The sequence below is a fragment of the Arachis hypogaea genome, chromosome 12 (genome assembly GCF_003086295.3).
Source record: "Arachis hypogaea cultivar Tifrunner chromosome 12, arahy.Tifrunner.gnm2.J5K5, whole genome shotgun sequence".
In the NCBI taxonomy this organism is placed as follows: Eukaryota; Viridiplantae; Streptophyta; class Magnoliopsida; order Fabales; family Fabaceae; genus Arachis; species Arachis hypogaea.
This window is the reverse complement of record NC_092047.1, coordinates 59,974,820-60,032,971: the sequence shown is the minus strand read 5'-3', so window position 1 is coordinate 60,032,971 and position 58,152 is coordinate 59,974,820. Positions and strand designations below refer to the sequence as shown.

Here is a 58,152-nt window from a genome sequence, read left to right as displayed (position 1 = left end):
TAAAAATCAAAAATATTTTTGTGTTTCTTGTTTGAGTCTTGAGTCATATCATAAGTTTGGTGTCACTTGCATATGCATCTTGCATTTTTTCGAAAATATCATGCATCATAGTGTTCTTCATGATCTTCAAGTTGTTCTTGGTAAGTCTTCTTGTTTGATCTGATGATTTTTGTTTTGTTTCTTTTCATGTTTATCATATGCATTCTTGAATTCTTAGTGTCTAAGCATTAAAGAATTCTAAGTTTGGTGTCTTGCATGTTTTCTTTGCATTAAAAAAATTTTCAAAATATGTTCTTGATGTTCATCATGACATTCATAGTGTTCTTGGGTGTTCATCTTGACATTCATAGCATTCTTGCATGCATTCATTGTTTTGATCTAAAAATTTCATGCATTGCATCATTTTTCTTGTTTTTCTCTCTCATCATAAAAATCAAAAATTAAAAAAAATATATATATATCTTTCCCTTTTTCTCTCATCAAATTCGAAAATTGAGTTGACTTTTTCAAAAATTTTAAAAATCAAAGTTGTTCCTTATGATCAAATCAAATTTCAATTTGAAAATCTTATCTTTTTCAAAATCTTTTCAAAAATCAAATCTTTTTCAAAATTCTTAGTTATTTTCGAAAATTAAAAAAATATTTTTCAAAAATCTTTTTCTTATTTTTATATCAAATTTCGAAAATAATATAATCAATTAATGTTTGATTCAAAAATTTGAAGTTTGTTACTTGCTTGTTAAGAAAGATTCAAACTTTAAGTTCTAGAATCATATCTTGTGATTTCTTATGAATCAAGTCATTAATTTGATTTTAAAAATCAAATCTTTTTCAAAAACTAATTTCTATCATATCTTTTCAAAAAATATCTTCTTATCTTATCTTTTTCAAAAATTTGATTTCAAAATATCTTCTCTAACTTCCCAACTTCTTATCTTTTCAAATTTGTTTCAACTAACTAACTAACTTCTGTTTGTTTCTTAACTTTTTCAAAACTACCTAACTAACTCTCTCTCTCTCTAATTTCGAAAATATCTTCCCTCTTTTCAAAAATTCTTTTTTATTAACTAATTATTTTTATTTTTTATTAAAAAAAAATTTCGAAAAAAATACTAAACTTTTTCAAAAACTATTTTCAAAAATCACTAACTCTTTTCAAAAATTGTTTTTGAAAATTCACTTCCCCTCTCATCTTCTTCTATTTGTTTATTGATATACTAACATCTTTCCTTCAACTCTCCAAAAATCCGAACCCCCTCTCTCTCTGAGTTCAGATTTTCTTCCCTTCTTTTCTTCTACTAACACAAGGATCCCTATACTGTGGTATAAAGGATCCATATTATTATTACTATTTTTTCTGTGCCTTCTTCTTTGTCATATGAGCAGGAGGCAAGGATAAGAACATTCTTGTGGAAGCAGATCCAGAACCTGAAAGGACTCTGAAGAGAAAATTAAGAGAAGCTAAAATACAACAATCCAGAGATAACTTTCAGAAATTTTCGAACAGGCAGAGGAGATGGCAGCCGAAATAATAATAATGTAAGGAAGATGCTTGTGACTTTACTGCACCTAATTCCAATAATGAAGAACATCCATTCTGATTGGAGCAACAATTTGAGCTGAACCTCAATTTTTCTCTGATGCACAAACTGCAAGTTTATGATTCCTCTGAAGATCCTTTTCATTCTTACTGAATTCTTGCAGATATGTGTACTGTTAAGACTATGGAGTAGATCCTGAAGTCTACAAGCTCATGCTTTTCCCTTTTGCTGTAAGAGACATAGCTAGATTATGGTTGGATTCTCAACCCAAAGACAGCCTGAACTCTTGGGATAAGCTGGTCACGGCTTTCTTAGCCAAGTACTTTCCTCCTCAAAAGCTGAGCAAGCTTAGAGCTGATGTTCAAACTTTCAGACAGAAAGAAGGTGAATCCCTCTATGAAGCTTGGGAAAGATACAAACAGTTGACCAAAAAGTGTCCTTCTGACATGCTTTCAGAATGGACATCCTGGATATATTCTATGATGGTTTATCTGAGTATCAAAGATGTCATTGGATACCTCTGCAGGTGGATCCATTCACCTAAAGAAAACGCCTGCAGAAGCTCAAGAACTCATTGACATGGTTGCTAATAACCAGTTCATGTACACTTCTGAAAGGAATCCTGTGAGTAATGGGATGCCTATGAAGAAGGGAGTTCTTGAAGTTGATACTCTGAATGCCATATTGGCTCAGAATAAAATATTGACTCAGCAAGTCAATATGATCTCTCAGAGTCTGCATGGAATGCAAGCTGCATCCAACAGTACTCAAGAGGCATCTTCTGAAGAAGAAGCCTATGATCCTGAGAACCCTGTAATAGCAGAGGTAAATTACTTAGGTGAACCTTATGGAAACACCTATAACTCATCATGGAGAAATCATCCAAATTTCTCATGGAAGGATCAGAAGCCTCAACAAGGCTTTAATAATGGTGGAAGAAACAGGTTTAACAATAATAAACCTTTTCCATCATCCACTCAGCAACAGACAGAGAACTCTGAACAAAATACTTCGAATTTGGCAAACTTAGTCTCTGATATGTCCAAGGCCACTGTAAGTTTCATGAATGAAACAAGATCTTTCATTAGAAATTTGGAAGCACAAGTGGGCCAGCTGAGTAAAAGGATCACTGAAATCCTCCTAGTACTCTCCCAAGCAATACAGAAGAGAACCCAAAAGGAGAGTGCAAGGCCATTGACATAAGCACCATGGCCGAACCTGTAAGGGAAGGAGAGGACGTGAATCCTAAGGAGGAAGACCTCCTGGGACGTTCAGTGATCAATAAGGAGCTTCCCTCTGAGGAACCAAAGGACTCTGAGGCTCATCTAGAGACCATAGAGATTCCATTGAACCTCCTTATGCCCTTCATGAGCTCTGATGAGTATTCCTCTTCTGAAGAGAATGAGGATGTTACTGAAGAGCAAACTGCCAAGTTTCTTGGTGCAATCATGAAGCTGAATGCCAAATTATTTGGCATTGATACTTGGGAAGTTGAACCTCCCTTGTTCATCAATGAACTAAGTGATCTGGATCAACTGACATTGCCTCAGAAGAGACAGGATCCTGGAAAGTTCATAATACCCTGCACCATAGGCACCATGATCTTTAAGGCTCTGTGTGACCTTGGTTCAGGAATAAACCTCATGCCCCTCTCTGTAATAGAGAAACTGGGAATCTATGGGGTGCAAGCTGCTAAAATCTCACTAGAGATGGCAGACAGCTCAAGAAAACAGGCTTATGGACAAGTAGAAGATGTATTAGTAAAGGTTGAGGGCCTTTACATACCTGCTGATTTTATAGTCCTGGATACTGGAAAGGAAGAGGATGAATCCATCATCCTAGGAAGACCTTTCCTGGCCACAGCAAGAGCTGTGATTGATGTTGACAGGGGTGAACTAGTCCTTCAATGGAATGAGGACTCCCTTGTGTTTAAAACTCAAGGATCTCCCTCTGCAACCATGGAGAGGAAGCATGAAAAGCTTCTCTCAAAGCAGAGTCAACCAAAGCCCCCACAGTCAAACTCTAAGTTTGGTGTTGGGAGGCCACAACCAAACTCTAAGTTTGGTGTTGAACTCCCATATCCAAACTCTAAGTTTGGTGTTGGAGAGTCTCAACAAAGCTCTGCACATCTGTGAGGCTCCATGAGAGCCCACTGTCAAGCTATTGACATTAAAGAAGCGCTTGTTGGGAGCCAATCCAATGTTTATCTAATTCTTATTTTATTGTTTTCATGTTTTCTTAGGTTCATGATCATATGGAGTCACAAAATAAACAAAAAAATCAAAAACGGAATCAAAAACAGCAGAAGAAAAAATCACACCCTGGAGGAGCATCTGTCTGGCGTTCAAACGCCAGAACAGAGCATAGTTCTGGCGTTCAAACGCCAGAACAGAGCATAGTTCTGGCGTTGAACGCCCAGAATGGGAGCATCCTGGCGCTGAATGCCCAGAACAAGCATGGTTCTGGCGTTCAACGCCAGAAATGGCAGCAAAGGGGCGTTGAACGCCCAAAATGGGCACCAACCTGGTGCTGAACGCCCAGAGTTGTGTGCAAGGGCATTTTGCATGCCTAAATTGGTGCAGGGATGTAAATGCCTTGACACCCCAAGATCTGTGGACCCCACAGGATCCCCACCTACCTTTACTCACTCTCTTCTCTCTTCTCAATCATCCTCTATTCCCAATAAACACTCATCCCTTCTGTCTTCCATTTACCACTCACACCCATACACCCACTTACCTTCAAAAATTCAACATCTCTTCCCCACCCAATCCCACCCATATGGCCGAATACACACAGCCATCCATCTCCTCCATATCCTCTTCTTCTTCTATTCTTTCTTCTTTTGCTCGAGGGCGAGCAACATTCTAAGTTTGGTGTGGTAAAAGCATAGCTTTTTTGTTTTTTCTATAACCATTGATGGCACCTAAGGCCAGAGAAACCTCTAGAAAGAGGAAAGGGAAGACAAAAGCTTCCATCAAGGGTCTATAGCTCAGTGGTAGAACATTTGACTGTAAATCAAGAGATCCCTGAGATACCTCAGGGGATACATTTTCTTCCACACAATTATTGGAAGCAACTAAGGGTGGAACATCAAGAGCACTCCATCATCCTTCATGAAATCAGAGAAGATCTAAAAGCAATGAAGGAGGAGCGACAAAGACAAGGAAGAGACATAGAAGAGCTCAAGGACATCATTAGTTCCTCAAGAAGGAAACGCCACCATTACTAAGGTGGATTCATTCCTTGTTCTTATTTCTTCTGTTTTTCGTTTTCTATGTTATATGCTTATCTGTGTTTGTGTCTTCATTACATGATCATTAGTAGTTAGCAACTATGTCTTAAAGTTATAAATGTCCTATGAATCCATCACCTCTCTTAAATGAAAAATGTTTTAATTCAAAAGAACAAGAAGTACATGAGTTTCGAATTTATCCTTGAACTTAGTTTAATTATATTGATGTGGTGGCAATGCTTCTTGTTTTCTGAATGTATGCTTGAACAGTGCATATGTCTTTTGAAGTTGTTGTTTAAGAATGTTAAATATGTTGGCTCTTGAAAGAATGATGACTAGGAGACATGTTATTTGATAATCTAAAAAATCATAAAAATGATTCTTGAAGCAAGAAAAAGCAGCAAAGAACAAAGCTTACAAAAAAAAAAAATAGGCGAAAAAAAAAATATATAGAAAGAAAAAGAAAAAGCAAGTAGAAAAAGCCAAAGCTCTTAAAACCAAGAGGCAAGAGCAAAAAGCCAATAACCCTTAAAACCAAAAGGCAAGGGAAATAAAAAGGATCCCAAGGCTTTGAGCATCAGTGGATAGGAGGGCCTAAAGGAATAAAATCCTGGTCTAAGAGGCTAAACCAAGCTGTCCCTAACCATGTGCTTGTGGCGTGTAGGTGTCAAGTGAAAACTTGAGACTGAGCGGTTAAAGTCAAGGTCCAAAGCAAAAAAAAAAGAGTGTGCTTAAGAACCCTGGACACCTCTAATTGGGGACTTTAGCAAAGATGAGTCACAATCTGAAAGGGTTCACCCAATTATGTGTCTGTGGCATTTATGTATCCGGTGGTAATACTGGAAAACAAAGTGCTTAGGGCCACGGCCAAGACTCATAAAGAAGCTGTGTTCAAGAATCATCATACTGAACTAAGAGAGTCAATAACACTATTCGAAATCTGAAGTTCCTATAGATGCCAATCATTCTGAACCTCAATAGATAAAGTGAGATGCCAAAACTATTCAAGAGGCAAAAAGCTATAAGTCCCGCTCATATGATTGAAGCTCTGTTTCATTGATAGTTTGGAATTTATAGTATATTCTATTCTTTTTATCCTATTTTGATTTTCAGTTGCTTGGGGACAAGCAACAATTTAAGTTTGGTGTTGTGATGAGCGGATAATTTATACGCTTTTTGACATTGTTTTTAGTATGTTTTTAGTAGGATCTAGTTACTTTTAGGGATTTTTTTAATAGATTTTGTGTTAAATTCACATTTCTGGACTTTACTATGAGTTTGTGTGTTTTTCTGTGATTTCAGGTATTTTCTGGCTGAAATTGAGGGACTTGAGCAGAAATCAGATTCAGAGGTTGAAAAAGGACTGCTGATGCTGTTGGATTCTGACCTCCCTGCACTCAAAGTGGATTTTCTGGAGCTACCAAACTCGAAATGGCGCGCTTCCAATTGCGTTGGAAAGTAGACGTCCAGGGCTTTCCAGAAATATATAATAGTCCATACTTTGGCCAAGAATAGACGACGTAAACTGGCGTTCAACGCCAGCTTTCTACCCAAATTTGGCGTCCAGCGCCAGAAAAGGATCCAAAACCAGAGTTGAACGCCCAAACTGGCACAAAAACTGGCGTTCAACTCCACAAATGGCCTCTGCACGTGCAACACTTAAGCTCAGCCCAAACACACACCAAGTGGGCCCCGGAAGTGGATTTATACATCAAATACTTACTCATGTAAACCCTAGTAGCTAGTTTATTATAAATAGGACCTCTTACTATTGTATTAGGCATCTTGGATTACCTTATGATCCTTTGATCACGTTTTGGGGGCTGGCCATCTCGGCCATGCCTGGACCTTTCACTTATGTATTTTCAACGGTAGAGTTTCTACACTCCATAGATTAAGGTGTGGAGCTCTGCTGTTCCTCAAAGATTAATGCAAAGTACTACTGTTTTCCATTCAATTCATCTTATTTCGCTTCTAAGATATCCATTCGCACCCAAGAACGTGATGAAGGTGATGATTATGTGTGACGCTCATCATCCTTCTCCCTTATGAACGCGTGCCTGACAAACACTTCTGTTCTACATGAAATAAGCTAAAATGAATATCTCTTAGATCTCCTAACCGGAATCTTCGTGGCGTAAGCTAGAATGATGGCGGCATTCAAGAGAATCCGGAAGGTCTAAACCTTGTCTGTGGTATTCCGAGTAGGATTCAATGATTGAATGACTGTGACGAGCTCCTAACTCGCGATTGCAGGGCGTTAGTGACAGACGCAAAAGGATAGTAAATCCTATTCCAGCATGATCGAGAACCGACAGATGAATAGCCGTGCCGTGACAGGGTGCGTGAGCATATTATTCACTGAGAGGATAAGATGAAGCCATTGACAAGGGTGATGCCTCCAGACGATTAGCCGTGCCGTGACAGGGCATTGGATCATTTTCCCGAGAGATGACCGAAAGTAGCCATTGACAGTGGTGATGTATCACATAAAGCCAGCCATGGAAAGGAGTAAGACTGATTGGATGAAGATAGCAGGAAAGCAGAGGTTCAGAGGAACGAAAAGCATCTCCATTCGCTTATCTGAAATTCCTACCAATGATTCACATAAGTACCTCTATCCCTATCCTATTTTACTATATAATATTCGAAAACACCATTATCACTTTATATCTGCCTGACTGAGATTTACAAGGTGACCATAGCTTGCTTCATACCAACAATCTCCGTGGGATTCGACCCTTACTCACGTAAGGTATTACTTGGACGACCCAGTGCACTTGCTGGTTAGTTGTATCGAAGTTGTGACAAATTATGAATGTGTAATCACGATTACGCATACCAAGTTGCTCACATGCCAGGAATAGTTCGAGCCTGGAGATCACAATTTCGTGCACCAAGTTTTTGGCGCCGTTGCCGGGGATTGTTCGAGTTTGGACAACTGACGGTTCATCTTGTTGCTCAGATTAGGTAATTTTCTTTTTGTCTTGTTTTCAAAAAATTTTTCAAAAACCTTTCAAAAATTCTTCCTTTGTTTTCGAAAAAAAAAATTCTTAAAATAAAATTTTTTCAAAAATATATTTTCCTTTCAGAATTTTTAAGAATGAATTCTAGTGTTTCATGGAGCATGTTGAAGCCTGGCTGGCTGTAAAGCCATGTCTCAACTCTTATACTCAAGAAAAGAGCTTCTTTATCTTTCTTAGCCAATTGGCTGTTGAATGTAAGGAATGTCAGGCGTGTCATGTCTTAGTTACATACTAAAGCTTGGCTGGCTATTAAGCCATGCCTGACCCTTTGATTGGAGCTTTAGAGCATAAGATTCCTGGAATTCATATTAAAAATTTTGGAATCCTTATTTTCTTTTTCAAAATTATTTTTCGAAAAACATAAAATAAAAATCCAAAAAAAAATTAGAAAATCATAAAAATCAAAAATATTTTTGTGTTTCTTGTTTGAGTCTTGAGTCATATCATAAGTTTGGTGTCACTTGCATATGCATCTTGCATTTTTTCGAAAATATCATGCATTCATAGTGTTCTTCATGATCTTCAAGTTGTTCTTGGTAAGTCTTCTTGTTTGATCTTGATGATTTTTTGTTTTGTTTCTTTTCATGTTTATCATATGCATTCTTGAATTCTTAGTGTCTAAGCATTAAAGAATTCTAAGTTTGGTGTCTTGCATGTTTTCTTTGCATTAAAAAAATTTTCAAAAATATGTTCTTGATGTTCATCATGACATTCATAGTGTTCTTGGTGTTCATCTTGACATTCATAGCATTCTTGCATGCATTCATTGTTTTGATATAAAAATTTCATGCATTGCATCATTTTTCTTGTTTTTCTCTCTCATCATAAAAATTCAAAAATTAAAAAAATATATATATATCTTTCCCTTTTTCTCTCATCAAATTCGAAAATTGAGTTGACTTTTTCAAAAATTTTTAAAAATCAAAGTTGTTCCTTATGAGTCAAATCAAATTTTCAATTTGAAAATCTTATCTTTTTCAAAATCTTTTTCAAAAATCAAATCTTTTTCAAAATTCTTAGTTATTTTCGAAAATTAAAAAAATATTTTTCAAAAATCTTTTTCTTATTTTTATATCAAATTTTCGAAAATAATATAATCAATTAATGTTTTGATTCAAAAATTTGAAGTTTGTTACTTGCTTGTTAAGAAAGATTCAAACTTTAAGTTCTAGAATCATATCTTGTGATTTCTTATGAATCAAGTCATTAATTGTGATTTTAAAAATCAAATCTTTTTCAAAAACTAATTTCTATCATATCTTTTCAAAAAAATATCTTCTTATCTTATCTTTTTCAAAAATTTGATTTCAAAATATCTTCTCTAACTTCCCAACTTCTTATCTTTTCAAATTTGTTTCAACTAACTAACTAACTTCTTGTTTGTTTCTTAACTTTTTCAAAACTACCTAACTAACTCTCTCTCTCTCTAATTTTCGAAAATATCTTCCCTCTTTTTCAAAAATTTCTTTTTTATTAACTAATTATTTTTATTTTTTATTAAAAAAAAATTTTCGAAAAAAATACTAAACTTTTTCAAAAACTATTTTCAAAAATCACTAACTCTTTTTCAAAAATTGTTTTTGAAAATTCACTTCCCCCTCTCATCTTCTTCTATTTGTTTATTGATATACTAATATCTTTCCTTCAACTCTCCAAAAATCCGAACCCCCTCTCTCTCTGAGTTCAGATTTTCTTCCCTTCTTTTCTTCTACTAACACAAGGATCCCTATACTGTGGTATAAAGGATCCATATTATTATTACTATTTTTTCTGTGCCTTCTTCTTTGTCATATGAGCAGGAGCAAGGATAAGAACATTCTTGTGGAAGCAGATCCAGAACCTGAAAGGACTCTGAAGAGAAAATTAAGAGAAGCTAAAATACAACAATCCAGAGATAACCTTTCAGAAATTTTCGAACAGGCAGAGGAGATGGCAGCCGAAAATAATAATAATGTAAGGAAGATGCTTGGTGACTTTACTGCACCTAATTCCAATTTACATGGAAGAAGCATCTCCACCTGCCATTGGAGCAAACAACTTTGAGCTGAAACCTCAATTAGTTTCTCTGATGCAGCAGAACTGCAAGTTTCATGGACTTCCATCTGAAGATCCTTTTCAGTTCTTAACTGAATTCTTGCAGATATGTGATACTGTTAAGACTAATGGAGTAGATCCTGAAGTCTACAGGCTCATGCTTTTCCCTTTTGCTGTAAGAGACATAGCTAGATTATGGTTGGATTCTCAACCCAAAGACAGCCTGAACTCTTGGGATAAGCTGGTCACGGCTTTCTTAGCCAAGTACTTTCCTCCTCAAAAGCTGAGCAAGCTTAGAGCTGATGTTCAAACTTTCAGACAGAAAGAAGGTGAATCCCTCTATGAAGCTTGGGAAAGATACAAACAGTTGACCAAAAAGTGTCCTTCTGACATGCTTTCAGAATGGACCATCCTGGATATATTCTATGATGGTTTATCTGAGTTATCAAAGATGTCATTGGATACCTCTGCAGGTGGATCCATTCACCTAAAGAAAACGCCTGCAGAAGCTCAAGAACTCATTGACATGGTTGCTAATAACCAGTTCATGTACACTTCTGAAAGGAATCCTGTGAGTAATGGGATGCCTATGAAGAAGGGAGTTCTTGAAGTTGATACTCTGAATGCCATATTGGCTCAGAATAAAATATTGACTCAGCAAGTCAATATGATCTCTCAAAGTCTGCATGGAATGCAAGCTGCATCCAACAGTACTCAAGAGGCATCTTCTGAAGAAGAAGCCTATGATCCTGAGAACCCTGCAATAGCAGAGGTAAATTACTTAGGTGAACCTTATGGAAACACCTATAACTCATCATGGAGAAATCATCCAAATTTCTCATGGAAGGATCAGAAGCCTCAACAAGGCTTTAATAATGGTGGAAGAAACAGGTTTAACAATAATAAACCTTTTCCATCATCCACTCAGCAACAGACAGAGAACTCTGAACAAAATACTTCGAATTTGGCAAACTTAGTCTCTGATCTGTCCAAGGCCACTGTAAGTTTCATGAATGAAACAAGATCTTTCATTAGAAATTTGGAAGCACAAGTGGGCCAGCTGAGTAAAAGGATCACTGAAATCCCTCCTAGTACTCTCCCAAGCAATACAGAAGAGAACCCAAAAGGAGAGTGCAAGGCCATTGACATAAGCACCATGGCCGAACCTGTAAGGGAAGGAGAGGACGTGAATCCTAAGGAGGAAGACCTCCTGGGACGTTCAGTGATCAATAAGGAGCTTCCCTCTGAGGAACCAAAGGACTCTGAGGCTCATCTAGAGACCATAGAGATTCCATTGAACCTCCTTATGCCCTTCATGAGCTCTGATGAGTATTCCTCTTCTGAAGAGAATGAGGATGTTACTGAAGAGCAAACTGCCAAGTTTCTTGGTGCAATCATGAAGCTGAATGCCAAATTATTTGGCATTGATACTTGGGAAGTTGAACCTCCCTTGTTCATCAATGAACTAAGTGATCTGGATCAACTGACATTGCCTCAGAAGAGACAGGATCTTGGAAAGTTCATAATACCCTGCACCATAGGCACCATGATCTTTAAGGCTCTGTGTGACCTTGGTTCAGGAATAAACCTCATGCCCCTCTCTGTAATAGAGAAACTGGGAATCTATGGGGTGCAAGCTGCTAAAATCTCACTAGAGATGGCAGACAGCTCAAGAAAACAGGCTTATGGACAAGTAGAAGATGTATTAGTAAAGGTTGAGGGCCTTTACATACCTGCTGATTTTATAGTCCTGGATACTGGAAAGGAAGAGGATGAATCCATCATCCTAGGAAGACCTTTCCTGGCCACAGCAAGAGCTGTGATTGATGTTGACAGGGGTGAACTAGTCCTTCAATGGAATGAGGACTCCCTTGTGTTTAAAACTCAAGGATCTCCCTCTGCAACCATGGAGAGGAAGCATGAAAAGCTTCTCTCAAAGCAGAGTCAACCAAAGCCCCCACAGTCAAACTCTAAGTTTGGTGTTGGGAGGCCACAACCAAACTCTAAGTTTGGTGTTGAACTCCCATATCCAAACTCTAAGTTTGGTGTTGGAGAGTCTCAACAAAGCTCTGCACATCTGTGAGGCTCCATGAGAGCCCACTGTCAAGCTATTGACATTAAAGAAGCGCTTGTTGGGAGGCAATCCAATGTTTATCTAATTCTTATTTTTATTGTTTTTCATGTTTTCTTAGGTTCATGATCATATGGAGTCACAAAATAAACAAAAAAATCAAAAACGGAATCAAAAACAGCAGAAGAAAAATCACACCCTGGAGGAGCATCTGTCTGGCGTTCAAACGCCAGAACAGAGCATAGTTCTGGCGTTGAACGCCCAGAATGGGAGCATCCTGGCGCTGAACGCCCAGAACAAGCATGGTTCTGCCGTTCAACGCCAGAAATGGCAGCAAAGGGGCGTTGAACGCCCAAAATGGGCACCAACCTGGTGCTGAACGCCCAGAGTTGTGTGCAAGGGCATTTTGCATGCCTAAATTGGTGCAGGGATGTAAATGCCTTGACACCCCAAGATCTGTGGACCCCACAGGATCCCCACCTACCTTTACTCACTCTCTTCTCTCTTCTCAATCATCCTCTATTCCCAATAAACACTCATCCCTTCTGTCTTCCATTTACCACCCACACCCATACACCCACTTACCTTCAAAAATTCAACATCTCTTCCCCACCCAATCCCACCCATATGGCCGAATACACACAGCCATCCATCTCCTCCATATCCTCTTCTTCTTCTATTCTTTCTTCTTTTGCTCGAGGGCGAGCAACATTCTAAGTTTGGTGTGGTAAAAGCATAGCTTTTTTGTTTTTTCTATAACCATTGATGGCACCTAAGGCCAGAGAAACCTCTAGAAAGAGGAAAGGGAAGACAAAAGCTTCCATCAAGGGTCTATAGCTCAGTGGTAGAACATTTGACTGTAAATCAAGAGATCCCTGAGATACCTCAGGGGATACATTTTCTTCCACACAATTATTGGAAGCAACTAAGGGTGGAACATCAAGAGCACTCCATCATCCTTCATGAAATCAGAGAAGATCTAAAAGCAATGAAGGAGGAGCGACAAAGACAAGGAAGAGACATAGAAGAGCTCAAGGACATCATTAGTTCCTCAAGAAGGAAACGCCACCATTACTAAGGTGGATTCATTCCTTGTTCTTATTTCTTCTGTTTTTCGTTTTCTATGTTATATGCTTATCTGTGTTTGTGTCTTCATTACATGATCATTAGTAGTTAGCAACTATGTCTTAAAGTTATAAATGTCCTATGAATCCATCACCTCTCTTAAATGAAAAATGTTTTAATTCAAAAGAACAAGAAGTACATGAGTTTCGAATTTATCCTTGAACTTAGTTTAATTATATTGATGTGGTGGCAATGCTTCTTGTTTTCTGAATGTATGCTTGAACAGTGCATATGTCTTTTGAAGTTGTTGTTTAAGAATGTTAAATATGTTGGCTCTTGAAAGAATGATGACTAGGAGACATGTTATTTGATAATCTGAAAAATCATAAAAATGATTCTTGAAGCAAGAAAAAGCAGCAAAGAACAAAGCTTACAAAAAAAAAAAAAATAGGCGAAAAAAAAATATATAGAAAGAAAAAGAAAAAGCAAGTAGAAAAAGCCAAAGCTCTTAAAACCAAGAGGCAAGAGCAAAAAGCCAATAACCCTTAAAACCAAAAGGCAAGGGAAATAAAAAGGATCCCAAGGCTTTGAGCATCAGTGGATAGGAGGGCCTAAAGGAATAAAATCCTGGTCTAAGAGGCTAAACCAAGCTGTCCCTAACCATGTGCTTGTGGCGTGTAGGTGTCAAGTGAAAACTTGAGACTGAGCGGTTAAAGTCAAGGTCCAAAGCAAAAAAAAAAGAGTGTGCTTAAGAACCCTGGACACCTCTAATTGGGGACTTTAGCAAAGATGAGTCACAATCTGAAAGGGTTCACCCAATTATGTGTCTGTGGCATTTATGTATCCGGTGGTAATACTGGAAAACAAAGTGCTTAGGGCCACGGCCAAGACTCATAAAGAAGCTGTGTTCAAGAATCATCATACTGAACTAAGAGAGTCAATAACACTATTCGAAATCTGAAGTTCCTATAGATGCCAATCATTCTGAACCTCAATAGATAAAGTGAGATGCCAAAACTATTCAAGAGGCAAAAAGCTATAAGTCCCGCTCATATGATTGAAGCTCTGTTTCATTGATAGTTTGGAATTTATAGTATATTCTATTCTTTTTATCCTATTTTGATTTTCAGTTGCTTGGGGACAAGCAACAATTTAAGTTTGGTGTTGTGATGAGCGGATAATTTATACGCTTTTTGACATTGTTTTTAGTAGGATCTAGTTACTTTTAGGGATTTTTTTTAATAGATTTTGTGTTAAATTCACATTTCTGGACTTTACTATGAGTTTGTGTGTTTTTCTGTGATTTCAGGTATTTTCTGGCTGAAATTGAGGGACTTGAGCAGAAATCAGATTCAGAGGTTGAAAAAGGACTGCTGATGCTGTTGGATTCTGACCTCCCTGCACTCAAAGTGGATTTTCTGGAGCTACCAAACTCGAAATGGTGCGCTTCCAATTGCGTTGGAAAGTAGACGTCCAGGGCTTTCCAGAAATATATAATAGTCCATACTTTGGCCAAGAATAGACGACGTAAACTGGCGTTCAACATCAGCTTTCTACCCAAATTTGGCGTCCAGCGCCAGAAAAGGATCCAAAACCAGAGTTGAATGCCCAAACTGGCACAAAAACTGGCGTTCAACTCCACAAATGGCCTCTGCACGTGCAACACTTAAGCTCAGCCCAAACACACACCAAGTGGGCCCCGGAAGTGGATTTATACATCAAATACTTACTCATGTAAACCCTAGTAGCTAGTTTATTATAAATAGGACCTCTTACTATTGTATTAGGCATCTTGGGATTACCTTATGATTCTTTGATCACGTTTTGGGGGCTGGCCATCTCGGCCATGCCTGGACCTTTCACTTATGTATTTTCAACGGTAGAGTTTCTACACTCCATAGATTAAGGTGTGGAGCTCTGCTGTTCCTCAAAGATTAATGCAAAGTACTACTGTTTTCCATTCAATTCATCTTATTTCGCTTCTAAGATATCCATTCGCACCCAAGAACGTGATGAAGGTGATGATTATGTGTGACGCTCATCATCCTTCTCCCTTATGAACGCGTGCCTGACAAACACTTCTGTTCTACATGAAATAAGCTAGAATGAATATCTCTTAGATCTCCTAACCGGAATCTTCGTGGCGTAAGCTAGAATGATGGCAGCATTCAAGAGAATCCGGAAGGTCTAAACCTTGTCTGTGGTATTCCGAGTAGGATTCAATGATTGAATGACTGTGACAAGCTCCTAACTCGCGATTGCAGGGCGTTAGTGACAGACGCAAAAGGATAGTAAATCCTATTCCAGCATGATCGAGAACCGACAGATGAATAGCCGTGCCGTGACAGGGTGCGTGAGCATATTATTCACTGAGAGGATAAGATGAAGCCATTGACAAGGGTGATGCCTCCAGACGATTAGCCGTGCCGTGACAGGGCATTGGATCATTTTCCCGAGAGATGACCGAAAGTAGCCATTGACAGTGGTGATGTATCACATAAAGCCAGCCATGGAAAGGAGTAAGACTGGTTGGATGAAGATAGCAGGAAAGCAGAGGTTCAGAGGAACGAAAAGTATCTCCATTCGCTTATCTGAAATTCCTACCAATGATTCACATAAGTACCTCTATCCCTATCCTATTTTACTATATAATATTCGAAAACACCATTATCACTTTATATCTGCCTGACTGAGATTTACAAGGTGACCATAGCTTGCTTCATACCAACAATCTCCGTGGGATTCGACCCTTACTCACGTAAGGTATTACTTGGACGACCCAGTGCACTTGCTGGTTAGTTGTATCGAAGTTGTGACAAATTATGAATGTGTAATCACGATTATGCGTACCAAGTTGCTCACATGCCAGGAATAGTTCGAGCCTGGAGATCACAATTTCGTGCACCAGTCCCCTTCCACTTGAAGGATGATGAGTACCCGGAGATCCTATACCAGATTCTGAGACAAAGTTGGGAAGTTCTGGCCAATCCTGTGATCGAGGTTAGAGTGTTAATGGTGCAAAAGTTTTATGCCAACGCCTGGGTGACGAGCAAGCATGATAGAAGTGTGAACCCGGAGCTGAAGAATTGGCGCACCATGGTCAAAGGACACATCTTGGATTTCAGCTCGGAGAGTGTGAGGATGGCGCTACAGTTGTCAGAGCCACGAGAGGACCCTCACTCATACACTCGCAGGGTTAATATTGACCAGCGGTTGGATCAAGTCCTTGCTGACATCTGCGTACCCAGAGCTTAGTGGAAGAGGGACGCTCAAGTTTGGCCTTACCAGCTAGGTAGGCTTGACCTTAGGCCAGTAACTTGAGGATGGTTAGAGTTCATCCAGTGTTCTATCAGACCTACGAGTAACCGCTCTAAGGTTACACTCGAGCGAGTAGTGATGACTCACTGTATTATGCTCGGCAACGAGGTGCATGAGGTGATCTCTCAGGAGTTTTACAGAGTAGCTGACAAGCCCTCCACCTCTGTAAGGCTGGCATTCCCTCACCTCATCTTATGTGCAGCATCTAGAGCTCACATAGAGGGAGATACCCTTATCAAAGAGGAGAGACCGATCACAAATAAGGGTATGGAGCACGCTAGGGAACCCGTGAAAGGACCACAGCAGGAACCAATTCCACCACCTCCACCGGATCTCCCGAAAATGCCTCAGGGGATGTACTTCCCTCCGCGTGACTACTGGAATCAGTTGACCACATCTTTAGAGGGGCTAACATCATTAGTTGATCAGTTGAGGCTGGAGCATCAGGACCAGTCTGCTCTACTCCATCAGATAGTGGAAGATCAAAGGAGAATGACGGAGGAGCAGAGGAGGCAGGGGGCGTGACATTGAGGAGCTTTAACGTTCCGGAGGATTCTTCGGAGGGAGTAGCAGCCACCATCACTATGGTGGTCTAGTTTCACTCTCCCTATCTTTATTTTATCTTTGTTTTTCTAGTGTTTCATTGTATTACCTACTTTATATTCTAGTTTGCATGATCACTCTTAGGATTTCTTTGCTCTCTAGTTTAAGTAGTTTATTTTTGAAAAATTTTCAAGATGTCTTATGTATTCCGCATCAAGCTTAAAAAGAAAAATTTATTGAAAAAGAAGTAGTAGAATGCATGAGATATTGAGTTATATTATGAGTTATTCTAGTTGCCTTGATGTGGTGGCCTCATCCCTATTTCTAAATGTATGAATTAACAGTGCATATTTGATATTGGAGTTAAGTATATTGGTTCTTGAGGAACAAGAATTTAGAGAAATATTATTGACTCTTTGAAACAAGAAAAAGGTTGATTCTTGAAGCAAAAGAAATAGTAAAGAACTGAAAAGAAAAGAAAAATCAAAAGAAAAAGGTCTAAGGCTTTGAGCATCAATGGTTAGGAGGGTCAAAAGTGATCTAAAGCTCAATAGAGAGGTTTTTCCTAACCATATGCTTGTAGTGTGAAAGTGTCAAGCAACCCTTGAGACTAAACACTTAAAGTCGTGGCCCACTGTTGTTACAGAGTATTCCTAAGACTCTGAGCACCACTGTCTGGGAGAAGAAAAAAGAAAAATGAGAACTCAAAGAGTTCCCCCAGTTAAGTGCGTGTGGTGTTTATGTATCAAGTTATGCTTGAAAATAAAACACTTAGGGTCATGGCTAGGCTCAAAGGTGCAAAGCACCAAGGAAAAGAAAAGCTATGTTCAAGAATCAATTAGAGCCTAAAGAAGAGAATCGATAATACCTTCCGAGTTCTAGTTTTGAAGGATGCCAATATTTCTGAGCTTCAAAGGATAGTGAGATGCCAAATCTATTCAGAATTAGAGTGTCATAATCCCCACTCAGCAACTAAACTCGAGCTTCATTGACAACTCAAAGTCCTATATTGTTTCTGGCTGCATGAGGACAAGCAACGGTTTAAGTTTGGTGTTGTGATGCGGAGCATCTTATACCCTTTTTCTAGTTAATTTTATATTGTTTTTAGTAAGATTTTATTTACTTTTACTTAGTTTTAGTGGAAAAATCACCTTTGAATGCTACTTTGAGTTTTTCTTGTGTTTTTATGTTTTCGGTGAAATTCGGAGCAATTTGGAGAAGCCTGGAGCAATAAAGGAAAATGCTGGCAGCACCCTCCCTGGGCGCTGAACGCTCACCTGGCGTTCAATGCCAGCAGGGAGCACAAGACCAGAAGCGCACTTCCCTCCTTGGGCGTTCAACGCCCATTCCTGAAGTTGAACACTAGCAAACAGCCCGTTTTACACCTCTTTCGGCCTCCAAGTGAATTTAGCACTTATTAGTTTTATTTTATTTTCTTTTTGTAATATTTATTTATAAATAATATCTTTTAGGTATAGAATTTATTATTAGGTTAGTATTTAAAGAAAAAGATAAATTAGGTTTAGGGTCTTCTTTCTTCCGCACTTTTCAGAACCCTGTTTTCTCTATAAGTCATGAGCAACTAAACCTCCTGGTTAAGGTTAGGAGCTCTGTTTATTTCTATGGATTAGAACTATTATTCTTCTATTTTAATTAATGTTGGATTCAATTCTAAGGTGTTATTTTCGTTCTTAATCTTATGAACTCGGTGGAACGAAAGTATGACCCTTTTCTACATGACCTCTTGTGATTCTCGAGAGAGTTATCTCACTTGAGCTACAGCTTAAAAACACTCCTCCTAAATTGCTAATTACATGAACTAATTTGGATATGTGACATATAATCCTGTTAGCTTTGGGTAATTAGGGTTTTTGTGGTGTTAAACTAGTTTTCTGAACTTCACCTTCTGATTTGAATTGAGCGACCACGAGAGTGGCATTTGATGAGGATAAGAGGAGATTAAATCACTAAGAGATTAGGATTTAATCACTTATGGTTTTCCATAGAATGAATTATAGTTGGTAAGATGTGTTAATCTGGAAAAGTAAACATCTCCGAGACCTTAACTGTTTTCTCATTATTGTTTTTACACCTAATTCTTATTGCTTTTTTTTATCATCTTTGTTTATGTGTTTTACACCAACAAACAACCTTTACTGTTTGCCTGACTAAGTCCAATAGGATAACTATTGCTTGCTCAGTCCGACAATCCTCGTGGCATCGATCCTCACTCACTTGAGGTATTACATGGATGACCCGATGCACTTGCCGGTTAAGTTGTACGAGTTCTAATTTCGTGCACCATGTACCTTGTGACTTTCTTCTAATTTCTTCATTCAAAACACTGCTCTTGGCAAGATCGATAGAGATTACACCATGCGGAGCAGAATTAGACAATGACATTCTGAGAATTTCCCATGAGTCTAGTAAGGAGCCAAGAAGTAACAATCCATGAACTTCTTCATCAAACTAAAACACATGGAAGATAACTGATTCATTATTCCTTGGAAGTTATTCAAGTGATCTGTCATTATTCATTATTCATTATTCATTATTTTCCTCTCCAAAAGTTTTTGGGACCGATTGCATACTTCTATAGGAGAATTGAGCTCCAACAGGGATCAGTTGAGATGGGACATCAAGAGCATTCCACTATCCTCTATGAAATAAGAGAATATCAAAGATCTATGAGGAAAGAACAACAGAGGTAGGAGTGTGACATAGAAGAAATCAAGCACTCTATTGGATCCTCCAGAAGGAGTAGTAGCCGCCATCACTAAGGTGGATTCGTTCCCTTACTCCTTTGTTGCCTATGTTAATTTTTCTGTTTTTCATGTATTTTGTTTTATTGTCTGTTTCTAGTGCATAATCATCTTTATGTCTTAAAGCTATGAAATATTCCATGCATCTATCACCTTGCTTGAAAGAAAATTTTAATTGAAAAAGAGAAGTAAGATGCATGAATTTCGAGTTTTATATTAAGAATAGTTCAATTATTTGATGTGGTGGCATTGCTCTTATTTTCTGAATGCATGAATGAATAGTGCATATTTGATGTTGAAGTTAAGAATGTTGGATCTTGAAAGAATGATGATAAAAGTGAAGTATTATTGGTGATCTGAAAAATCCTAAAATTGATTCTTGAAGCAAGAAAACAGTAAAAAGCAATAAAAGAAAAAAATAAAATATATATGCATCTGCGAAAAAAAAAGAGCAAGCAGAGAAAGAAAAATCCAATAGCTCTTTAAACCAAAAGACAAGAGCAAAAAGCCAGTAACTCTTTAAACCAAAAGGCAAGAGTAAGGATCCAAGGCTATGAGCATCAATGGTTAGGAGGGCCTAAAAGAAATATCTTAGCCTAAACAGTTCAAATCAGCTGCTTTCCTAACTATATGCTTATGGTGTGAAGGTGTCAAGTGAAAAGCTTGAGACTGAGCAGTTAAAGTCGTGATCCAAAGCAAAAAGGGTGTGCTTAAGAACTTTGGACACCACTAGCTGGGGATTCTAGTAAAGCTAAATCACAATCCTAAGGGGTTCACCCAGTTAAGTGTCTGTGGCATTTATGTATCCGGTGGTAATACTAGAAGACAAAGTGCTTAGGGTCACGGCCAAGACTCTAAAGAAGCTGTGTTCAAAAATCAAAAAGAACTAAACTAGGAAAGTCAATAATATCATCTGGATTCTAAGTTCCTAAAGATGCCAATTATTCTAAGCTTTAATAGAAAGTGAGATGCCAAAACTGTTTAGAAGCAAAAAGCTACTAGTCCCGCTCATCTAATTGAAACTGAGCTTCATTGAAATTGAGGAGCTTGAGCAAAAGTTTAACTCATAGACAGAGAAAGGACTGCAGATGTTGTCAGGATCTGATCTTCGTGCCCTCGAAGGAGCTTTTCTGGAGCTACAAAAGTTCAAATGGCGCGATCTTAATGGCTGTGGAAAGCTAACATCCAGGGCTTTCCAAAAATATATAATAGTCCATACTTTGCTCTGGATATGAAGGCCCAAAACTTGCGTTCAACACCAGCCACCTGCCCTATTCCTGATGTTGAATACCCAGAAGGGAGCAGCTGGCGTCCAACGCCCAAAAAGGAGTCCCAAGCCAGTGTTCAAAGCCCCTAAGGGGTACTAGCTCGTGGATTTCACCTTAGCTCAGCGCAAACACTCACCAAGTGGGTCCGAAAAGTGGATTTTCGCACTACTAGACTAGTTTATCTTATTTCTGTAACTCTTAGTTAGCAGATTAGTATATATAGGAGGAGATCACCCTTGTTTAGTATCTTCTTCCTTCCTCCGCCATTATTTTTTAACACTATTATGTACAATATGAGTCACTAACCTCCTAAGGTTAAGGTTAGGAGCTCTTCTGAGTTTCATGGATCAATAGTATTACTGTTTTCATTCAATATGTCTGATTCTATTCTCTTATGCATTCTCATTCGTCATCTCGTGAATTGACAGTGACCCGTGACAATCACCCTTGTTCTACATGGGTTCCATGCGATTCCTGACCCGGATAGCGTTGAACTAAAGCTAGAGATTGCATTGCGGATTCCAATAGAGTATCTGAGCAACTTTGGATATGTGACATGAAATCCCGTTGAATATGGGTGTGTGAGGTCTTTGTGGCGCTAAGGCTAGAGTCAGAGAAGCAACACTTTCTGATCCAGAAGATTTGCCTTGTCTGTGGCACCTTGAGTAAGATCGTGAAGGCGAGTGGACTGCTTAGAACTTCATCTTCTGCTACAGTGAGAAACTTAGAGGTGGCTTGATGAGAGGACATGAGTCATCTCAACGTGGTGGATTGCTGCAGTAAAGGAGGTTAACTTGATGAGAGGACATGAGTTAATCACTTATGGCTGCGATTGAAGGAATCAGAAAGTTATTGAAGAAGACAGTAAGAAAAGTTAATCCAGAAAGGCAAAGAATCTCCGAAGCCTCAACCATTCTATCACCATTGAATTATCATCTATCTAGTAATGTTTTGTTGATTTATCTATTTTATGCGTTTTTTCGTAACAAACTATATTTTCTATCTGCCTAACTAAGATTTGCAAGGTGTTCACTGCTTGCTCAAACCAACAATCTCTATGGGATTGACCCTCACTCACTTGAGGTATTACTTGGATGACCCGGTATACTTGTCGGTCTATCTGTGCAAATTCTGCGGAGCCAATTTCGTGCACCAGCTGACATCTTCACAAAACCTTTATGTGAAGATAGGTTCTGTAAACTAAGAACTGCTCTGAGAATGATTGATATCAAATCTATGGAATAATTGTGTCTAATGTTTTTCCAGATGTTTTTTTGTCTCACAGGTCGCAGGGAGACAAAACTGAGCACATGATGAACTCCTCTATAAGGTTTGAACAAGGCCCAAAAATCTTTTGAGATATGAGCTTGAAATAAAACTCAAATTGGTCACAAGTGATTCTTCATCACCGTTGGGCCTAAGTGAGATAAGCTTTGTTTAATGAAATGGGCCTCATACTTTCCTTGATCATTGCAAATTAAAGTTTTATTTCTTTTCTCTTTCTTCTCTATCTCAAGGCATATCTGTCAGTTATCTTTCAAATTCATCTTATTATGTCATTTCAAAAACTGCATCATTTTTTAATTTCAAAATTTTCTTTGAAAATATTTTCATTGAATAAATTCATGTTTTCAAGAGAAGTATTCGTTGTACATTAAATACGGTTTATTAATCACGAAAACCTCTCTCTTTTCCACTACTCCACTACGCTATTCTCTCTCCCCTATACTCATTCTTCTCTTCTTCATTATGAGAAAGAAGGTTACTATTAGAAGAGGCACTGGCACCTATATACCTTTTCACAACCCCCCACATTCAAAGCAACCTCAATTACACACTCACATACATATTCACTCTCACTCATCTTCATCTCAGTCACCTCAACAAACGGAATCCCTGGCTAGAAAAACCATTCATCCTAGGGCTTCCTTAGCACAGAAGGGGGCCGAGTCATCTTGGGTTAAGGGAGAAAAAAGAAAGGGTCCCATGTATGAAGAAGATCATCCATCATCTCCTCCTCCTCGCTCTACACCTCATCCTTCAGGACGATCTGCCCCTTCTAGCCGTCCTTCAAAAGCCTCCAGAAGGCCAATTCTCAAACCTATTAAGGAACTTCCTAATATTGACTCTCTTGACTACAAAACCAAATTTGTTAAACCTTCTCACTCTCACTATGATCCTCTCCGCTTCTCTTCCTATATAGATTATGAGTTTCATAAACAAGTGCTTTCAAAATGTTCTCTTCGCTTCTCTCTACTCACTATGATAACTTTAATCTTTTGAAATTTGAAAACATTTTTAAGATTTTAAAATCAGTTTATCCGAATTTGGTCAGAGAATTTTATGCTAACTTGCTTTTTCATGAGGGAGAAATCCACTCCTATGTCAAGGGTTGTCAAATTATTTTGAACAAGGAGACCATCGGTGATGCCCTCAGTTATGAAGATATTGGAGTGAGAGTATACATGTCTGGAAAATGGGATGACCATTTAGGTATCTCTCATCAGGATGCCTTGGCTAGCATTTGTGAAAATTTTCACTTATAGATGGTATGATTCCCACTCATAAGTCTCTAGGTCCTGTTAGAGTCCAACTCCACCGAATCATCACTCACATTATTCTTCCCCAAAGTGGATCATACCAGCTAGTTACCATTTGTGATATTTTGGTGTTGTATGCAATTCTGAATCTAGCTCCCGTTTCTTTTGCTTACCTTATGATCTATCATATGCTTGACTGCGTTCGAAGTGACAAAAATATTTCTCTACCATATGGAATGTTTCTGACTTGCATCTTTGAATATTTTACAATTGATCGGAGTAATGAGCCAGTCGAAAATAAAGTTTCATCTCTAAAGGGCGGTGGTGCAATGACACAAGCCAAAGGAAAGGGCACCAAGACAACTAAGGATCCAGTCTTGGATGAAAGTGAAGATGAAATCCCATGACAGAATTATGGTACTTTTGAAGTACCTTGATCCACTTGATGAGGACCAAGTAATGTCCGAGAAAGAGGAAGACATTTTGGAGACTGAAGAAGAGGAATCTGATGCCTAGTTATGTCATCTGCTGCCCTTGGAAGTTTGATATTTTTTTTCTAAATTCTGAACTCTTTTTGGTGGCACTGTGTTTCTTAGTACTTTGGGTACTGCTTTAACTACTGTTTTATGGATGACGGTAATAGAATTAGCTTATTAACTTTGTTAGTAATTTGCTTGTTTTACTTGCTGTTTTTGGATTATTTTATGACATTCTTTTTGTAGGTTTCCTCCTTGATGACAAAAGGGGAAAATGAAATGAGAAAAATGGGCTACTAAAAATAGTTGCCTCTATTTTCAATGCTTTGAACATGAGAAAAGGAACAAGAGAAAATGAGCTAAAAAATAGGCTGCTGAAAATAGCTACCTCTGTTTTGAACTTGTGAAAATTCCATGTTCTGTTTTGATTAACTGCCTCGGTTTTAAAAAGATGAAAACTCATATCTGAATACTTGTGTCTTAATTCTGAGAATGTTAGCTCTAATATGTGATTACTCTCTGTTTGTTTCATAAGGCTAATTGATCTTTTGAAAATCCTTACAAAAACTTAATATGATGGATGTTTTAGAAATGTTTACAAATCTTTTTGTTGTTTGGAAAAAGTTTCCACAGGTTGTTAAAAGCAAACATTCAGGGGGAGCTTAGTGATCAGAAGAAAGGAAGAGCTTTACATTAAAAATATCATCAACGTCAAGTTTCTAACCCTCAATCTATTTCAATTCATTGTTTTAATAATGTTTGTCATCAATGGGGAGATTGTTGAGTTTGAAAAACTAAAACTTGATTAAAGTGATGATAAAAAATTATTGGTTTTTATCAATTGGTGGTATGATGTTTTTGTTTAAGTGTGCAGGAAAATAATTTAATCAAAACAGGCCCAGTAAGCAAGCCCATAAACACAAACATATTATCCAAAACATATTTCAACCATATCACTCTATTCACTTAAATCTTGATCCATGAAGGCTAGGAAAAGCTAAACCATAAGTAAGAAGGAAATCAACCTAGCCCAAATAGATATTCAAGCCCAATGTGGTGGTGACATTCAAACCCATCTCTCTTCAACCTAGCATCTAACTGGGTAATCAACTCAAAATTCAATTGAATTTTGTTTCACTTTCACCGAACACAATCTCTCTCTTCTCTCTCTTCTTTCTCTTCCCTATCACATCAAGTTACTGAACCAAGAAAGAAGAAAGAAGAAAGATCTAAAGCTAGGGCTCGACGAAGAACCAGAATCTTGATTCCAAATTCAAGCAAGAAAGGCTACACCAAAGAAGAAAATCCTATTCGGACAGAGCATCTTCAAAAGTTACTTTCCCCATCATGCTTCAACAACAAACTGTGAAGAAATCAGTTGAGCCTCAAGAACAAATCAAGCAATCATGGAAAATAGAAAGTCAATGGTGCTCTGCCTTGAATCCACGATCTAAAACCAAACTTGGAAACAAAGAAAAGATTCACTGTCAAGATTAAAGGAATTTGAAGAGAAAAGTATGATGCATGTCAACGATTCGGCCTTCTCTCTCTTCATTGATCGTGTCGCTGTAAGTTTTGGTGAAGGTGAAAGAAGACAACCCAAGTGATGAATTTAGTTCAAACCTTGGAAGCTTTACTCTTCTATAATAAGAGTGAACAACCAAGGGTTGAGCAAGAGAGTGGAACAGAGAACATGGTTAAGTTCTTATAGCTTCCTAAGCTGTTCTAAGTTCTTCTCCTTCATGGATTCTATTGTGTTTCTTTTTCTTAGTTTAGTCTGTCTGAGTCTCATTGAAAAGGCAAACATGCTGAGGTTTTGTAAGTATAAGCCATTGAGTGGAAAAAGGCAGTGAACTAGACTTGGAAAAAAGCCTAAGTTATTTCAAAAATCCTTTGAATGTATTTCTGTTTTGTTGTTATGATCCTGAGGGGATTTTCTTGCAAGTTGGATTAGCACTTTACTGTTGAAAGCTAGGTTTGAGCCCTAGTCAAGTTCGGTTTAGGTTATAAACTGGACTAGTCCCAGATAGGATTGGGTAGAATCCTAGGGAGAATTGGTGATTGTAATCTATTGAAAGCTTAGTGAAATTCTGTCACTGTTGTGATGGAGACTGGATGTAGGCTACATTGCACTTGGTAGATAAACCAGGATACATCTGTGTGTCAATATCTACTCTCATTTCTATTTCTGACTCTGCAATATAGGAGACAAAACAAAAGTATCTCCTACCGAGTTAAAAGATGAAACCAAAATATCTCTTGTATTTACATAACAGAAAGCAAGTTTACATGAGAAAGAAAAAGGGGCCAAGATTCAACCCCCTCTTCTCTTAGCCACTGATAACTATCGAAGAACACATCGAGATTTTAATGTCAAAAACTCCCTCAATGTGAGAGGTAAAAATCACGAGTCGTCAAGACCAATGAAATAGCTCCACTATAATCAAATGAGGTACAAGAGAGTCTCAAACAAAGAACAAATCATGCATATAATCAGCCAAAATATCAAAGCACCAAAGCTTACAAATGAGAAGCAACAAGATGAACAATACCCAAAAATAGAGCTGTTATTCAAAGCCTATTTCTCCCTCTGCAAACCTCTAATCAAAATCTCCACCGAAGAATCTGCAGTCCAAATTTCACGTCAATCCAATGATGAATGAATAAGAAACTATTGTTCAAAGATTTTTACTCTCTGTAAAACGAGGAAACATATTTTCTCTTTTGCAAAGCCAATTTCTCCCACTACAGTCTTCCAATCAACATCTCCACCATCCATAATGAAGAACAAGATGAGAGGAACGCAGTTCAAATTTCAAGCCGATCCAACGGTGAACAAATGAGAAACTGCTATTTGAAATTTATTGCTTTACATAAAAATAGGAATTCTGTTTTTTCTCTTCTATCTCACTTTGATGGATACACTCTCTACCTCTCAATGACCTCAAAAATCTGATTAGGGTAGAGATACAAAGGTGCAAATTACACCCCCAATAAGTTGGATTTGGGCCTCACAAAGGAGAAAAAAACCCAACATACAAGACTCTTCATCAACCCCAAAAAATAAATAACAAAAAATTTAATAATTTCAACAATAAATTCAACCATTAATGGCAGCAAGAATCTTTTTAATAATCAATTCAACAATTTTTTAAGAAGAAAAATTTTAAAAAATCTGGAAAAGAGTGGACAAAGAGAAAGAGTAGGAGAGATGCGGCAGTGGAGAGGTGGCAGGGGAAAAGCGGAAGTGGTAGACTCGAAGAGGGAGAAGAAGAACAGCGAATCTGGAGATAACGCGAAAAACGAATCTGGGAGCAACCATGACAAAAGGCAACAGCGGGGGAATGGAATAGAAGCGAAGAACAAAGAAAAAAGAGAAAGAGGAAGGAGGGAAGGAAGAGAGGCGACGGTTGTTTGGTTGGAGAAAGGGAGGAGAAAGGTGAAAATGGTGGTTTGGGGGTGAGGGAGAAAAGGAAGAAGATCTTATGCAGAAAGAGGTAAAGCGTGAAAAATGGAAGAAGAAGAAAGAAGATCTGTAAAGGGCATAATTGAAAAAAATGGAAAAAAATTTGTGTCTATGTCTAAAAATTTGTGTTCCACCCCTTGGTCCAGTACACAAATTATGTATTTGTGTATTTGCGTGTCCATCCGTGTCTGCTAAAAATCTATGTCTCAGCAAACAATCAATGAATGTGTACCCCTGTGTCTATGTTTTAGTATCTATGTCTCTCAAACCAAACGCTGCCTAATGTCACAAGCATGCTCTTCTCTTGGCGTTATTTTGAGTATTTTTTGGAGACACACCTTTTTCTGTACTCATTTTTGAAACATAATTGGTTGAGAATTTCTGAATGTAGGAGGGTGCGGAAGTCTTGACAGAAGATGTTCCAACAAAGCTTGTACCTTTCAAGTGTTCATCAAAGAGGAGCAGAGTAGCAGAAGTTCATAATTTGTCAAAAAAAGGTTTTGCTGAATTCCTACCATGGCTTTTGTGGTACTTGGTTTTGATTTCATTCAAACTTATGGTAGTTTTCTTTGTTGAGCAGAGAAGAAGGAGTAGGATCAATGAAAAAATGAAGGCCTTGCAACATCTAATTCTGAATTCTATCAAGGTAACTCTAGAGTCCTTTTCATGCTTTAGTATTAAAGGGTGCATTTCATTAGTTTCATTATGAAAAAGCAAGGGAGTATAGGCACTATATTTTAGCATAATTTTGCTTAACAATTAATAACATTATAGTAGGAATTCATGGGGGGCTTCTTGTTATGAAGAACTCAAAGCTTATGCTTGCTTAGATTATATATTAGGCTTTAGTAATAATATTCTTCTCAAATTGCATAAATCTTTTCAAGTTCTGTTGACTGTTCTACTTGCTTTTACATGCTCTTTTTGTTATATGGCTGATGTGATCCAACGTAAGTTTGTAATAACAAAGTCTTTATTATATATGCAACACAGACAGATCTTCTTTTGATCGATTGCATCAACAGGTCGGCTAAGATGAAGCTAGCGAACTTTTGTGTCATCAACACATCAAGTCTGTATATGGCATCAATGAGTATCTAATAGTATTATAGATATACAAGCTTAAATTGGAGCAAAAGAGATTAGAGGAGGATGCTTTTGTTTATAATTCATTTCAACAGCAGCTTAAATTCTCACCAGCATACCAGAAGGTATACTGTTAATTCAAGTCCATCATAAGAAGATTGATAAATATCTTTGCTTCAATTTTGTTGCAGAAATATGTTAATACTATTTAAATGATGCTTTAGTTTTCCTAAGATATTTTGTATTATCTAGTTACTTAGCTTGGCTTCTACTTATAAAGTCTCTCTTATATTAATATGCTAGGTATTTAACAAAGATTCTTGAAGTTGGGGCTTGCTGGACAAGAAAAAATCCCGTAAACGAGTAGAGAACAGAGACGATAAATTTACTGACATTTCTTTTGAATAATTATTAGTACAAAAAAAGAAGGATTCATTCTGGTTAGTTTTCCTTTTATTATTTCGCTTATTCCTCTTTTCTTAAGCTTTTTAAGTTCATGAGAACATCCTATTCACCCAACATTGTTTTGTGTATTTGGTCAGGCAAAAGTTGAAAAATAAAGATTGTGCTGAAACTTATAACAATTACTGGCATGACTAACTGTAACCAGAGTTAGTTTAGTATGTAAATCTAAAGTTTACAACAGCGTACTGTCACGGTCACATCAATGTCTTTTTGGTTCTTTGTCTATGCCATTTTTTCTTGTTTGTGGGATATAGATATGAATACAAAAAACATTTGAGTTTTTTGGTAGAGTTTCTATATGATATATTGGTATTGGAGTTGGAGAACTATCGGTATTTTGATAGATCACCGAAATAGATATTGTCACTCATTTTGATAATGTCAGTTTTTTAAATTTATGTAAACATATATAATATAAAAGAAATCATGTGTGAATATATATGGAGTGACATTATCGAACATGAGTGAACATGTTATTTTCCTAGATCACTAAGCATTATATGCAATACTCACTATTTGAGAGAGACATCGATAAAACTTTATTAGTGGTTGGTAGTTGATAGGTTGGTATAATGATGTGTACTATGGCCAGGGCCCAGGGGTCCAATGTTTCTGTGTTTGCCACATTTTATGGGAATTGCTTCTTAATGATTTCATGCTTTAATCATATATATATTGTTAGTATATTTAAAAAAAAAACAAGTTGAGTTTTATCATTTATACCATTTTTCAGTATATCTTTATCTATATTTTTATTTCTTGATTAAAAAGCGAATATAATTAAATACAATTATTATTTGTTAAAAAAACTGCACTAAGTGATGAAAGTATTATTTTTCATGTAGGAAAAAAGTATTATTTCTCTTATAATAAATTAATAAAATTTTGGACCGATTATTTTTTTGTACTCCTAGAAATCTAATTTTCAAATGGAGAGCGGTGAGAGAGTGAGAAAGAGTCTGAGTCTTTGAGGGTGGCAGATAGCGAGGTAGCCGGCCATGTCGGTAGAAGCAATAAGGGGGAGAACGGGGGAGGAAATGCATTAAGTGAAAAGAAGGGGACTAAAGGGGTCAGTAACAAGACTCAAAGTCAAAGGTATCGTTCAGAGATAAAGTTGTTGGTGCTTCAGCAAAGAGAGTTTGGAGGTTGCTAATTCTCTTGATAGGGATAAGATGGCTACAGTAGTTGGTAAGCAAGGTGACTCGAAGATACCAACTGTGACGTTCACGGAAGAAGCAAAAGAGATATTGGCAGAGCCCTACAAAGCTGCCGTTGTGATCAAAGTTTTTGGAAAAATTTTAGCTATACAGCGATCACGCACAGGCTTAAAAGTGTCTGGAGAATCGAAGGAGGATATGCGGTACTAGATGTCGGTTTTAGCAATTTCTTAGTCAAATTTGATCTCTTAGAGGATCGAGAAAAAGTTCTCCTTGGAGGACCGTGGATGATTACTAGTAGTTATGTTGCGGTTTATGGTAACACATTTGGGTCTACCATGGTTTCGACAAGGATCACAGGTTTAAACATTAACTACTATTAAGAGAAAGCCAAGAAAATGATTGCGTCAGCGATTGAAAAACCGATCCACGTTGTTAGCCACCAAGTCTGCAAAGAGGGGGAAGTATGCAAGAGCATGTGTGCAAATCAACTTGGGACTTCCAGTCATAAAGAGAATTCAAGTTCATGGTCATATGTATGACATAGAATATGAGCACTTGAATTTAATTTGTGAAAAATGTAGCTGCTTTGGGCACGTAACAAGAGAATGTGCGAAAGAGAACAACAATGGCATTGAGAAGGAAAGCACGGTGAAGGAAAAAATTTTGCCGTCACTATTTTCGGTGGATAACAACGAGAAAACAGCGGAAGGTAGTCAAATCCCAGTAAAAAATCAAAATTTAACTTTTGAATATAGAATTAATGCCAAATCAATTCCAATTATGGAGAAGCATGGAGCAGTGGATCTTGTACACAATAATTTGCAAGAATCACGCATGGATAAAGATACTCATGCAAAAGAGGGTGAATGGGTTACAGTTAGTAGAAAAGGCAAGGAAAAAGTGGGTAAAGGCCCAAAAGTGGTACCAAAAAAGGCCAACATAGCAATATGCTCTAATTTGATGAGTAAGAAATTTTCTCTTGGGCCTACTAACATGCATGATGGATCCTCATCAAATGCAAAGGTGGGGTCCAAGGAAAAGAAGAATTCTCCATCTACCCTTGGCTCTTTGGAAACAGCACAGGTGGCTTTCAAGGATCAGAGCAATCCCTTTTTCAAAGCAGGGCACAAAAGGCAGTGTCCAATTACACTTCAAAACTCACCTATTGAAGCATTGTCAATGGATTCTCGAGCACAAAAAGAATTTGATAAAGCTGGTGTAATAACAAACCCGGAGAACCAACCTCAACAGAAGAATGACAAGTTCAAGAGAAGAAGCTTGGAGATAGGGGCCCATCAACGTGAGGTAGGATGATTAAACATTCCAATTATTTAATTTATTTTTATGGATTGTGGCCTTTCAAATGTTATTAGTTGGAATGTAAGGGAGCGTCAAATAAGTTGTCTCGGGTGCACTGTAAGGAGTTGGTACGAAAATATCAACCAACTTTTTTTATTTTGGTGGAAACTCATATTGGGTTTGAAACTAAAAGATTTTTGGGGGAGATTAGGCTATTATCCTGTAGTGATTGTAGATGTTGTTGGGCACAAGGGAGAAAAATGGTTCCTCTCTGCTAATTTAAAATTTTCTTGTAAAATTCTTTGGGCTATGAATCAACGTGTAACATTGGAAATTGATGGTGGTGGGAGAAGATGGATTTGCAGTGCGGTTTATGGTAGCCCTCAAGCCGCTAATAGAGTATATTTATAGAGTCATCTGCTTGATATTGACTTGTGTATTTAGGACCCGTGGGTGGTGGTAGGAGATTTTAATGATATTTTGAGTGTTCATGAGGTGAAAGGTGGTAATTTCTATTCGAATCGCAGTAGTATCTTTACAAGCACTTTATATTCTTGTGGTCTTTTTGATCTGACAACCTCTAGGAGATGGTTTACTTGCTTTCATAAAATTAAAGGAAACAAAGAAATTGCAAAGAGATTAGATAGAGTTTACTGTACTATAGAATCTTCTTTTTCCAGAAGCATTTGTTGAAGTTCTCAGCCGTTTTCACTCTGATCATTGTCCCCTGCTTATTCAATGTCAAGGAGTTCCTGTCAAGAAAGGAAACCGACCTTTTAGATTCTAAGCAGCATGGGCGATGCATCCTGATTACAAGGCCATTGTTCAGAAATCTTGGCATCCATAGGAAGTTGCTAGGGGTTCAAGAAGCTTCGTTAGAATTCAACTCTACGGTCTTTGGTAATATTTTTATTAAAAAGAGAGAATTGGAGGCTTATTTGAATTGTATACAATGGAAAATGGAAGCTGACGATGATCTGATTTTGAAGCACAAAGAGGAAGAATTAAGAGTTGAGTATAATCTAGTGTTGGCTCAGAAAGAGTTGCTTTGGTACTAGAAGTCAAGAGATCAATGGGTCCAGTATGGTGATAGAAATACTAGTATTTTCCATATGCAAACCATCATTAGAAGAAAATCTAACAAGGTTTATGGGTTGCTTGTCAGTGATGGGTCTTGGTCTAATGATCCGGAAGTTTTGCAAAGAGAGGTTGTTCATTTCTTCAAAAATATTTTTTGCTCTACTGAGCCTGTTGAGGTTAATTGCATGGGAGAAATTCCTATGCCAACTCTTAGACAAGATGCTTGTGATAATTTGTCTAAACCAGTGACAATGTTGGAGGTTAAAAAAGCTTTGGATAATATGAGCTCGTTCAAAACTCCTGGGTTAGATGGTTTTCAAGTATTGTTCTTCAAGGAATATTGGGATGTGGTGGGTCATGAGGTGTGCCGTACTGTTCAGAAAGCATTCTTAGGGGAGACGTTAAGTCATTCTTTGTTGGAAACTTTGATTGTTCTTATCCCTAAGTGAGACCTTCCAACTAGATTGAAAGATTTTCAGCCAATAAGCCTTTGTAATGTCATTTATAAGCTTGTGACTAAAGTCTTGGTTAATAGATTACGACCTTTCTTGGATGAGATCGTTAGCCCAACTTAGGGAGGGTTTATTCATGGTAGAGGAGCGCCTGATAATATTATTGTCACCCAAGAAGTTTGATAAACCCATATTTCATAATATATTTTGTGCTTAGTTTGAGTGATTTATTCAATTCTTCACCCACTTATTCATGTTAATTGCATGGTTTTACTTTCCCTTCCTTATTATGTGATGTATGTGAAAAACATGTTTTCTATGCTTTTAAATTAATTATTTTAATCACCTTTAATTCCATTCGATGCCGTGATTAGTGTGTTGAGTAGTTTTCAGATCTTCTAAGGTAGGAATGACTTAAAGGATGGAAAGGAAACATACAAAAATGGAAGAAAAGCACAAAACGGAGCCTCTGAAGAAACTGACATCCACGCAATCACATGGGCGATGTGGACGCATGCCAAGCACAAAGAAGCAGCGACGCGGCCGCATGATTGACGCGACCGCGCGCCTTAAGCAGAATGCACATGATGCGGTCGCATGACTGACGCGACCGTGTGGCAAGAAAAGCTCCGAATGACGCGACCGCGTGACCCACGCGGACGCGTGATAGAGGCCACGCACCAGAAATTGCAGAAAACGCTCATAGCGAATTCTGAAGCCCTTTTTTGCCCAAATCCAAGTCCAGAAGGCATAGACCAGAGGTTATGAAGTGAGGGAATGCATCCATTTAGAGAGAGACTCCACTTTAGTTTAGTTTTCATGATTTAGATTTAGTTTTGAGAGAGGTTCTCTCCTCTCTCTCTTAGGATTAGGATTTAGGACTTCTCTTAGTTTTAAGAGTGACTTTCAATCCCAGGTTTAATGTTCCTTTACTTTAAGCTTCCCTTTTTTCTTTTATTCATGCCATTAATTCAGTTGATTATTTATTTTTATAAATTAATTTATGAATTCTTCCATGTTACCAATTACTCTATCAATTTAATGTTATTTGAGGTATTTCAGTTTACAATTGCTCTCTTTAATTTATGTTACTGTTGCCTCCCATCTGAGGATAGTTTTATTCCAAGTAGATTTACTTTTCCCTTTGCGGTTTTGGTTAAGAAATCAGTAACTCAGGAGTTATCCAATTCAACAGCATAATTGACAACTGTTATCTTTGCTAATTAAACTGAACTTCAATAATCCCAATTTTTTCTTAGGAAATAAATAGGATTTGAAGGTCAAACTAATTAGTCCCTTGACTTTCCTTTGCTTTAGCAAAGGTTGACTAAGTGGAATTAAGATTCAACTTTCATTGTTCTTGATAAGGATAACTAATTCTGGACTTCCAATTTCTCATACCTTGCCAAAAGTTTACTTTACAGTATTTATTTATTTTAATTGCCATTTAAATTATTTGTCATATTTATTCCTCACTCTCAACCCCCGATTTACAACCTTTATAGCCAATAATAAGAACATACTTCCCTGCAGTTCCTTGAGAAGACGACCCGAGGTTTGAATACTTCGGTTAACAATTTATTTAGGGGTTTGTTACTTGTGACAACCAAAACGTTTGCACGAAAGGGATTTTTGTTGGTTTAGAGACTATATCTACAACGCGACTGTTTTTATGACATTCTTTACTGGCAAAAAAATCCTTAACATCAAAGTTCTTTACTTTCTTAAGCAGACAAGTCTAGAAAAAGAGCTATGGCTTTTAAGATTGATTTAGAAAAGGCTTATGATAGAGTTGATTGGAATTTTCTTGAGCACACTCTTGAATCTTTTGGCTTTCCTTCTCTAATTATTCGGCTTGTAATGAATTGTGTTTAGGCCTTAAATCTTTCCATCCTCTAGAATGGGAATAGATTGGATAGCTTCCAACCTCGCAGAGGACTCAGACAAGGAGATCCAATTTCTCTTTATTTATTTATTTTGTGCATGGAGAGATTGGCGTGCTTCATTTCCAAACAAGTTGACAAGGGTATTTGAGATGGTGTGGCTGTTTCTAAAGGGGGACTTAGAGTTTCTCACTTGATGTTTGCAGATGACCTCCTCCTTTTTTGTAAAGCAGAGAAAAATCAAGTTCAGAATATCATGCACACCTTGGAGTTGTTCTGCAAAGTTTCAGGTATGAAGGTTAACATTGAAAAATCCAAATCTATTTGTTCTAGAAAAATCTCTAATAGAAGGAAAAAATATTGTCTGGTGTTTCTCATATTCCTTTTACTAGTGACCTAGGCAAATATTTGGGGTGAACCTTAATCATCCTCGAGCTGCTAGGTCTATTTTTTTGGACTCTTTAAAGAAGATCAAGAATATGCTGACTAGTTGGAAAGGTCGACTCCTTAATAGAGCAGGCAGGCTTTGCTTAATTAAATCTATTACTTCTTCTCTTCCTATTTACCAGATGCAAGTGACTCTTTTTCCTACTTCGATTTGTCAAAAGATTGATTCTGTGCTTAGACAATTCTTGTGGAAGGAAAAGGTGGGGGAACGTTGCTTAAACTTGGTCAAGTGGAGCAAAGTTGTCACTCAAAGAAAATATGGAGGTTTGAGAATTAAAGATACTCAATATGTGAATTTTTCTTTATTAGGAAAGCTTGATTGGCAATTATTGCATAATAAAGATAAGTTTTGGGTAAGGATTATGTTGGCAAAATATTTATTTGGGGGTTCTTGCTTTTCACCCAATTTTTTTAATAATGTTTCAAGCACTTGACGAGCAATTTATAAGACAATAGAAAAGCTTCGTGATGGTTTTGAATGGTGTATAGGCAGGATGTCTCAATTCTTTTGGTATCATGCTCAGCGACTATCTGGAACGCTAGCTCCTTTGGTTCCTTTTGTGTACATTTCTGATTCTCTCTTGAAGTTAGAAGATGTCTGGCACCATGGACATTGGCAGTGGGATATTCTTTTCACAATGATTCTGGAAAAAATTAAACTTGATTTGATGCTCTTTGATCCTATAAGCAAGCAGGAGATAAAACAAGTTGGTTATGGACAAACTTAAATATTCTCACCTACTCAACTAAAAGCGGGTATAAGTGGCTATTGAGAAAGAAATTTGGCTAGAATGATAATGAAAATTTGCTTTTGCTTTTGCTTTTGCGCTTGAGAATACCGGAGAAGATCAAGTGTCTACTCTGACTTTGCCTCAACAACAGAGTTCCCACAGCTAGCTACCGGTTTCAAAGAGGTCTTACTACTTCTTATTTTTGTTAGAGATGTTAACTTTCTCTAGAGGATATTAACCATTGCTTTAGGACTTGCCAAAAAGCTCATCAAATTTGGATTAGCTTAAACTTGGAAATGATCGCTGTGGATTCTGGTTTGGATTTTGTGTCTTAGATTCGTTCCAGCCTCAACAAAAATGAGTTCCTCTTTGCAGTGGCCTTATAGGGAAGCGATTCATGTATACCACCGTACTTTATTGGAATATTTTTGTTCCCATCATTTCGACCATTAAAATTTATAATAAAATATATAGAAGAATAAGATGAAAGTAAAAACTTTGTATATGGAATATTTTGTCTAGAGAGCCTAGTGAAGCTGCAACTTATCCTTTCTTTCACCCATAAAGTGAGAGATAAAATTACAGTTTAGTCCTATGATGTGCCGCTTCAACCAGCTTATATTGGGAAGAGCTAAAAGTTGTGATGGAGTAGCACATATGCCATGAATGAGCTCCCTTTTAACAAGTATTAATTTTACGATAAAATAATTATTATTCTAGTAATATTATTTAATGAAAGATCTTTATTCAAAAAAATATTTTATATATATGCTTTAATATTTAAACTTAATTAATATTTACTAAATTTATTTTTATATATTACTCAATTATTATAAAATCTATTTACAATATATACATACATGTCTAATAATTTAGTAATTTGTTATATCTTTTTATTTTAAAGTATTTTTTTATAAGTTTATTTTATAATATTTATTTTAATATGAATCTTTAGATCTATCATCTAATAATCTCAATGAATTATATCCACAAAAATATTAATATTTAATTTTTTTACCGAAACATTTTAGATGTAACCATAAAAATATATATTTTTGTTGTGATTGAAAATGATGGTGTATATAAACTATATAATGAAATGTTTTCACATAATAACTCAAATGGCATAGTATTTTCATACTCACTTAAAGATCGCAGATTCGAGTCTCTATATCTTTGAAAAATAAATAATCTTCATACTATTTTTGTAGGTAAAAATATTACTTGTAAATAATAATTCATGAAAAAAATACACTATTAATTTTCAATATAATTTTAAGAACTCAAACACGGTACTTCTATCATTTTATATGTTCTCACAATTTTAAATTTATAAAAGTAATTTTACCTACAATTCAAGAATTTATATATGGTGATGATTAGATTTTAGTTACTATATTATAATATTTTATTTTTATGCCAATGATACATAAGTAAATAACGAGTTAATTTTGACACTTTTAATTAAATTGATAATGTCCTTGCTCACAAAAAAAAATAATAATGTCCCTCTCAAATTCAATATTAGTAAGTATATTAATCTTAATGTAAAATACATTGTTACTAATATTTTTATCAAATTAGGTAAAATTATTATTTTAGAGTGCTCTAAATTTTTTTTTTTCGAAAAACTAATATAATTTCAGTGTTATTAACATATGTTCTAAGAACATATTTTAACAATACCACAACAGGAAATATTTTACTAATTAAAAATTATTGAAAAGGATAACTTTTTACATTTTCAATTTATTTAATATATTAAAATATTATTAATTTTTTTATTATTATAGTATTAAAATATATTTTTAAAATAAAAGAGAGCTAAATCTATATAATTTTGATAAGATAAACAAAACAATTATGATACTTATACAGAAAAATTCAACCACTAATCAATCACTATCATATAAAATATATATTAAAGTATAAAATATATATTTAAAATGTATACAACAATACATATATTTATGTTATAACTGATTTTTAGTATATATATAATATTTTTAAAAAAAATAGATTGTATTAAATAACCCACTCTTGATGTAGACATAAAATTATAAACTTTCTGATAATACTAAAATGTTGTAGAGTTTCTTTTCCAATACGAAGACATTATATCACAAAAAAAAGTGTTTCCTTATTATACATGTATATAAAAGTGGAGCAATTTACGGATATAAAATGATTTCATCTCAAAATTATTCAATTATATTTTTTTTTTTAAATTGTTACATTTTGATCCTAAATTAATTCTATATAAATCGTTAGAGACTCCAACAATTTTAAAAAATACACATAAATAGTTGGAGGTTATCACGACCTACTAACAAAGAAATTAAATTTTAACCTAATTAAACCGTAAGAGGATAGTAAGATTTACATGCAATATGAAATACCACATAAATATCGAGAGAGTAATTTAAAGTACTAAATTGGTCCGTTATATTTAGGTTTAATTCTATTTTGGTCTTTAAAGTTTAAAGTGTTCTATTTAAATCCAAAAAACTTTTATTTAATTTCAATATAGTCCTGCCGTAAAGTCAATATTAAATAATTAACGAAATTCAATTTTCAGATATAAAAAACTTATATAACCAAACTCTTTGGTTGTCGAGGGGAGTTTCCTGCGGTAGAGGTGATGATGGCCTTATCTTCGTCGCCACTGGCGAACTTTTCTGCAGAAATCGAGTTCTCGACGATGTTTTCCATGTAATTGAACCAAAGCCAGTGGCTCGCGGTAATGCATCCACTGTTGATCATGTGTTTCTCGAGTTTGTACCTCTTATTCAGAGAAGAACATTAAAGTTTGGTGGAACGGTGATATTAATTATTGTAGGACTACATTGAAACTAAATAAAACTTTTTTAAATTCAAATAACACACCCTTAAAAACCAAAACAAAATTAAGTCTAAACATATCATCTTGAGATATATACTTTGTAAAATACATAAAATTTGGGAAGGTACAGTGGTTTACATGTAAAAAGAAAGTAATTCCTAAACCATGAGTTGGTACAAAGGTGTTTAAACAACAATAATAGTCCGGACTTATTTTCTAGAGCGTCAGGTTTAAAGATAAATCTTCATAAGTCAAAGGCCCAATGTTCTAAGAGGGTGTTAGAGAGGATAAAAGAGGTTCTCTCAGGAGTCTCTAACATCCGGTTCTGTAATGATTTGGGTAAATACTTGGGAACTAACATCGGTCATGCCAGAACTTTTAGGAGGACGGCTCAGTAGGTTATTGAAAAAATTTCGAGAAAACTCTCTAGTTGGAAAGGATGTCTGCTGAATAAGGCAGGGAGGCTTTATCTTGTTAAATCGGTTCTGGGCTCTATCCCAATTTATGAAATGCAAATTTCTCTTCTCCCGAAGTATGAATGTAATAAAATTGATTCCTTGATGAGATAATTCTTGTGGAAAGGCCAAGCGACCAGGAAAGGGTTCCCTCTGGTCAGGTGGGAGATCGCCATAATTCCTAAAAGGGTAGGAGGATTTGGTATTAGGAATATTTCCTGTGCTAACATGGAGCTTTTGGAAAAGTTGGTATGGGATTGTCTAAATAATAGTGAAAAGTTGTAGGTGTAGGTTCTAAAGCATAAATATCTCAAGAATCAGTCTAGTATGAGTGGAAACAGTAAAAATTCTTCGTCGGCTACCTGGAAGAACATTGTTAGTGCCTATGAGCATCTCAAGGAAGGGCTTCATTAGAATATTGGGGATGTCCACAAATCAGTTTGGTATGATGAATGGACTCCTTTTGGTAAGCTTTGCAACCTTGTTCCTTATGTGCATATTTCTGAATCAGATTTCATAGTGGCTAACTTGTGGAAAGGGGTGACTTGGGAGGTTGATAATCTTACCATGCCTATTCTGCATAAGATTAAGCAGTTTATTCGTGGTCTGAGATATCCTAGTTCAACTGAGTTAGAACCACAGTGAGAGTGGTGGCCTGCATCAACAAAAAAGTATAGTGCAAGGGAGGGTTTTAGATGGTTATTAGAGAAAACCTTAAATTGGAATGCCAATAGTAACTGGAACTGGTTGTGGAATACAAACATTCCAGAGAAGTTCAAATTTACTATGTGACTTGGCTTACATGATACTCTACCGACTGAGACCTTTCGATTCAAGCGGCATTTAGCTTCTTCATTCTCAGATATGTGTAAGAGATGTAATAAGGCGCAGGAAACTATGGAACATCACCTTAGAGACTGTGAACAATCAAAGGCAATTTGGCATATGTTGGATCCTAGTATCCTGGACTCGACGGCTGGTATAGCTCTTAAAGAGTGGTTTCGGAAGGCCTTGGCTAACAATGAGGCGTCTTTTGGTGCAGGACTTTGGTGGGTATGGAGACATAGGTGCAATGACATATTCAATACTAACAACCCTTGGACAGATCACAAGGTTGTTGCCTTGGCCAGAATTACTACCAAGGATTTACAAGTTTACAGGAATCGAAACAATGCCTTTAGCTCTCTCCAAAATTGCCTGTGTTGGGAACCACCGGCAGGCAACAGTTTTAAAGTTAATTGTGATGCAAGCTTGTATCTGGATTCAAATTTAGCGGGATTTAGGTGTATTATTAGAGATTCTAAGGGAGACTGGATCTCGAGTTGCTCTGGAAGCATTCCCCCTGATCTATCATCATATGTGAATTATTTGCTATTTGGAGGGGGCTGGTTTTAGCTTGGAATTACGGTTTGAGGAATATTATATGTGAAACGGATTGTCTTGACATTCTATCCATCATGCATGATCTTGTAAGTGGGTATTCATCTGAAGTAACAGATTTGGTTCACAAGATTCAGGAACTTTTATCTCGTCCTTAGCTTGTTCACGTTGAGTGAGTGTCCCGTGAAACAAATAGAGCTGCAGATTGAATGGCTAGATATGGTGCCAAGAGTAATTCTAATCATGTTATTTGGTTTAAGCCTTGTGTTGATCTCCGATAAATCATCCGCTCAGATATAGGATAGAGTTTGCTTTGGTTTTTTTCATGTTTAAACACCAAAAAAAAAAAAACAACAATATCATTGAGGGAAGAGAAATCTGTGCCATTAATATATCGTAACGTATATAAACTAATTTACTCTAGCAATGAACAATGTATCTATCATTTTATATTAGATTAAAACAATATTATTAAATAATGTATTAGTTTTTAACATATGTTATTTATCACCGTTCCTTCTGAGAAATAAAAGTAAACACTAGATAGAAATTATGGTTAATATATTTAAAAAATTGTTCTATAAATATCAAAAAATAATTATTAAATTAGTTATTATAATTATTTTTTGATATATAATTATAATAACTAATTATTATATTATTTATTATATAGTCACCAAAAAATTATTATTATATATTTTATATATTTTAACAAGTGTAATAATTGAAAGTCCTAATTATTCTCATAGTACTTAAAAAAATAATAAATTCAAATATATATGTTTTTTAAAGAATATAAAAGATAAACAATTCAAAACTTACTTTATTTAAAAATTAGGAAGATAACTAAAAAATTGAGTTAGAATTTTTAATTATTTTTTTTAAAAAAATAAAAATCACTAGAATTAATAATATTTTATTAGAATAATTAAATTAATAATTAATTTTTAACAAAGTAATCTTTATTTAGTATTTTTAATAATTAATATTTTAGTAATTAATTTTGGACTTAATTAATTATTTGTGTTGAGTTAGTGCTTACCTGCTTATTAGCAATTTCATGTTAATTAAAAAAAGTAGAGAAGTGAATTATACTTATTGAAATTTTTACATTATTAAATTACATGCAAACTATAATACCCTCACAAAGTTTATGTATTTTAGGAAATAGGAATTGCATGTAAACCACTATGTCCTCCTAATAAGATTTATGTGTTATAGAAATTACTTTTTCTATATTTACCCCTACGCTTGAAGATTTATGTGTTGTTTCTATTGTATGTAAATTTTGCTATTCTCTTTAGGTTAAAATTTTTTTACTAGTAAATTATGCTAATCTCTTGTATTTTATGTGTATTTTTTGAAATCGATAGAGTCTCCCACAATTTATATAGAATTAGTTTAAAACCAAAATGTAGCTATTTTCGAAAAATTATAATTAGATAATTTTAAGATAAAATTATTTTATATATGTAAATTGTTCGCAATAATATATACCTCCTTATGAATTATTGTTTCTAAGTAATTTTCAAACCTGTATTAATAATCATGAATAAACTATAAAATTATACTATATACATATTTAAAATTAGTCACTAAATTAACTCTATACAAAATAATATATATTAAAAATACATAAAATAATATATATATTTATATATAAATATATAATGATTAATTTTATATATATATATAGGAAAAACTACCAAAAGTACCCATGAAGTTTACGAACGCTGACAAAAGTACCCATAAACTAAGAAAATTAACGCTGTACCCATGAAAGATGGGTTTCGTATGACAAAAGTATCCAAATCTTAATTTTTTGTTGATTTTTTAATAAAATTCATAAACTATCCTACACGCTACACTCAACCTCAACTCACTTTTTCAACCTTTCATAACTCAATTTGCACCAACTCTTGCCATGTAGTCCAAAAGTACTCCTACAACAAACAAGACCGAAATCAATGGTAGTGGTGGTGGTGGCAGAGGATCGGACCTCAACTGATTTACTCATAAGTTTATAATCCATACCCAAACCAAATTAATCAAACACCAAAAAATACTCAAAACATAAAAATTTTCAAATCCATTCATCCAATTTCAATTCACTTTAGCAAAACTAGAAATAGAAAAAGTCATCAACCATAAAAAATCAAATCCATTCATCCAATTTGAAATTTATTTCAGCAAAAATCAAAAGTAGAAGTAGCCATCAACTGGATCTTCTGTAAATCAATCTCAGCCTTCATAAAAAATAGAAGCAAATTAAAAAAAAATAGAACATTATCATTTTAGTAGTAACTAAATCAATTTCTGAAAAGAAGAAAAATAAAATAAAAATATTTAAAAAAAAAGAAATACCTTTTTCTTTGCCGGCCGACTGTAATATCGTCAATGGCAGAACCTCCATCCACAATGCCGCCTCCCTTTCTTCTCTGATTTCTCTTTACCGAACCCGCTTTCTGCATGCAAGAGTACCACGACCCCTCTCTCTTCTCAGGTGTGCGACGACGTTGTTCTCCTCGGCTGGGTCAGACGCGCCACGACAACGTTCTCCTCGGCTGCAACAGGCGTGCCACGGCAGCATTCTCCTCAGGTTGAGTCACAGGTGTGCGATGAAGGTATTGTAGTCACCTTAATAGTGAGAGGGAGAAGCAGTGAGAGGGGAAGAGATTGGCGGTAATGGAGTAAGTGGGTGGCGAACGGCAATGAGGAGGTATGAGGAGAGTTTCTGTGACTCTGTAAGGGTTTTTGAGGAATAAATGAGGAGAGAGGAAGAATGGGGTTAGGGTGGGGTAGTTTAGGAATTTTATCAAAAAATCAACAAAAAATTAGGATTTGGATACTTTTGTCATACGGAACCCATCTTTCATGGGTACAGCGTTAATTTCCTTAGTTTATAGATACTTTTGTCAGCGTTCATAAACTTTATGGATACTTTTGGTAGTTTTTCCTATATATATATATATATATATATAGTATTTTTATAATATATATTAATATATTTTGCACTTATATTAAGTAGTAGTAATATTAATAATTATAAATTAGTAAATATATTATCTACATTAAGAGAAATACATAAAAAAAAATTAGGGAGCTTTCTTGCAAATGTTACTATGACATTGTTGTAAATATGATTTTTTTTATTTTTTACCAGTCATTTTAATCTGGTCATCTTTTAAAATAAATTAATTGATATATTTATCAAATTATAAATTAATAGTTGACTTGAAGCATTAAAAATTAATATTCAAACCACTGTATATATATTTTTTTTTACCTCTTTAGCATGTACTGGCGAATAAAAGTATTTCAATGAATAACAGGTATTTTCTTGTGAGATTTCTTAAACAATACGATATATAATAAAAAAGAATTTATTTTCTCTAAAGTGATAAAATTAATAAAATGAAGTGTTAATCATTATTAAATTTATAATTTTTATAAAATATATCTCACTATTTTAATTTAAGAATGATTAACTCTTCACTTGATTACTTTACTAATTTTTTTATTGTAAAAAGTTTTCATCCTAAAATAATATTTTTACACCTAATTCATTCACTAAAAAAATTGACCCATTAATATCTTATGAAGCATGATAGTCGCTAACATTTTTATTATAAAAGAATTAGGTAAAATTAATTTAAAAATAAGATAAAAATAATGTTAACTCTAAAATTTTTTGTAAAGTATTTTTCTTTAATTACCCAAAATATATATAAAAAAAAACACCTATCAAATGGCTCTTCATCAAATTCGCTTGTTTGGCATGTCATTTCATGTTAACATTTACTTGCAGAATCATTTCTAAAGTTAGCCGATCTTATCTTTTTCTTTCTTATTAGAGGGTTGTATTTGTCATTTTATGGGGGACTACAAGACAAAAATTTTATTGACAACTTGATCGTACAAAGAACATTAAAATTTCAAAAAAGTACATGGCATACCTGATAATTTTTCAATATTATATACATGCTAGAATGCTTTTATAACTTCGTTTATTCACAATATTTAAATCAAGAATTTCAGAAACTTGTGTTTACCTATAAGGTACCACCATCACTAGTACATTCACAATCATTTGAGACACTAACAATGAGTTAATAGTCAAAATCATCTCTGAAAGATATTCCGATCTCTATTTTCATCCCCAAAAGATAAATTTAATCAAAATCATCCTCGAAAGATTTAAAATTAATAACGTTAATCTCTCCGTCTATTCTATCACTAACGGCATTAAATTAGAGCCCCAACCCAACGATCCAACAGCTTTCCTTCTCCTCTACACGTCTCAGCATCCATGCCAGTTTCAACAGCTGCTGCCTCTTCATCGATGCCGTTCTTCAAGTAATGGTCTTTATTCCAACTTGGCGGTGTCCATGGAAGAGCACAGAGGAAGACCGACACAAGCAAAGCAGATCGGTGCAAGTTTCAGTGGAAGAAGAGATCACGTTCCACCAGAAGCCAGCAGTGATGATTGAGGAAGAGAACAGAGAAGAGCTAGAGGGCGCAGCGACGGCGATCTCTGCATCATGGGGTGGAGGGTGTTCCGCAAAGCAGCAGCTACCTATTCCCAAAATGCCAACCTCTCAATTGGAATCAAATGCTTAACATAAAACTAACCAATATTTTGATTACCAACAACACCAGTCCCTGCAGCATTCTCAGCACCACGTTTCTGCTTGTTAATGTCCTCCTTTGTGTGAGGCGCAGGTGCCAAATCAGAAGGCACGGTGGTCTTGTAGCTGTTATGGCTTTCTTTGGTTCCATCTGTGGTGGCAACCACCCTGTCACCATCCTTGGGAGACTTGAAACAAAGACCCCCATATATTATATCAAAGATTCAATCTTTGAGTAACTAGGGTTCTGGGATTGAAATCCCGAAAAAAAAGAAATGGGTATAGAGTAGCAAGTGTATATGTTCATCTAAATCAGGAATCCATAGAGAAGAAGGGTTTCAGTGTTGGTCACGAAAAGAATAATAAAAAGGGAGGGAAGAGGAGAAAAAAAGGAATTCTGGGATTAGAACAAAGAGAAGAACTGCGGGCAAAGATCGGCAGCATCGTGGTAGAGGAACGTACAGGGACTGACAGTGACGTGGAACACTTTGCAGGGCGGCGGAGTGGTGGAGCTTCAGGTAGAAGATGAAGAAGCTATTGAATGTGGGAAGAAGGAATGTTGTTTCTTGCTGGATTTGGGTTTGGGTTGGATTGGAAGCGGGGATGATCTGGATCTACTTTGGGTTGGGTTGTCAAGCTAACTGCCACGTCAGCAAACTTAACGTCGTTAGTAACATAATAGACGGAGGGACTAACGTGATTAATTTTAAATATTTCGAGGACGATTTTGATTAAATTTAACTTTTGGGAATGAAAATGGAGATTGTGATATCTTTCAAGGACGATTTTGACTATTAACTCCACTAACAATTGTCCATGGGTCAAATGCATTCCAGTGGAAGTCAACAACCTTGTCCCTGAATACATAATAAGAAGTCAAACTATTTCAATATAGCTAACAAACTGAGTGAAGAGTAATAAGAGAATTTCTTTAGTGAAAAGTAGATTTGGATAATGAGTAAAGGTTTTACTAAATCTATAAAGAACATGTGTACTGAACACTATATTTCTTTTATAAGTTTTTTATTTACTAAAAGAAGCAATATACCATATCATTACCCAAGTAATAATTATGGAGTTAATAGTCAAAATCGTCCATGAAAGATACCCCGGTCTCCATTTTGGTCCTCAAAAGACAAAATTAATCGAAATCGTCCCCAAAAGATACACGACTTGGTCACATTAGTCCATCTATCAGTTGGATGATGACGTGTCACGTTAAGTGCCACGTGGCATGATGACGTGGTGGGTTAATGCCATGTGTCATAAGATTATTGGTTGACGTGTCAGATCAGTGACACGTGGCATGCCACGTGTCACTTGACATGTAAAAAAGTTATTTATAATCAAAATAGTCCTTGAAAGTTCAGACGTAAGTCATTTTCGTCCCCAAAATTTTAAAAATTAATCAAATTAGTCCTTATATAATTTTTTTATTTTTTCTTGATAATATTAAATTTGAAATATTTTTTGATACTACTAATTTTAATAGAAATGTAATTGACAAACAAAAAATTAGTAATTGTATCTTTTCTTCTTAAAAATTTTTTCAATAAAATTATCTCTCTCCTTTAATTCTTCTCAAAATCTCTCTTATCCTTTTCTATTCTAAAACATTTTTCTTACATCATTACATTTTGCTGGAATATATATATATACTCAAAATTGAAATGTATGTATTTTTTAACCTAAACAAAGTTATATGCCCAAAATCAAAATTTATGTATGTTAACCTAAACAAAGTTATACCACTTTTTTTTCTACTACATCTTTTTTTTTCCATTACGGTATTACTTACATACAGGATATAATGGTAGTGATATTAAAAGAAAAATTATATAATCTATCTCAAACATATAAAACACACAAAAATTTATTATGATCTTTGATGCACCACTATTTGGTGGTGCATTCTATTCTGAATTTAGGGGATTTTATCACCTTTTTCCCATATTTATCCACTAAAATAGCATGATTTTATATATTCTCCCTAATTTGCGCTTAAGAGTGAAAACATACTTTTTAGGCCCTTAATTAGTTAATTTTAATTCACCTTTGATTCCACTACATGTCTTGATGTGTTTGCTAGTGATTTCAGATTGAAAAGGCTAGGAATGGATCAAAGGAGTGAAGAGAAAGGCATGCAAAATGGAGAAATCATGGAAAATCAAGGATTTGGGATACATACATTGACGCGCACGCACAGCAGACATGCATGAGTGGAATGTGAAGTCGCATGGCGACACGTATGCATACATGACGTGTACGCGTGGGAAGCAAAATTGCCAAGCGACGCGTACGCGTGAGCGTCGATGTTCGCACGTGACTTCATTAAAGTGAAAACGCTGGGGGCGAATTCTGGACTTCCCAGGCCTAAATCCAACTCACTTCTGAGCCTATTATATGCAGAAATCAAGGAGAGTCAAAGGGGGGAAGTCATAATTGAATTTTGGAGGGAATGCTTTAGTTAGTTTCTAGAGAGAGAAGCTCTCTCTTCTCTCTAGAATTAGGTTAGATGTAGATTAGGATTTCTTAGATCTAGGTTTAATTCTTGCTTTCATCTACTTTTTCTTTACAATTTCTTGTTCCTCTACCTTCTCTTTCTTAATTTAGCATTTCAATTCTTGTAATTCTTTACTTTGTTGTTGATGAATTCTTATTCCTTCTATTTCTCTTTTAATGCAATTTATGTTTCATGTTCCTTTATTGTTGATTTGAATTGTTGTTGTTGATTTCTTGCAATTAGTAATTGTAGATCTACTTTTCTTGCAATTTGATTTTACTTTTCTTTTATGCCTTCCAAGTGTTTGACAAAATGCTTGGAATGATGTTAGAGTAGATTTTTCTCCTCTTGGTTTTGGTTGAGTAATTGGAAACTCTTGAGTTATCAAACTCTTTTGTTGATTGATACTTAGAAGTTGCTAATTGATTTGAATGACACTAACTCTAGTCTTTCCTTAGGATTTGACTAGAACTTGTGGACTCAAATTGATTTATCCACTTAACTTTCCTTCATAGTTAGAGGTTGACTAAGTGGGAGCAATGGACAATTGATGTCACAATTGATGATGATAATGAGGATAAGACTTTCAATTCTCATTCCTTGCCAAGAGCTTTATTAGCTATTAGTTTAATTCTGGTAATTTACTTTTCTTGTTCCTTATTCAAAATCCCAAAATATACATCTCATAACCAATAACAAGAACATTTCCCTGCAATTCCTTTGAGAGACGACCTGAGATTTGAATACTTCGATTATTATTTTTAGGGGTTTGTTACTTGTGACAACCAAATTTTTGTATGAGAGGATTCTCTGTTGGTTTAGAAACTATACTAGCAACGAGATTTCATTTGTGAAATTCTAAACCGTCAAAAATTCACTCATCAAAATGGCGTCGTTGTCGGGGAATTGTAATTGTGTGCCTTGTTATTGGTTATTGTGTATATGTGAATATTGTGAATATGTTTGCCTTTTGTTTCTTTGTTAGTTTTTGGTAGTTGTAGGAGTTTGTTCTCTTTATTTGTTACTAGTTTTTGTTTTTATCTTCTCTTGCTATCATGAATTCTCATCACTTTGGCTATGAGTGTGGTTACAATTATGTTGTAGGAAATGAAAGCTTCAATGAGGATATGCATCAAGGATGGAATAATCAAGGTTGGGAAGAGCCTCAAGCCTATGGACAACCTTCTTGGCAACAACCTCTTCCGGTCTCTTATAGGTATATTTCCACTCCTAATGCATATCAATTCAATAACTATGATGGACCTCCTTGTAGTTACCAACAAGCCCCACCATATGCTTATGAACCTCATCCTCAACATAACCCTCAACCATACTCACAAGCCCCTTTTCACCAAATACCTCCATGTGACCCTAATCCTTACCCACCATACCAACAACCATATGAGCCATATGAACCACTACCATTCCAACCGCAACACTTCCAAGAACCACCTCCTCCATACTATTACCAAGATGAATCACCTCCAATGTATGCAAACTCTCACCCACAAGATGAATTCAACTTTCAACCACAACCCTCCATGGAAGAATATTCATGTCCATCAATCCAAGAGCAACACGATCTTAGTTATGCTTGCAAGTTGGAACAAGAATCAAGAGATCACCTCAAGGAGACAATGGACTGGCTTCAAGCAACCATGGAGTGTGTTGTGCAACAAGTGGAAAAATTGGAGAGTGTTGAACCGCAACAACCCTACCAAGAAGAACCACCCTTCTATTATGACCCCTTTTTCTAAAATAATGAACCCTCCTATCCACCCCAAGCCCCAATGGATGATTATCTCACTTTGCTATGTCAAGGGCAAGAAAAAATACAAAAGGAGGTGCTAGAATTCACGGCCGCCTTAGATGAGGTGGTAAACCGATTAGCCTCCCAATGCTTGAACCCTCAAAGCACTCCCATGGCCACGTGTGGAGAATCAATTGAAGAGCATAGCATGAAAGAGAGATTGGAAACCTCGGTGGAGAATGATGATTGTTGCTTTGTGTTGGAACAATTGGAGGAACCCATGATTGATGAAGACAAGGAAGAAGTGGTTGAAGATCTAGGAGATGCGGAGTCTCCATGGGAATTTAAGGTCATAGAAAATCCTTCCAACAAGATTGAAGTTGATGTTGAAGAGAAAAGTGCACATCCTCCAAAGCATATCCCGTATGAAGAACTGGGTGGGATAGAGCAAGATTTGAGTTTCCTTGGAATTGAAGATCAAGCATCAAATCTTCTTGGTGAAGAAGATAAAATTGATGAACAAAGGGTTGAATTTGAGAAACCTTGTGAAGAGGTGGAGGTCCTTAGAAAAAGGAGGAAGGGATATGCTTTGTCAAGATCCTTGGAAGCCTCTTTGTCTAGGTTGTCATCTACTTCTACATTTGAGTTGGTAAAATTTATTTTTCTTAGCTTCATTATCCCACTCGAATATGGCTTGCTTGAAACGGATGGTCAACTTAGGGAACTTTGTGGGATGAAGCGTAAAAGAAGGATGTTTCGTGGTTGGCGTTGCAAGGCAAGGTTCATTATGGTTGATACATCAAAGATGAAACACAAAGGTTTGGCTAGTGCGCAACTAGATGGGTCTAAAAGAAGGATGTGGCACTTTATTGAGAATTCATCTTGCTCACCACCCGAATGGACTAATGATGATCAACTTAAAGATGGGTGTCAAAACAAAATATGGGATCCCAGATCGCACAAGGAGAATCAATTTCGGGAGCTCATGGTTTGTGAGGAACTCCATCAAGGCTTGGTGGCATTAATTTTGAATGATGGAGCTTATTGGAGACTCAAGCATTGGTGGATGTTCCAAGATGAGTACAAGCACAAGCCACCTTGATGAGGAGCTCCTCATAAGTCCAACTTAAGGACAATAAACAAAAGTGCTACGTGGGAGACACCCCACCATGGTAAAATCTTTCTTTTTTCTCTCTTTTGTACATATTGGTAATTAGTTTAATTTCATGTTTTGATTGGTTTGTTGAGTTTGTTTGGTAGTTTGGTATGTTAAATAAGGTTTTATGGTGTTTTGGTAGCTGTTTGGAGGTTTGGAATGCTTGGTTTGGTGCAAGAACATAGAAAAATTTTGAAAAACAGAGCACCAGCCACAAGCATTTTCGACCATCCACACGCACGCGTCACCCACGCGTATGCGTAGATTCAAAAATTTCACCTCCCAGCCAAAAACTCGAGAGTTGCGCCTGCACTGCGCGTGTTTTGTGCCTTTCGCGCAAAGCTACCCACGCGTGCGCGTGCCTCACGCGTACGCGTCGCTTCCATTTTGCCATCCCCACGCGCACGCGTCGATGCACGCGTACGCGTGGATGCCCTTCCTTCATCACCTTCTTTTCTTTTCCTCTTTCCATTTCTTTCCTTCTTCTCTCTTCTCTTTTCTTTTTCCCTTCTCTTACTCATCATCCAACACTACCAAATACCATTTGTGACCATTTTTTTTAGTTAGTTAGTTAACTAGTTGTTTAGTTAGTTTAATTTTCATTTTATTTTCTTTTTTTCTTTAATAAGTGTTGGATTATTGACTTTGTTTACTATATATTGCTGATTATTACTAACTGAATGCTATTTTAGCATAATCATTATTGTTATTCATTGTTGGATTCCCTTATTGAGGTTACAAATTGTTACTTGGTTGGAGTTTTTAATGCTTAACCTTTGTGAATACCAAGTGAATGATATTGCCTTTCAAGCTTCTTAGTCTTTTTGAATTGCATGATTTGGCCACCATGTGATTTGAATTCTCTTCTTTGATTAGAAAATTTCTTGATGGATGATGTGCATTTATGTTAATGCATTGTGTTTCTTGATCATATGCATCCATATGTTTTTAACTTGAATGCTTTCATGCTTCTTTATTGCTTGTTTGGTTGTTTTGACCCACAAGTTTAGAGCATCTCAAGCACACTAAAACGAGTGAAGTGCATGTTCCTTTTTGTGAAATTATGACATAGCATTTTATGTTAGTGTGTGTGTGTTCTAAATCGTGCGCAACTTAGAATGCACACTTACTTCTATCCATGTCACACATTGGGTCACTCACTCAATTCTAGTGATTATTATCTCATTCCAACAATGTATGCTTCCTTGCTTTTGCATTTACTTTTCTTACTATCCTGTCTTCTATTTTCAGGATGAGTCATTATAAGTTAAGACGGAAGCGGGACAACGAACACGCAGCAACTAGTTGATCCACCAGCTGAAGGTGGCAATCCGGAGAGTCGACGTACCCCCTTGCTCATCTTTGAATGCACCAAGGACGATGCAAACTTTTAAGTGTGGGGAGGTCGTCTGACCGAATCGGCGCTTTTGGGTGACAAAATTTCTAATTCCAACACTTTCTCATTTCATTTTTAGGTCTTTTAGGATTTTTTGTTGTATTTTCTTATTTTGCATGTATATACATAATAAGCGTAGTCAAAATAATGGAAATTTTCAAGAAATTTATCTATAGGGCATTGACATCCCAATTGATTTGAGTAAAAATTTTTCATCAAACTTGCTTGAATTATATCTTGTGGATCATGTTTTGAGCTAAGAACACAAGCTTGTGAGTTTTGAGCCTAATTGTGTGGTTACATCATATAACCACTTATTTTTCATCTTGTGTGCATTATTCGCTTTCTATGATTGTGATCCTTGATTTGTTTGATTCTTTATGTCCATTATTTTGTGTATACATGCATTTATATGATTGAGACCATCATTTTATTTAGCTCACTTACCCAAATAGCCTACCTTTCATCAACCATTGTTAGCCAACTTTGAGCCTACGATTAACCCACTTGTTCTTAATATTAGCACATTACAAGCCTTAAAGCGAAAAATAATAATTGTCCTTTATTTGGATCTTTGATTAGCTTAGGCTAGTGAGTGTGTGTATCATTCAAGTGTAGGGAAACTTGGGACATTGGTTGGGAAAAGGTGTATTTTGTAATTTTTGTTGAAAATCATGGAATTGGGTACATACTCATGTGTTAATTAAATGTAAAATCATATGCATTGATGCTCTTATGTATATTTTAGTTTGAAAAGAAAAAAATACAAATGAGAAAAATAAAAAGAAAAATATATATCAAAAGAGAAAAAATAGAAAAAGAAAGAAAAAGAAAAGAAAAAAGAAAGAAATAAAAAGGGGACAAAATACCCTAAAGTGAAGCTCAATAATAATCAATGCATATGAGTTGTGATCAAGAAAAGAATGCATGAGTATGGAAAAAAGTGAAGAATGGGTAGTTAGGTTAGCTTTGAATTTGCATAGGTTGTTATATAGGTTAGGTGGGAAGTTTAAGTTGATCAAAGATTCAAATTCTAGTCCACTTAACCATATGCATCCTACCTTGACCTTAGCCCTATTATAACCTACGGAAAAGACCTCATGAAAATTGTATGCATGCATTGAAATAATTGTTGATTGTTAGATTAAAACCAAAACTTGGAAAGCATGATTACAGGAGAATTGAGTGGATCGACCCTATACACTTGAGCGATTAGAGTGGATACACATCTGGTGAAGGTTCGATTTCTCAATTACATGTTTTCACCTAGATTCATCATTTTTCTAGCAAGTTTGTAAAATCTTTAATAACTCAATTCAATTGTGGTTTGGCTTGGTTGTTAATACCTTTAGCCCCTATGCTTATATTGGTTTTCTTGGGGATTGGATTTATTTTGACCAAGCAATTGCATTCATTTAGGTAGTTGCATGTAGGTAGATTGCATTTAGTTAGTTTACATTTCAATAAATGATGATATCCTTTGTCTCTTTCTTGATTTAAGAATGAGGACATGCTTGGTTTAAGTGTGGAGAGATTTGATGCACCACTATTTGGTGGTGCATTCTATACTGAATTTAGGGGATTTTATCACCCTTTTCCCACAATTATTCACTAAAATAGCATGATTTTATATATTCTCCCAAATTTGCGCTTAAGAGTGAAAACATGCTTTTTAGGCCCTTAATTGGTTCATTTTAATTCACCTTTGATTCCACTAGATGCCTTGATGTGTTTGCTAGTAATTTTCGATTGAAAAGGCTAGGAATGGATCAAAGAAGTGAAGAGAAAGGCATGCAAAGTGGAGAAATCATGGAAAATCAAGGATTTGGGATGCATACATTGACGCGCACGTACAGCAGACGCGCACGCGTGGAATGTGAAGTCGCATGGCGACGCGTACGCATACATGACACATACGCGTGGGAAGCAAAATAGCCAAGCGACGCGTACGCGTGACCACGCGTACGCGTCGATGTTCGCACGTGACTTCATTAAAGTAAAAACGCTGGGGGCGGATTCTAGGCTTCCCAAGCCCAAATCCAACTCACTTCTGAGCCTATTATATGCAGAAATTAAGGAGAGTCAAAGGGGGGAAAGTCATAATTGAATTTTGGAGGGAATGCTTTAGTTAGTTTCTAGAGAGAGAAGCTCTCTCTTCTCTCTAGAAATAGGTTAGATGTAGATTAGGATTTCTTAGATCTAGGTTTGATTATTGCTTTCCTCTACTTTTCCTTTACAATTTCTTGTTCCTCTACCTTCTCTTTCTTAGTTTAGCATTTCAATTCTTGTAATTCTTTACTTTTTTGTTCATGAATTCTTATTCCTTCTATTTCTCTTTTAATGCAATTTATGTTTCATGTTCCTTTATTGTTGATTTAAATTGTTGTTGTTGATTTCTTGCAATTAGTAGTTGTAGATCTACTTTTCTTGCAATTTGATTTTACTTTCCTTTTATGCCTTCCAAGTGTTTGACAAAATGCTTGGAAGGATGTTAGAGTAGATTTTTCTCCTCTTGGTTTTGGTTGAGTAATTGGAGACTCTTGAGTTATCAAACTCTTTTGTTGATTGATACTTAGAAGTTGCTAATTGACTTGAATGACACTAACTCTAGTCTTTCCTTAGGATTTGACTAGGACTTGTGGACTTAAATTGATTTATCCACTTGACTTTCCTTCATAGTTAGAGGTTGACTAAGTGGGAGCAATGGACAATTGATGTCACAATTAATGATGATAATGAGGATAGGACTTTCAATTCTCATTCCTTGCCAAGAGCTTTATTAGCTATTAATTTAATTCTTGCAATTTACTTTTCTTGTTCCTTATTCAAAATCCCAAAATATACATCTCATAACCAATAACAACAACATTTCCCTGCAATTCCTTTGAGAGACGACCCGAGTTTTGAATACTTTAGTTATTATTTTTAGGGGTTTGTTACTTGTGACAACCAAATTTTTGTATGAGAGGATTCTTTGTTGGTTTAGAAACTATACTAGCAACGAAATTTCATTTGTGAAATTCTAAACCGTCAAAAATTCACTCATCAATCTTTGCATGTAGTACGCTTAAGAAACAATTCGTGTAGCATATATAATAATAATAATAATAATAATAATAATAATAATAATAATAATAATAATAATAATAATAATAATAATAATAATAATAATAATAATAATAATAATAATTAAGCAACAAATTTTCAATATTTTTAAAGTTTGAAATTGATGCAAAATTTGTGGATCTTCTTGAATTTTGACTTTTAATATCACTACCATTACATCCTATATGTAAGTAATACCGTAATTGAAAAAAAAAAGATGTAGTAGAAAAAAATAGTGGTATAACTTTGTTTAGGTTAACAAATACATACATTTTAATTTTGAGTATATATATATATATATATTCCAACAAAATGTAATAATGTAAGAAAAAAGTTTTAGAATAGAAAAGAATAAGAGAGATTTTGAAAAGAATTAAAGGAGAGTGATAATTTTATTAAAAAAAATTTTAAGAAGAAAAGATACAATTACTAATTTTTTGTTTGTCAATTACATTTCTATTAAAATTAGTAGTATCAAAAAATATTTTAAATTTAATATTATCAACAAAAAATAAAAAAAAATTATATAAGGACTAATGTGATTAATTTTTAAAATTTTTGGGATGAAAATGACTTACGTCTAAACTTTCAAGGGCTATTTTGATTATAAATCAAGTACTCATTACACATTCAAGAAATACTAAATATATAAAAAGTAAAACCCAGTGAATAAAGTTTGTTACTTGAAGTAGAAAAAGAAGGAAGAGTCAATGAAGTCATGAAGCAGAAGCAGAAGCATTACCTATTTGTTGAAGGAACAAGAAACTGAGATGTGTGGTGTGTGATGTTATAAGAGAAGAGTGTGTGTTGGAAAGCTTGAAAGAGTGTTAGACATATGGTCTCCAACTGTCACATTAATATTCAGAATCAGAGATACCAACAAGTACTTAGTCCAAAAATGCTCATAAACTGTGCCTGTATTTGTGTGCATTTGTGTTCATTTGCAGAGACACAGTCTATTGAGTAATGAGCATAACACTAGAGAAGTGCTTAACCAAACTAAGAAACTAGTGCTTAATCATATTTACAAAGCAGAAGAGAAATGCTTAATCAAACTAAGAAACTAGTGTCAAAGTGTGATACCAAATGAAAAGAGTGTCAAAAAAAATGTAGAAATACCAAGTGTTACTAAAACTGGTTTATTAAGTGTGATATGCACCAAGATATACACATCATCAGCCATACCCTATTCAAATTACATGACATACCATATTACCGTGCTCTACATCTGATACATCAGCATCATTAAGAAAATCAAATGGATTAGTTGATTTATGACTGTTTCCATTAGGTTGACTCTCTCCCTGAAAGGAATAACAAAATGATAAGCTAAAGCAAATTGAAACAGACGTAATATGAAGTGATCCTAAAATTTGTAATTAGATGGTATGTTTTTATAGGCAGAATATCAAGCTAGCCCTTTAAAGATTTTGGACAAAAAATGATTATTTATTTTAAGAAATAAGAATTAAACTGATACGTAAACAAAGAACATTAGATAACTAACTAAACTATGTCAATTTTGAAAGCATCCACTTTGAAAGATGTCTCCATTAGATAACTAACTGATATGTCTCCTGCTGCACATTAATAATGAGGAAAGGAACAGTTTTGCTGCATGAAGAAACAGTTTTTCAGTGCAAGTAAAATGAAGATAGCAAATCGTACAAGATTATTGACTGTAAGTACATAGAAAATATTCGCAACTGAAGATAGGACTCTGCAGCCTCTACCAAGAGGTAAATAAGTAGATAATAGGCTTAATATGACAATCCTAAAGTTTCTCCTCCAACTACAAGATTTCCAAATCCCAATTAACAAATGCCAACTCTATGCCCATCACAAATAACACAGAGCATACTAGTCTAAACTCTCAAGAAACAGAATTTGTATCTACAAGATAAAATGCAATCTCTAAAAACGTAAAGTTGCATACAACACTCAAAAATAATAGTATATCTTTCTATCAGCTAGGTATCCCATGCTTAGAAATATCATAATAATGCATCCATAAATTCATTTGATAAGATAATTTCTTTTAAAAAAGGTTTCATCTCACTAAATAAAAAATCTCATACCTCTAAGCAGAATAAATGCCTTACTTTCTTTTGAAATGAATGTACAAACATGGCTTATGGAATAGCATTTGTTCCACAAATTAATGGAAGAAAAGTAGAATAAAAGAGTAGATTTTCAGTTTAGATTCTTTCAACACTTCTAAGAACAGTAAAGCTGAAAAACTCAGTAGCTACTTTTCACATATATGATCATGATAATATATATTCGTTATTATTGTTTCACATTTTCAACAAACCATAGGAAAATGGTACATAGAAGTCTAAAACTTTATCAAGAACTAAAAATGTAGACATAGTATATATATGATTGGTTCATCATTTTCTCTCATTCTTGGAGTAAAATCTCAGTACCAAGTAGAAGAAGAACCTGTAAAGAACACCCCAAGCTAGCAGGGTCAAGATATCATACCTGGTGAGTATATGAATTATGGGCTAGGTGCTGCCATCTGTCAACGGGTTAAATGGGTTGGGTATCGGATCATCACGTCCACTATAACACCCTAATTACCCCAAGCCTTACCTCTAGCCGTAAGGCAAAGGATAATCAAAGGTTACGACAATTCTAAGGCTTATATATATAGAAGGGAATAATATTTCTAGAAGCCTGATGAAGGATTGAGCTCAAAGACAGGATTACAAAAGCGCAAAACGTTCACACGAAGCTAACGCATAAGATACAAGGTATAAGTATAAGAGAATAAAACATATATAAATATAAAAATATAATAATCATAGAGAACTAGCCGCAGCTTGCGGAGTTTAAGCCGATTAGTTGCAAATAGAAAGATACAGAGTTTTAGAATTAAAACAGCTTATACAACCTATCTCTCAAATAAGCCTTTAAGGCCATAAAGATAAATATACAAAAGGTGAGAGAATACTATGACGAAAGTAAAACAGAAATAAACAAG

At 35.6% G+C, this 58,152-nt stretch overlaps 1 long non-coding RNA gene and 2 other non-coding genes across 3 annotated transcripts; 1 reads left to right on the top strand and 2 right to left on the bottom strand.

Moving 5' to 3' along the window:
• Positions 1-1,885: 1,885 nt before the first annotated feature.
• LOC112732095 (small nucleolar RNA R71) lies at positions 1,886-1,993 on the bottom strand. Its single transcript, XR_003167833.1, has one exon. It is a non-coding gene; the product is annotated as a small nucleolar RNA R71 (small nucleolar RNA).
• An 8,132-nt stretch (positions 1,994-10,125) lies between these two features.
• LOC112732094 (small nucleolar RNA R71) lies at positions 10,126-10,233 on the bottom strand. The gene has a single exon (XR_003167832.1). It is a non-coding gene; the product is annotated as a small nucleolar RNA R71 (small nucleolar RNA).
• Positions 10,234-27,629: 17,396 nt separating this feature from the next.
• Positions 27,630-29,014, top strand: LOC140177316 (uncharacterized). Its single transcript, XR_011869143.1, has 4 exons — positions 27,630-27,842; positions 27,926-27,991; positions 28,339-28,556; positions 28,735-29,014. It is a non-coding gene; the product is annotated as an uncharacterized lncRNA (long non-coding RNA).
• The last annotated feature ends 29,138 nt before the right edge of the window (positions 29,015-58,152 follow it).